General features: G+C 39.3%; 2 protein-coding genes and 3 pseudogenes across 2 annotated transcripts; 2 read left to right on the forward strand and 3 right to left on the reverse strand.

Moving 5' to 3' along the window:
• Window positions 1-10,166: 10,166 nt before the first annotated feature.
• LOC124225098 (olfactory receptor 7E24-like) lies at window positions 10,167-11,154 on the forward strand (annotated as a pseudogene).
• Window positions 11,155-21,559: 10,405 nt separating this feature from the next.
• LOC124225657 (putative gustatory receptor clone PTE01) lies at window positions 21,560-22,600 on the forward strand (annotated as a pseudogene).
• Window positions 22,601-28,298: 5,698 nt separating this feature from the next.
• On the reverse strand, window positions 28,299-29,231 carry LOC124252474 (olfactory receptor 7A5-like). The gene has a single exon (XM_046686022.1). It carries the CDS (start codon window positions 29,229-29,231, stop codon window positions 28,299-28,301), a length of 933 nt encoding a protein of 310 aa, XP_046541978.1.
• Window positions 29,232-42,175: 12,944 nt separating this feature from the next.
• Window positions 42,176-47,418, reverse strand: LOC124225658 (olfactory receptor 7D4-like; annotated as a pseudogene).
• An 11,760-nt stretch (window positions 47,419-59,178) lies between these two features.
• Window positions 59,179-60,138, reverse strand: LOC124252486 (olfactory receptor 7D4-like). Its single transcript, XM_046686052.1, has one exon. The coding sequence runs from the start codon at window positions 60,115-60,117 to the stop codon at window positions 59,179-59,181; it is 939 nt and encodes a 312-aa protein (XP_046542008.1). The 5' UTR covers window positions 60,118-60,138.
• Window positions 60,139-72,089: the final 11,951 nt, after the last annotated feature.

A 72,089-nucleotide genomic window follows, 5' to 3' on the forward strand; every position in this document is an offset into this window, starting at 1 on the left:
GTTGGAGAAGATGTTGGAAAACTAGAAGAACAGCTCCATTGTCTTATTTTTCGTACAGCCAACAGTCCTGTTAGAGGGTCAGGATTGTTTGATGGGTGGCTTCAAAGATGCTCACAATTCCCCCTGCCACTTGTGTCCATGCCCTTGTATATCCACATCTCCTTGATTGCTGGATGGATGTAGTGACTTGCTTCCAATGAACAGAATTTGGAAATATATGGGTTTTCCCTCCCAATATTAATCTGTAGAAAGACTCAGCTTTGATCTTGCCTGCTCTCTCACCAGATGGCTCTGATGGAAGCCAGCTGCCATATTGACAACTGCCAGATAGAGAGGCCCATCTGGCAAGAAACTAAGGCAATCCTCTGACCCTAAAGGAGTTGAATTCTATCAACAGCCATGTAAGTGAGCTTGGAATTAGATACTCTCCAGTAAAGCCTTGAGATGACTGTAGCCCTGGCCTACATTTTAAATATAGACATCTCTGAGACCACTTGAAGTATCTAGGCAAACTATCAAGCTATCAGAAAATGCGTCAAAATAAACAGTTGTTTAATGTAACAGCATACATCTACTGGACAGAGAAACTAGAACCTGGACTGTCATTCAAAAGAGCATAAAACATAAATCTCCAACGCGTGAAACCTCTAGACCAGAAGCTGGCAAACTACAGTTCACAAGCCTGTTTTTATAAAAAACATTTTATTGGAACAAAGCCATACTCATTTGTTCACTAAGGTTTGTGACTGTTTGTGCACTATTAAGGCAGAGCTGATTAATTACAGGCCATATGGTCCACCGAGCATAAAGGACTCTACCTGGGATTTTTCAGAGGAAAAGTTTGCTCATCTCTGTACTGGACCCAATTACCGGTTTACAAGAATTAAAAGAAATGTAAGAAACACTTAAACACACCATGAAAATAAAATTAGAAACATCAAAAAATGTGAGTTTCTAAAAGAATACATGACTCTTCAAAGTCAATATTTCAAGAAACAATAGCTCTGTTCTATGTTAAAAGAGACTAAAGAACATAAGCAACGTCACATGTAAATCTTGATAGAGTCCTAGATCCAAAACATATTTTGGAACAACGTAAATAATTTTTGTTTTTACAGAGTAGATGTTAGATGACATTATTTTTAATTTCCTTGGGTGAAATAATAGTACGATTTAGTCCTTATCTTAAGGAGATGTATTATTGAGTATTTAAATGTCCAGTATCATGTCTGCAGCATATTTTCTAACTACTCTCAAAGAGTTCACTAGAAAATGTATTTCTTTATCTAGAGACAGAGCAAGCATGCAAAATGCTAAAATGGATGAATCTACGTCAGTGGACACTCCTTGTACTAGTTGCTTACATTTTCTTTAGCTTTAAGATTTTTCAAAAGAAAAATGTCAGAAAAATACCCTCACTCCAAACACCCAGTTAAGGAGTAATGCAATTACTCAGGAGGTAGTGCTATAAAGCCTCCATTCTTTTCTCCTGGAGGCCTCTGGTTTGAAGCTCTGTGGGCACGTACAGGCCTAGGAAGTTCAGATGAAGAGACAGGTAACAGCCTTGTTTCTCTTTAGCAGAAACACTTGTGTTCTATATATGTTTCTAATTAGATAGGGAAATACCCACACCATAGACATCTAAGAAAGTATATTATCTTTCTACTTGAATGTAGTGTTTCAAACACAAGTAAGAAACACATAAAGACAAAGCCAAATTCTCACTTGAAACATTCTTTTGTATACAAAAGGAAACAGGCCATTTGGAACCAAGTTTCCCCCAGTGCTCACCAGAATATGCCAGAATTGCCAGGCCCCTGAAGAAGCAAGGACGGGGGGCCGAGTCAAGGTCACTTCAACAGGAAAAATTCTTTTCCTTTTGGAGAAAAATCACAAAGCTTGTTTTGGAGGCTTCTGAAGAGGGGAGCAGTGTGGATGAAAAGACCCTATGAAAGCGCCTTTCCCACATTTTCCAACCCTGGGTATCTGGGGATCTATAGCACCAGCGGGCTATCCAGCAGTCTAGGCGAATGTGAACCGTGCAGGCCTGGCATCTCTAAACAGGCCTCTCAGCCTCCTTGACCGAAAGCGTACTTTGATTCCTGTCCTTAATTCCTACCCTTCTCCTGAGCCTCACTAGAGCCCACAGAGACTGGACCAGACCCTCTTGATAAGATTTAGGCTGTGCCTAGGCCGCAACGGAAAAGAATGCAAGAAATTTGTGATTTCACTTCTGCTTCTTGCCTTGACCCGGAAGGGACGAGGATTCGGCGTTCCAGCCGTGACGTAAGTTCCACCGCTTTAGAGCATAAATTGTAGATTCCTCCCGCGTGGATGCGGTTGATCCCCGGGTCGGCTCATGTTAGAGGCCGAGGACAGGAAGAAGCCCAGAGGCCAAGGCTGGAGCTAGAACCAGGTATTTAAGCGGGTCTACTGGTGGAGGGCGGGGCCCATACATGGGTCGGGGTTGGAGGCGGGACGAGGCCCAGCTGCTGTTCCGAAGATGGAAAGTCAAGGCTGGGGTGGAGGCTCACCTCACAGCCTGCGCAGCAAAAGGTTTTCTACCTTCCTTTCCCCACATTCCTAGAGTCTTTACAGTGAGTTTCCCATGTTGGTAAACCTGCAAAGCCGTGAAATAGTCTTGTCCTCCATTCAATCAATCCCGTATGTAGGGCTTTATTTGGACACCAAGCCAAAGTGTCCTCATTGATATTTTGCGTTTTCAGTGGAACATTTTCTGTAAATTTTTTATTTTTTTCTGTTTGAAATATGTATTTCTGATTTTATTTTTGTGAAATAACACTGATGCCAGGCATTCTTCACTTATTTAGGAATGGTTCTAAAGTTTCTCTGGTAATCATGTTCGCTGTGGTTTTCACTGGATGGCCTTTGTAGAGTTAATAAAGATCTTTTAAAACACAGATTTAGTAACACAGTTAATCAAGAGTTCATGTGCATCGTCAAATGTGTTCTATGCATGTATTGAATTGAAATATATTTAGCTCTAATATTTCATCTTTTACTGTATAAATCATTTAATTTTTCTGTAGCCAAAGAAGTCTGTTTTTTAAAATAATAACCGGATTTCCTGCTTTGCCTTAAGTCTCTGCCATCTCTAGGTTATATACAGACCATATAATTTTCTTCTTAAATGTATTGTATTTAAAGACACTTTAATCTTTAATCATTGTGATTTGCTAAATTGAAAAGAAGCTGAATTTTATGCTAAGATCCTCTAACTTGGAAGTGAGAAGCAAGGAGTACAGTTGAAATTCCTCCTGAGGAGAGGAAAGACCTCGACCCTTTCAAGGACATTCACTTGTATGTTTTTCCTCTTCCATTAATATTATCAAATCCTCAGAGATTCAGATGGCATAGACCAATTGGCTACTTATGAGTTTTGAGCGTTGAGCCCCCAAGGTCATACAACTCTAAATAATTGGCTGGTGACTCCAGCTTTTTACTTTGTCAGTTCTACTATTGTACCTCTGAGCCTGTCTCCTCCCTGATGGGCATTTGCCTCAGACGGTCTCAGCGTGAATCTGTCTTCCTCCCAGCACTGAGGAGGAACCCTGAGCCTTCGTCACACATCAGGCAGGAGAGGGGCAGTGAATCCATCCTCGTTGGTCATGCTCCAACAGAGATGCAGCCCATCCCAGTAAGTGCTGTGGAAGATGGTGATTGGGGCAGGGACTGTTGGGGGAATTATTTCCTCTTCAAGAAGACAAATATGACAGCTGTACTAGACAGATGGGCGGGCATCAATATATAAAATTTCAGATCAGACACCTATGAAGTTTATGTTCTTGGTTCTGGTGGAGGTATGAGAATTCTAATTCAGAGTTCTGCCCCTACTGTCACTGGTTCTGGCTCTGATTGGCATCTCCCCTACCATAGAAGCAAATGGGTCTCTTTAAACTTTCCCCTAGGCACTTCAAAATGGTCATGAAGGCAATAGTGAAGATGAAGAGGAGGATGACATTAATCATAAGATCATATTTATTGACGGTTTCCTAAGTGAAGGATACTAATGTGTGTGTTTTATATATCTTTTTGGATTTCTTTTGCATAATGTCTCCCAAATTATAAGTGTACACATTATTATTGTTTTATGTAAGAGGAAAGAGTGGCAGCATTTTATGTTAATTTTACCAGGTTGTGAGTTAGAAAGAGTTGCTGCCATGTTTGAGTCTGGGCAGTCTGATGCCAGACTCAGGGTATTTGTCCAGTCTTCTCACCTGCACACCCAAATAGACATTTCAATTCCCTGTCAGTCCTGGCAGAGACCCCTTCTCACTGTGCTCTTTCTTTTAGGGGTTTCTGGTAAAACATAGTGGAGAGCAGGAGGTAGCACTTGCTGCATCAACTATAGGAAAGGTGGCTGAGATCACACGCAATGATGACAGTGAGTTGGCACACAATAATTTAGGGTAGATCTCTCTCTCTTGCCCCTTCTTCTGGATTTCACTTCACCTGTCCACTTACTCCTACATTCTTATTATTAGCCTACTCAATCACAGAAGGAAACATAAAGTCAGAGTCTTGGGGTCCATTCCTACTCAGGAAATGGAAACAGTTTAAAAATGTATCTCAGATGTACCTGTGGTTATGACATCTGTTCCTTTGCTTAAAAGTTTCAGAAAGTCTGGAAACGATGAAGTTGAGTGCATGGGACTCAGAGACTGACAATTTATTTTGAATCTTGCCTTCTCTCTTATTATGAGTGTTATGAGGCAAGTTCTTAGCATCTCTGGGACTTAAGCTTGTCCACTGAGTTGGTTCCTAGTTAATACAGCACCACTGAATAAGGATTAAACCAATAATAGATGTCCTATCTGCAAGAAATATGAGACGAATGTACAAAGTAAGGCCAAAATAAATTTTAGATATTTTATTAGTAGTAATGATAAAGCTAATTCTCATGTCATTTGGCTTAAATATCTGGTGACCTGAAGTTATGGTTTTCCTACATTCCTGACAGGACACTTTATTATTGTTTATACATCATTAGTATTTGGAGAGAAATGACTGAGTCACATATATTTATGAGCCTCTATCTTTTTGGCACAGAGGAGGAATTGAAAGCAAAAAAGCTCTCAGTTAAATATTGAATAGACCCTTCCATTCATTGAATGACCTTCTATTCATAGAAATAATGAGTGGGCAATGTGGCTTCCACACATTTGACCATTCATGCCTTTTCAGGAATGTCCCATAGGACTGGAGACAAGATAAGATAGTGTTTGTTTGTGTCTATGTCATAGACTTTCTGAGGGACCTATTTTTTTTCCCATTTGATGGTATCTACAGCATTCAGTCATCTAAAACCATTGCAGAGGTTTTCACAAATCTGAAAAAAAGAGGCAGAAATGAAGTAGAAAGTAAATCAGGTGTAGGGCTGAGACACACTTTAGGGTTTCAGGTCATTTTATGCTCCAGTGTGCAGAGACAGGATAGGCTCTGAACTCTGTGCCATATAATCCATAAAATGTCATTAAATTTTTGGATTGTATTTCGTTAATAAACACGCTATTCCAATATGATTGAAATTTTTGTTAAAAAATTAATCAAATATTTATTCAGTTCCAGACTTCCCTTAGGAGTCACACATGTTCCAGAGATGGGTGTTAGAGTCTCCATTTCTAAGAAGGAGTAGAAACACAGAGAGGTTGAGAGATTTACACACACTTCACACGTGGGCGGTGAAAGATTTGATACCGACCTTGATATCAGTTTCCCCACATTAAACCCAGCATATATGGGGTTAAAACCAAAACACTCATTCCCTGCTTACTTTCTGGCTTCCTGGCTCCAGAATCCACTATCCTCCATGGAGACAGACACCGTCAAGGACAAGCACCTGGACTATCTCCTCCCGCAAAGAGATATGGGCTGGTGGGAAAGCTGCTGACCAGCAAGGTCATGAGCTCCCTCCTCTCTGCAAGTAGTCTCAAGGTCAAAGACAGGCTGGTGGGAAAGCTCCGACCAGCAAAGCCATATGCTCCCCCTCCCCTACCTAAAACCCCAAATAAAAGCCCTTCCTTTTAGCTTTTCGGGGAGTTTGGGATTTCAGCGTTAGCTGCCCTCTCTCCTTGCTCAGTGCTGTGCAAAAATGAAATTCCTACTTTCTTCCACCACACCCGGTGTCAGAGATTGGCTTGCTGCACAATGGGTGAGCGAACTCACTTCAGGTTTGGTAACAGATTCATGACTCAAACATTGATCTCCTTATCCCTGCACCCCTTCTCTATCACCTCCACTGTAACTAAGGCATAGTTCTTTTCAAACCTACTTTGGTCCCACGGGAGCAAATGGAGATAGAGAAAGTGATTCATCCTCTTTCGGTTCAGTGAGTCCATCTGTGAAATACGGTAATGAACTACTGCTTTATAGAGGCAATAATGCATTAATGTGGTGGATTATAGGGTTTTCTATGAATAATCATGCACTTTACAATCAGTTTTGAAATCTAATGTACAAAATATTTTCTGTACAAGATGAATATTTAACGTGGATCTATCGTGGAATCATTATCACAAGTCAGACTTCAAGGATATTTTCAAATGTATACCTTAACAACTAAAGGATGCAGTTGATAGAAAGTGGTTTTAGTAATGGGACAAAAAATATAGGCAATTATTTATTATTAAAATTGAACATGCACCTATTATTTACAAATTTTCACTTGTGTGATATAGAGAGGTACAAGATTTTTCATAGAATTGCTCTAAGAAGAAAGTGATATAAATAATAATATGATATAAATATATAGAATTTAAAATAAATATTTATTTAATATATCAATATAGTATATTAAATTGTAAATATTACATTATAAATATATATTAAATTTTTAAAATTTATATTAAAGTATGTAAGTATAAACTTATAAATTGAATAAAATGATGTCTTCCCTCACGTAATGTGTGCATCAGTAAAACGTTTGAAGTAGTTGTATGTACTTCACAAAGAGACTTACACACCATGTTGTCATAAACAAGTACATTTCGGCAGCAACATGTGTAGTCCACTGTTTGGGTAACCTTTTAAGAAAACTGATTATGGATACATAAATCAATATTGACATTAAGGAAACATTGACAAGATAATTACCCATCAAATTCATGACACTGGTTGCCTTTGGAGGACAGGTTTGCAGAGGAACATGATTGAGCCAAGATACCAAGAAACGTCAAATATTATCAGTCACGTTTCAAATCTCTATAAAATATGAGACCTGAAGCAAGTATTATTAAATGTTTATATCTTAATATTTGTGGTAGGTACTGATGATAGCAATGATAGGTAATATTAATGGAGCATTTCTAAATGTTGAGCAATATTCTAACGCAGTGTTCTTCAGCCCAAGCTGCACATTAAGATGACCAAGAACCTCACATGTAGAGAATTTGAGTTAATTGGTTCTAGGCTAAGGCCAGTGTATCTGTATATTTTAAAATAACCACAAGTAAGCATATCAATCAACTGGAATTGAGAACCACTGCTCTAAGCAATTTAAATGATTTCTTCCTTACAATATTCCCATATGGTAGGTTCAACTATTATCCCAATTTTACAGATGAGGAAACTATCTAGGAACATTTATATATATATTTTTTTTATTTTTCATTTGTTCTCAATTAAATCGTTGTGTGATCTGCCAAAATAATAAACCTGAATTACTTTCAGCTAGCTGAATTTATAGAATTGCAATCCCTGTATCACGAAAAATTAACATCAAAATCTACTAACTTGACCTAAGAAAGCTGGGCCTTAAACCTGACCATGGGACTTCCCCTAGTGCTAAACTCCTCAACTGTAAAAAAGAGGGCTTATGATCAGAAAGACAAGACCAACAAGTATTTGAAAAGGTACTCAACTTCACTAACAATCAGGGAAATGAGAATCAAAATCACAATGTCATATTGCCTCACACTTGTTAAATGGCTATGATCAAAAAACAAAAGACAATAAATGTTGGTGATTTTGTGGAGAGAAGGGAATCCTGGCACACTGCTGGTCAGAGTGAATACTGGTATAGCTATAATGGAAAACAATATGGAGGTTCCTCAAAAAGTTAAAAACTACTGCTAATTAAAATGGAATTATCATATGATCCAGCAATCCAACCTCTGGGAATATGTCCAAAGGAAATGAAATTAGTCTCTAGAAGAGATATCTGCACACCTGTGTTCATTGCAGTATTATTCACATTAGCACAGATATGCAAGATATCTTTGCAAAGATAGTAAAGTGTGTCTGTTCTAAGATAAATTGATAAAGAAAATGTGATACAGACACAAACACATATGCACTGGAATATTATTCAGCATAAAAAAAGAAATCCTACCATTCATGACAACATGGATGGACCTGAAGGAAATTATGCTTATGAAAATACTTCAGAGATAGCACGACAAATTCTGTATGATCTCACTTATATGTGGAATCTAAGAAAATTAAAGTCATCCAACCAGGGATTAAAACTGTGCCTGTCAGGGCCCGAGGGGTGGGAGAAATTGGGAGATGTTGGTCAATGGGTACAAACTTCCAGTTAGAAGATGAATAAGTTCTGGAGATCTAATGCACAGCATGGTGACTATAGTTAATTATACTGTATCTAATAGTTGAAATCCACTAAGAGAGTAGATCTCAAGTATTCTCACCACACATCAAGAAAAAGGCAAGTATGTGAGGTGATGGATGTGTTAATTAATTTGGTTGTGGTAATCATTTAATATCTATATTAAATCATCACATTGTACACCTTAAAAAAACCTGCATGTTGTATAACCTAAATGTATACAATTTTTGTCAATCATACCTCCATTAAGCTGGAAAAAAAAAGGAAAAAAAAACAATGAAGCAGTATTATCAGGCCACTACAGAATGGAGTCCAAAAAAAACAGAGTGGTTTCACACACCAAACCTTTTACTGAGATTGTATGGAGCTGACACAAATAAATCTGTATAAAATTTTTTTAAAAATTTGGTTTCTTAAATTTCATTATTGTTTAATCATTGACAGATGCTCTGTACACTACCACCATCTTCATAGTCATAAATGCTTATGATTATGTGCACTTAGATAAACTATATTTACAAATATTTGAAGTACATCAAAGCCAAAGATAGGAATTATATAAGAAATGACTTTCAAAAGCCAGTGTCATATTTAAGTAATCACTTATTTCCATGAAGGAGGGGAGACAGAAAACTAAGAATGATAAAACTCATGAAAATAACTATCATATAAAAGTGTTTTCTCTTTAAAAACATTCAACTTTAATTTAGAATCCAGATTATGCGGTCTGGCCTTTCATAGAGTGTTTTTATAAATATTCGAAACGAAGAATATCTAGCATTGTATTTGAATAAAATAAGGTATATTTAACTACTTCTTAATTTCTTTAAATTCAAATGATTTTTTTTTCTCAAAAGGGGAAGGGTATTTCTTATTCTATATTTTTCTCAAAGAAGTAGGCTGTATTTTACTGTTGTGAACTTAAAAAAGCAAATTCAACTGTTATTTTACCCTCAAAATGAGTTTATTCAAGAATAGCCAAAAATAGTGCAACCCAGGATGTACATGATATGGTGAACCATGGGCAAATCTGGGGAAAGAAAAGTGTGAGCTGCATTTATAGAGTCAAAGGGGGAGTAGGGAGGGGCAGATGTAAATGAGAGCCTATTAGGGGAAAATAACAATCTAGCATGACAACAGCTCCTCACTGGCTGAGCTGTGACATTTCTCCTTGGTTGGTTTGTTGCCAGGTGGGGAGAGAAATCTTTAGTAGTAAAGCAATTTCTCTTCCTGTGCAAGATGCAAGCTTAACTCTCTTCCTGTTTGATTTAATTGCCCATGTGTGTAGGGCATGAGAGCTCCCCTTATAGGCCTTCCTACTTCAATTTACGTTCATTTTTAATTTCCACCCTGTGATCATGAGTTTATTATCTCTAATGTTCTTGCTCCTCTAGTTCTCTTCAGTTGAGTTTCTCTAAAGTAAGTGCGTATAGAAAGAGATGAATAACTCAGAAATCAATGAAGAAACCGTTCTAAAAAAATTGAATTTGAGGCAGTAAGGAATATCGCTTCAAGTACTGGGATGTTTGACCTTACAAGTGAATTGCTTGAATCCAAAATAGGGACACAGTGCTGGGTGTCCATTTACTGTTTTCTTTTTTCCATCACTCTTTTCTTTTTCAAAAGGTGTCCAAGCTACATAGAACCACAGAATCTAACAAGTGTTTCAGAATTCTTCCTCATGGGCCTCTCAGATGATCCAGAACTGCAGCCTTTGCTCTTTGGGATGTTCCTGTCCATATACCTGGTCACCATCTTGGGGAACCTGCTCATCATTCTGACCATCAGCTCTGACTCCCACCTCCACACCCCCATGTACCTCTTCCTCTCCAATCTGTCTTTGGTTGACATTGGTTTCATCTCCACTACTGTCCCAAAGATGATTGTGAACATCCAAACTCACAGCAGAGTCATCTCCTACGTGGGCTGCCTGACACAGATGTCCTTTTTTTATCCTTTTTGGATGTATGGATGGTATACTTCTGACTGCAATGGCCTATGACCGGTTTGTGGCCATCTGTCACCCTCTGCACTACTCAGTCATTATGAACCCACGTCTCTGTGGCTTCTTAGTTTTGGCATCTTTTTTAATTAGCCTTTTGGACTCCCAGATGCACAATTTGATTGTATTACTACTTACCTGCTTCGAGAATGTGGAAATTTCTAATTTCTTCTGTGACCCTTCTCAACTCTTCAACCTTGCCTCTTCTGACACCTTCACCAATAACATAGTCATGTCTTTTGTTGGTGCCATTTTTGGTTTTCTCCCTTTCTCAGGGATCCTTTTCTCTTACTATAAAATTATTTCCTCTATTCTGGGAGTTCCATCAATAGCTGGGAAATATAAAGCTTTCTCCACCTGTGGCTCTCACCTTTCAGTTGTTTGCTTATTTTATGGAACAGGCCTTGGGGTTTACTTTGGATCTTCATTGTCACCTTCTCCCTGGAAGGATGTGGTGACCTCAATCATGTATACCATAATCACTCCCATGCTGAATCCCTTCATTTACAGCCTGAGGAACAGGGACATCAAGAGTACCCTGTGGAGACTCTACAGCAGACTAATCTAATCTCAGTATGTATGCAGTCCTTTCTGGAGTGTGGGTTGGAAAAATCCGCAAAACCAAACATGTAGACCAGCCAATACTTGTTCCTTGGTCATATTATTTTTTTCAGTATCATGGTTTTCATTCCTCTCCATGTTTCATATATGAATGTTACTTCCTTTGATTTGCCCTTCATTGGACTAGGGGACTGTTCTGTGATCCTTTGTACATAATGAATGCATGAGATATTTTCCTCAGTGACCCTGGTATCAGATGAAATGCACATGTCTCTTGTCGCATACTTAAATTTTACATCCTTTTCCATGTTTCCTGTGCATTTTTCCATACAAATTTTGAATCCGTGAAATCTGTTTATTCAGGAGATGTCTGGGGATGCAATTCATTGGTCCTCAAACATGGATTTTATAGGAATCCCCTGGGGAGTTTTATAAATATTGATGACTGGGTCTCATCACCAGAAATTCTGATTTAATTGGTCTAGTATGCATCTAGGTATGAAGATTTTTAAAAGCATCCAAGATGGTTCAGTTGTGAGTTCCTAAAGTGGTGAAGCTCAAAGGGGCAAGTTATAAGAGAGCTTATTCTAACTCCAGTAATCTGATTTTCATCAAATACACTATACTTCCACACTGTAAGATTTCACTTGTGCTCATTATTAAGGTATTATTTCTCTATTTCAAACTCACCCTTCTATATTATCTTATGGTGCTAAGGTAGGTGTCTTAAAATCACTGCTCTATTTTCCATCTGGCTTTCCTGTTACATACGTTTAATAATGGCCTGTTAATTTCAACACACTATAAAGTTAATTACACGTCTAATACCCATAAGCCCTTGGTATTTATTGGCTTCCATCTGGCACCACATTGTTCTCTTTTTGCCTTTGTCCTGCAGTATCTATTTAACCAACTTCCTATACTCAATTAAATTCATTGAAATAATTAGCTTGGTTTTATTTTTCATGACTGACTCATGAATGATAAATCATAGTATGGGGTAAAAGGTATATTATGAATTGCATGCAATTAGAACATTGAAAATGTGCTCATAATATAAAAGTGGTTTAAAATATATATCTTTGTTAAGAGTGTACAACTGAGGTTGAAGTACTAGTATGACATTGCTAGTTGATGTGTGGCTCTATTGGTATCTGAAGATTATTAAACCACAAATTTCATCATAAATGAATTGAACTTTATCTTCTTTTACTTTACTCCATGCAGCAAAGGTCCATATTGTCAGCAAACATGAACTCTTTCCTTTCTCTAGTAGCAGCCTGGTTAGGGTTTCACCTTGTTACCATACTTCCCTCACTTCTTTCATGATAATTCAGTCTTTGGGGTCCATTTGTGTTCTTCAAAATGAGTAACCCTCTTTCCTTAGAGATGTCACCCATAGTTTTTGGGTAGTAATCTTGGTCCTCTGAAAACCTGTCCAAGAACTAGTTGAATTTACTCTGCCTTTTACCTCTAAGGTAAATCACCTACCAACTACATTGATAAGCAACTTTGATGTTGGAGAAAGGAATGAACTTGATAGATGATTAAGCCATAGTAGTGTGTGGGAAGATATCACCCAATACAATTACTACATTTCTATATTTGCGTATCCACTTCTGCAAGCCTATATGATAATCAAAGGACCTTGAAAAGTGGGAACTTATCTTGCCTTTTGATGTCAAATTGTAGACTTCCCTTAGTGTAGCACGTTGTGTTTTCTCTAGATTTAGATCTATAAGAGTGTTAATGGTCTGATAACACTAAACATGGTGTGACAATACTTAAATAGAATATGAAACACAGATAATAGAAAGAATGTGAGATACGAAGTCACTCCACTACCCAGATACTGGCTCAAAAATTTGAAACCTTTGGCAACTCAGTGTTCCTTTCTGAGCCTCAAAATCCTCAGCAGGAAATTAAAGTGCAATAGTGTTTATCTTTCAAAGTTGTGCAACAATTATATACAATTGTGTCATGGAGCAGTCAAACAGTAGTTTCCCATCAAACAGCAAATCCTATTATAACATTAAAGAAGTTAATTTAAATAAGCATTCCAGTAATTCATAAGTAACCTGATGTTACAAACTGTGTGACTTTGAGTATGATACATAACATTTCTGTTCAAATGCCTTATCTGTAGAGTCATGAAAACAAGAGCAGTTAACTGAGCTTGGTTAAGAAGATGCAATCAAATGGACTGAATAGAACACTATTTAGTATATAGTAGTGGGTCAATAAGGGCAAACTGTCCTAATCAATAATTAACAGGCCAGTGGACAGTTTAAGCATATGGGCTTTGTAGGCTGAAATTAGATTTACAACATCAGCTCCTCTAATTTATTAGCTGAGTACTTTGGAATATATTTTTTTAACTCTCATGGCCTCTAATGCTTCATTTTTAATGCTATTTAGCTGAGAGTACTCTAGGATTAAACAGATAATAAACACATGGTAAGAACTAAATAAATATGATTATTGTTTTCATCATCATCTACCCTAAGGTTGATGTGTTACTTTTTTCAATTTTACTGAGATATGATTGACATATAACATTGTGTAATTTTAAGACATGCAATGTATTGATCTGATGCACTTAAACATTGAGAACTGATTACCAACATAGAGTTAGCTAACTTGTCCATCATGTCACATAACAACCATTTCTTTTTCATGGTGACAACATTTAAGATCTACTCTCTTAGCAACTTTCAAGTATATAATACAGTGTTGTTAACTACAATCACCATGCTGTACAATAGATCCCAAGAACTGATTCATCTTATAACTGGAAGATTGTACCCTTGACTAACATCTCCCCATTTCCCCACCACAATTGTCTAGTAGCCGTCATTCTACTCTCTGTTTCTGTGAGTCTGTTTTTTTTAGATTACACATATAAGAGATATGCAGTATTTACCTTTCCCTGTCTGACTTATTTCACTTAGCTTAATGCCCTCAAATTCCACTGATGTAATCACAAATGGCAGGATTTGCTTCTTTCTCGTGGCTGAGTAATATTCCATTGTATATATACACAGCACATCTTCTTTATCCATTTATATGTTTACAGGCACTTGCGTTGTTTCATATCTTGGTATTGTGAATAAAGCTGCAATGAACATGGGAATGCAGATATCTCTTCAGAGTCCTCATTTCATCTCCTTTGGATATATGCACAGTAGTAGGGTTGCTGGATCATGTGGTAGTTCTATTTTTAATTTTTCAGGCACCCACATACTTTTTTCCATAGTGGCTGCACCAATTTACATTCCCACCAACAGTGCACAAGTGTTCCCTTTTCTCCACATTCTCACCAACATTAATCATGTCATTTTTTGAAGATAGCCATCCTAACAGGTGTGAATTGATATCTCATTGTGGATATGATTTGCATTTCCTTGATCATGAATGATGTTGAGAATCTTCCATGTACCTGTTGCCCATGTGTTAGATTTTGGAAAACTTTCTATTCAGTTCCTCTGCCCATTTTTTAATGGGCTGTTTATTTTTTTGCTACTGAGTTGTGTGAAACCTTTATATATTTTGAATATTAACCCCTTATCGGATACATGATTTTGAATATGTTCTCCCATTCTGTAGGTTGCTTTTTCATTTTGTTGACTGTTTCTTTGGCTATGCAGAGGATTTTTAGTTTGGTATAGCTTCACTTCATTATTTTTGCTTTTGTTGCTTGTGCTTTTGGTGTTGTATCCAGGAAATCACTTGCAGACCGATGTCAAGGAATTTTTCCCAATGTTTTCTTCTGGGAGTTTTATGGTTTCCTGTCTTGTGTTTAAGTCTTTAAATCATTTTCAGTTCATTTTTGTGAGCAGTGTGAGATAAGGGACCAATTTTATTCTTCGGCATGTGGTTATCCAGTTTTCCCAGCACCATTTATTGAAGAGAATATCCTTTCCCCATTGAGTGTTATTGGTTCCCTTGTCAAATATTAGTTGAGTGTATATACAGAGGTTTATTTCTGAGCTCTCAATTCTGTACCATTGAACTCTCTGTCTATTTTTATGCAAGTGCCATACCCACTCATGCTAATATTTGTGGTCCTGCTCTTCTTCCCTGTTTCTATCTGTGTCTATATGTCTAAGCCTTGCCATTCTCTGGGTGGGGTGAAACTAAGGCAGGTCCTTTGTGCAGGGCACTGAAAGGGTGGGGAAGCTGCTTATCCACCCCACAATCTCTTTCGCAGTGAGAGGATCTCTTGCCAGCTGGGGAGTTTCCTTTTGGTGCTGACCAGTGCTGGGCTGGGGGATGGGATGATGAGGGTAAGTTGAAGCTGTTCTTCCTTCCCTTTTGTGTGTTTATTCTTGGGTGTTTTGTTGCACTATGTGGCTGAAAATTCTTAAGTAGACTCCTGAGCTATCCCAGAACTGTGTTTGTTCATGGATAGCTGTCTAATTGTTGATCTTTTTCAGGGGGACAGACGCTGGGTACTCCTACTTCACTATCTTGGTTTTGTCAAGTTTTCTTAATATCAGTTAATGACAAACCAATATCTGAATTCCTTATCCAGAGACCACTGTGCCAGGAGGACCAAATGGTAGGATGTAGAAGGTTGTAAAGGACCATCATTTCCATATAACTCACTTTATAAACTAGAACAAAACAGACAGGCCAAATGCACTTTTATTTAAACTTTAAGATCTGTGAACACAAAGTAATCTAATCAAAATGCATTCTGGAGCAAATGAGCTATTCTCGATGAGTAGAATTCAGAAGCCACAGGACATTTGCTGAACTGGGGCACAGAATGGCTGCAGCTTGGTGTCATATCAATGGAAGGACCCTGGTAATCTAAAAGAAACCATGTTGGCTTCTTCTGACTGCATATCCTGAAGAAAGATTGTGGATCCTACAGAAATACCAAATCAAAGGCAATTTCTACCCATGTACCAGTTCTTCTGCAAGGAAACTTTGCTGAGAGCATTGTGGTATTATGGATGTGGACTATCTCGGGAAGCAGAGAGTCATCCCCAGAGTCTTGTGGTTGTTATAGAGCAGCATCCTGATAGAGGGTGAAGCCTGCATGGTGGGCAGATACTAACATGCTCCCAACAACTTCCACTTTCATTGTTCATGCCATTGTGGAGAACAATTTCCTTGAATGTGTCTTGGGCCTAATGACTTGCTTCCAACCAACACAACATGGCAAAACTGATGAGATATCACTTCTGACATTAGGGTACAAAAAACTCTGGCTTTCATCTCCCTGGCCCTCGTTTCTCTGTCATATGTCTGTTTGTTCTAATGGAAGCCACCTTCCATGTGTGAACTTCCCCAGTAAGAAGCCCGTGTAATGGAGAACTGAGGAAGACCTCTTGCAAACAGTCCACAAGGAACTGCATCCTTCCAAAACCTATGAGAAGGAGCTTCAAAACAGTTTTTTTTCCCAGGTGAATCTTGAGGGCACTGCAGTCCTAGCTGACACATTGATTACAGTCTTGTTATATATACTGATTTATTTAAGACAAGTAGAAAGCTATAAATAAATGCATAGAAGTCAATAGTTTTCTAGTATATGAACATATATCAGTGAAGGAGAAAAATTAGAACTTATACTGTTGGGGCTGGCCCCATGGCTGAGTGGTTAAGTTCACATGCTCTGCTTTGGTAGCCCAGGGTTCTGCTGGTTCAGATCCTGGGCATGGACCAAGCACTGCTCATCAAGCCATGCTGAGGCAGCATCCCTCATCATGCAACCAGAAGGACCTGCAACTAGAATATACAACTATGTACTGGGAGGCTTTGGGGAGAAGAAGAAGGGAAAAAAATTGGCAACAGATGTTAGCTCAGGTGCCAATCTTTAAAAAAAGAAAAAAAGAAAGAACTTAGGCTGTCATTTAAATAAGCAAAAAAACCCTAAGAAAGGGAATATTTCTCTTAGAGACAGAAATCTTAACTGAGAAAATGGAAATAGTTTCAAATTCTTATTATAGAAGAATAAATTCTCCATAATTTAATGATTAACACAATGAATTTGAAGTTGTCAAAGTCAAAAAGTCGTAAATTAAATTGAAAAAAAGAGTCTGCTCTTTATGTTAATATTTTTGAAATTGGAATTCAGAAATGAAGTGTACAAATGAGCTTTCTTTTGAGAAGAAGAAGGGCCCAGACTCTTCTAAATATATTCAGGTTTCTCCTTTTCTTTTTCTGCTAATATTAGGAAGTCCTCAGAGTTTAGTATAACATGGACTGATTTCACTAATTACGATCTCTGTGCACTGAGCTCTCAAGGCCATATATGAGTGAATAATTAGCCAGTGCCTCCAGCCTTCCAATGTGCTTATCCCAGTTATCTTCATACTTGAATCTCCTCCACCCAGAGTCATCATCTCCATCAGGGGGTCCATGCCTGAGCCTGTCTTCCTGCCAGTCCTAGGGACAGAGCCTCAGTCCTCATCATTCACCAGGCAGGAGAAGGAAGTGGATCCAAACTCCTAGCTTATGACTCAGCAGAGATACAGCATGGACCAGTGAGTACCCAGGGAGATTGTGGACGGGGGAGGGACTATGGAGGATCTTGTTTCCTCATTATCAAGACACACAAAACAATTGAGATAGCCAGATGAGAGGATATCAATATGCAATGTTTCAGCTCAGAGGCCAATGAAATTTATGGGTTTTTTTCTGTTGGGGATTTCAAAACTCTCATTTAGAATTCTGCTCTCCTCCACCACCATTTCTAGGTTCCATAGGCATCGCCCACACCAGAACATGAATTGGACTTCTCAAAAACATATCCTACATTCTCCAAAATGATCATGATCATGGTGGCGATGAGGAGAAAAGCCATAAGGTCATGAAATTTTATTGAGTGTTTCCTGTGACAGGCTTTGAGCAATGTGCTATGTAGATTTTAAATTTTCATCTGTATTATCACCTCCCAAGCTACTGGTGCACCCATTATCATTATTTTACAGTTGAGGAAAGGAGTTCAGAATTTTTACTTAATTTGTACCAGGTCCTGGGTAAAAAGGGGTGAACTCAGGTTTGGATCTGAGCAGCAAGACTCTATTCACAGGGAACAGGACAATGTCTTTCCATACGATTTAGTTTCATGTGGCTATTGACCCCTTGAAATGTGACTAGACCAAACTGAGACGTTCTGTCAGTATATTTCACTTTGAAGATTTAGAAAAAAAATAAAGTAAAATATCTCAATTTTGTATATTGGTGAAATTATAATATATTGGTGAATTATAATAGAAGGTTAAGCAAAATGTTAAAATAAAATAAGAAAACAACCAATCTGCTCAAACTTTCCTTTTTCTTTCCAGGTCACTCCAGTCAGAATTATCAATGAGTCTCATTCATTTCTGATTCCCCAGCACCTACACTTTGGTTTTCATAGCATAGGCAACCAAAACAAAAGATATATGTATAAAAAGTTCTCTGTTAATTATTGATTACCCTTTGTTAATTCACAGGAACACAGCATAGTCAATATGGCTTCCACACACTGAGGGCTTTCCTACCTGGGCTTTCATCCCTTCCAGGGATGGTCTGTATGACTAAAGCAATGAATGAGATTCGTCATTTCCTTCCAAGTGCTCTTTCCAGAGTGGCAAATTAATCAAACCTGAAAAGGAGGTCACGGAAACCTCCAATTTATAGCCAAGTCAAACAAAAGTTGTGGGTAACCTGGGAACATACTACTTATGATTAGCATCTGAAACGGAGTGAGAGCAGTCTTATGGGTTTTGAAACTCCAGGCAGATAGTGCTAGAATTGAATTAAATTGTACGACACTCAGCTGGTGTCCTGGAGAATTGCTTGGTGTTGGGAAAACCCCCCACATTTGGTCAACAGAAATGAAGTATTCTGTGTAAAAATAAAGGAGACACAAGAGGAGGTGAAAAACTGGGTAGGTTTTTCCTAGAGTGCCAAAGACTTAATTTCGGTTTAGTCACAATGCCCATGTCCACTATAGGATTTTTGAGGGCAATAGGTGCTATAGCAACAGGGAATTCAGGCAAGACAATGGTTCCAATGGTGAAGGTGAGGCATAGTGTTCATCCTCTTGTTTTGTGTTCAAGAACCTCCCTAAGGTTACAGAGGATACCTTGTTTAAATTTAGTTGGATCCCCAGCTATTACTGTAATTTGAGACCCAGTATTGATTGAGGACATGAAAGTTTGCCGATCAGAGCATTTAAGCAGTTATTAAAGTTAATTCAGAACCTATGTTGAAGAGATGCAAAAACTAATTGGTGCCCTTTCACTTTTTGTTCTATAAATTCCTTTAGTAAATTGTGGGCTTCCAACTGAATCAAATTGTATATCTCTGTTTCAGTTTTTTGTTTCCTTCCTTATATCCAGGTTTCTTTCTTTCTCTTCTTTTTCTCTTTTTATCGATTTACTTTTATCACTGGATATACTTCAAGAGAGGTCCTCTCCATGCTGCTCATATTTAGAAATTTATTTTTTCCAGAGAGCTTCAAATCAATATCTTCATAATTAGGGACCTCCTCCACGATAATGGTTGTTTTATAGAGTTGATGTACCCTGTGCTTAAATCAGGTTGGAATTAATCCTTTCACTGTGCTACAGTGGTGCCATGGGTGTTTCTCCCTATAACTATGAGGATCTGGATCTTTGTTGGGACAAAGGCATGGAGCAACAGCAGCAGCAGAATATTTAAAGGTTCTGGTCTGTTTTGGGGAGTGCAGATCTCAGCATGACGCAAAATGGCTCCTTTTCTTCTTCTTTCTCTTCTTCTTCCTTTTCCACCACCTCCTCCTCCTCTTCTTATTTTTTCTCCTCCTTCTCCTTCTCCTCTCTCCCTTTTTCTCTCTCGTTCTTTCCCTCTCTCCCCTAATGACCACTCTTTTGTGAGCAACCACCAAATTCACCTATTTCTAGCCATATTGACTATGCTGTGTTCCGTAGGATATAAAGAGTAGAGTATACTCTTTCCCCTGAGTTCCCACAAGGGCCAATGCCTGGCTGAAACACACCACCAATCAGGGTAAGAGTCTTTCCCCTGACCATAGCATCAGTTACAGCTTTATTCTAAGACATACAAATAGGTCAGGGCTGAGACACAAGACCCAGGGCCACATTAAGGAAGGATCCAATCCCACACTCTTGCTTTTAATCGCCATGTAATTATTGAAATATCTAAATTAGCTAAGTTAGATCTATAAGAGAGGATTTGAGGGACTCAACAAAGGCTGCACAATGCAGCGCAGTCCAAAGTGCAAGCTTCTAGCAGGTGGTAGCTCAAAGTGCATACTTATCAGTCCATAGAGCCAGGGAGCAAGCCAGAGCAAGGGAATAAAGAACTCTGAGGGCAGTGGCCATTGTCTCAATGCCCCATTCACTGCATTAAGTGTGGTGGACCCTCTTCAGAAATAACACGGACTCGCACTCAGAATTTGGCTTGGATGTCTAGGCTGATAATGCAACAAAGACAAGCTATAAAAAGTGTTATTTCTCATATAAATATCTCCCTGACTGAGGAGAGCAAAGCATGCCTTCTAAGCTGGTGTTAAATGACTCAAGAGTTCCAGAAACGTGGCTAACTTGGGTTTTTTATTGTGGCCATGGTGTGGGTTCACAGTGAGAGTTCCTGCATATATGTATGGGCCTGCAAGGTTTGAATATCTCGCTGTGGCCAATGGAGGGAAGACACAGGCTTTCTTTTTTTATTGCGATATAATTGACATATAATATTATGTTAGTTTCAGGTGTACAACATAATGATTCAGTACTTAAATATGCTATGAAATGATTACCACAATAACTCTGGTCAACGTGTCACCATAAATAGTTCCAAACATTTTTTCCTTGTGATGAGAACTTTTAAGATCTACTCTCTTAGCAACTTTCAAATATGCAATACAGTATTATTAACTATAGTCAATACACTGTAGATTATATTCCCATTACTTTTATTTTATAACTGGAGGACAAGGTTTTTTATCAGCTTGCCCAGATGTTGGGTGGAATTGGAAGAGAAAGAGGTTCAGTTCAAAAACTGTTAGCAGCCAAACATCACACACAAAAAATAGAGTCAGACACTTTACAGCATAGTTCTTATAGATTGTTCATAAACAGTCTCAGTCAAGGAAATTAATTGTCCTGCATCTGGATAAAATAAATTACATTTGAGTGCTTACTTGTGTCCTTTAATTAAAACAGATTTTTTCTTTAAGGGAGAGGATATTTCTTATTTCTTTCATTTCCTTCAAAGAAGGGAACTAATATGTTAGTGTGATTATGGATTTTTAAAATTTCTAAATATATCTGCTAATTTCTTTAGCTCAGTCTTTCCACAGTGGACACACATAGAAATAGGTGAATGGAGCAAAAGCCAAAGAGAAAAGAGTTCTGAGAAGAATGTGTTTGCCACAACTGAGAAATATTGCTAAAGGGATATGATCTTCAAGCATGAATACTTCATTTATGAACTGCTTGAATCCAAAATACAGACAAAATGATGGGTACCTGTATACTTGTTTCCTTTACATCATCTCTCATTTCCTTTCCAAAATGTGTCTCTGCTATGTGGAACCACAGAATCTAACAGGTCTCTTGGATTTTCTGATTCTTGGGCTCTCAGATGATTCAGAACTGCATCCTCTAATCTTTGGCCTGTTCCTACCTGTGTACCTAGTCATCATGCTGGGGAATCTTTTGATCATACTGGTCTTCAGCTCTGACTCCCACCTCCTCACCCCCACATACTTCTTCCTCTCCATCCTATCCATGGCTGACATCAGTTTTACTTCTACTGCAGTCCCAAAGATGATTTTGGACATTCAAACACACAGCACAGTCATCTCCTATGTGGGATGCTTGATTCAGTTATCTTCTTTTTTGGATCTTTTTGGATGTTTGGACAGTGTACTTCTAACTCTGATGGCCTACAATTGGTTTTCAGCTATTTCTTATCCCCTGCACTACCTGGTTGTCACAAACCCCTGCCTCTGTAGCTTGCTGGTTCAGGTGTCTTTTTTGATCAGCTTTTTGGACTCCCAGCTGCACTGCTTAATGATATCATAACTTACCTTTTGCATAAGTGTGGAAATCCCTCATTTCTTCTGTGACTCTCCTGAACTCCTCAAGCTTGCCTGTGATGATACCTCCACCAATAAAATATTAATGCATTTTATTGATGCTATCTTTGGTGGCGTTCCAGTTTCATGGATCTCTTTACTTTATATATGAATTATTTCCTCAATTTTGAGAGTTCCATCAACAAATGGGAGGTAAAAAGCCTTCTCTACCTGTTGCTCAAACCTGTCAGTTGTTTACTTATTTTCTGGAGCAGGCCCTGGATAGTACCTCAGTTCAACTGTCTCACAATCTCCCAAGAAGGATGTGGTGGCCTCAGGGATGTACACTGTAGGCATCCCTATGCTCAACCTGTTCATCTACCACCTGAGGAACAGGGACATCAAGAATGCCTTGCAGAGGCTGGCCCGGTGACACAGCAGTTAAGTGTACGCATTCCACTTTCATGGCCTGGGGTTCGCCGGTTCGGATCCTGGGTGTGGACATGGCACGGCTTGGCATGCCATGCTGTGGTAGGCGTCCCACATATAAAGTAGAGGAAGATGGGCACAGATGTTAGCTCATGGCCAGTCTTTCTTAGCAAAAAGAGGAGGATTGGTAGCAGATGTAAGCTCAGGGCTAATCTTCCTAAAAAAAAATTCTTGCAGACGCTCCTCAACAGAACAGCCTAGTTTCCCTGCACAATTTAATATCATTTAATTTACATTTTCTTTCTTAAAGAGAGAAGGATATTTCTTGTTCCATATTTTTCTTTCAAAAGTTTGGGGCAGATATTTTACTGTGGTCATGGATTCATTATCTCAAAATGTCTTTGCTTATCTAATATTCTTTGGCCCAGTAGCTCTAAAGTGGATGTGTATAGAGAGGGTGTGGTATCACAGACATCAATAAGGAACGAAGTCTAAAGAGAGTTCACAACTGAGAAATATCTCTGAAGGTACTTTCGTGTAAGGTCCTCAAGTGTGAATACTTTAGTTGTGAAATTTCTTGAATCCAAAATATTAACATTTATCTGGGTGCCTGTATACTTGTTTTGTTTATTCAACACTCTGTTCTTTTTCAGAAGGTGTCCCATCTACATGGAACCACAGGTTTTAACAGGTGTTTCAAATTCTTCCTCCTGGGCCACTCAGATGATCCAAAACTGCAGCCCCTTCTCTTTGGGCTGTTTTTGACCATGTACCTGGTCACTGTGCTTGGGAACCTGGTCATCATCCTGACTGTCAGCTCTGCCTCTAACCTCCTCGTGCCTATGCACTTCCTCCTGTCCAGTCTGTCCTTGGCTGACATCAGTTTCAGCACCATTACCATCTCCAAGACACTGGTGAACCTCCAACACACAGCAAATCCATCACCTACACAGGCTGCCTAACTCCAATGTCTTTTTTTCTTTCTTTTTGGATGTTTGGACAATTTACTCCAGGCTGTGATAACCTGTGACTGGTTGGTGGCCATTTGTCACCCCTGCACTAGCCGGTCGTGAACCTCCACCTTTTTGGCTTGTTGGTCCTGGGGACTTTTGAATTCCCATATGTGTTACTTGATATTGTCACATCTTAGCTTCTACAGAAAGTCAGAAATTCTTCAGTTTTTTTCTGATGTTCCTCAGCTCCTCAAACTAACCTGTTCTGACACCTCCACCAATAACATTGATCTGTTTTCTTGTTGCCATCTTTGGTGGTGTTCCACTCACAGGGATCCTTTACTCTTATACTCAAATTATTTCCTCCGTTCTGAGAGTCTCATCATCAAGTGGGATGCACAAAGCCTTCTCCACCTGTGGCTCTCACTTGTCCGCTGTTTGCTTATTTTATGGAATAGACTTTAGGGTGCACCCCAGTTCCAGTGTCTCATCTTCCCCAAGGAAGGATGCAGTGGCCTCAGTGATATACACTGTGGTCACCCCCATGCTGAACCCCTTCAGCTACAGCCTGAGAAACAGGCACATCAGGAATGCCTTGTGGAGGATTGTCATTGGTATAGCCTAATGTCTATACCTGTGCCCTATTTTTGATTCACAGGACTGGAAAAAGCAGCAAAATCAAACATGAGCAAAAAGAAATTCTGAATTAGCAGTCACATAAAATGTATGTATCCATATGGCTCCCCTGCTTTCTTTTTACAAAATTTTTTCTCTTAGTGTAGCTCTAATGGAGTTGTAAGATTGTTTTGGACTCCCCAGTTAAGTCATAGCCCCTCCAGGTGTATTCATTGTACATCTGTATACCCTTCTCACTTTCCTTAAGCATTATCCAGGACTCTTGGTGATGAACAGTCTTGTTCTGTCATTGCAAAATAATCATACCTCTCTCTTTCTTATTATTTATTATTTCTATACTTGTCCCCTGACTTATTTTCTATGTGTTAGGAGGATCTAAAGCCTACCTTAAGTACCAAGACATCTGTAGTATTTTTCTCCTTAATGATGTCCATCAGATTCTTGAGCAAGTAGGGCAACTATTTAATTTCCTGCTCCAAACAGGGTAGTATTTTTAATTGAAATGGGATACTATTAATATTGAGTGTAAATAAACACTTATCAACTAGAGCTTTTGTAGGAAAACTGGGATGTATGATTTCCAAGAAGAAAGTGGGAGAGGACAACCAGAGCAATGGCAATTCTAAGTTTTTCTGATAATTCTCCTTCCCATTTCATCTAACATAACCCTGGTCATGTTACATAGCCAGACAAAAGGAAAAATACCGTATGATCCCACGGATATGAGATTCCTAGAGGAGTCACATTCATAGAGACAGAGAGTAGAATGGCGGGTGCCAGGGGCTGGGGGAGGAAGTGGGAAGTTAGTGTTTAATGGGGACAGAGATTTAGTTTTGCAAGATGAAAAGAGTTCTGAAGATGAAGGTGGTGATGTTTACACAACAATGTTAATGTACTTAATGCCACAGAACCATGCACTTAGAAATGGTTAAGATGGTAAATTTTATGTTATTTTAACACAATAAAAATTATCTGTCAGGAATTAGAGACATGTTGCTCAAAATGTTAGGTGTGTTACTCAGCTCTCAGCAATCAACCCATATAGAGATCTGCCTCAGCTGCAGAGAGACACATTAACCAAGGTCATGACTTCTTCTTGGAGCAGACCACATCCAATGACTGTTTGATGTGGAGGTGTGAACATTTGGCCCCTTTGCCCTAATTCCAGCCACGGACTTAACCACTCAGCCACGGGGCTGGCCCCATAAGTGGCTTTTTCAATATTCGGTTTCTCCCCATTTATGTGGCAGCCAAATTGACATTTTAGGTGCAAACAAAGCATGATTTCTCCGCTTAAAACATGCCAGTCATCTTCTGTTACTCCTAGAATAAAATTTGAACTCCTTGCCAGGGTCAATAAGTTATTTAGTCTCTCCTATCCCTTTCTAGCTCCATCGCTGGTCCTTGAACCAGCACCATCAGCATCACCTGGGATCTTATAAATGCAAATTTTCAAGCCCCATCCCAGATTTCCTGAATCAGAACATCTGTGGCTGGAACCCAGCTATCTGTAGTTTAGCAAGCCCCCAGGTGATTCCATTTCATGGTAATTTTGAGAACCGTTTGTCTAGACATAGTGCTTTTCTCGTAGTTCTTCAAGCAGACCTTGTTCTTTTCAGCCTGTAGACCACTACACTTATTTCTCTCTCTGCCTAGAATTTTCTTCCCCTTTCCTTCTCAAATTTTCTCCTAAATATTAGCATTTGATAATGCCTTCCCTGACCCTCCATCTAAATTCTCCTAATGTGCTCTCCATCAAGTTAGTCTCTGGTCCTCTTTCACTATCATTAACTTTTGAGTGAACTCACACATTTTGAGTACTGTGAAGGGCAGTCTTTCTATCAGGCTGCCTCAGCTATTCTGTTCCAAATTAAACTGATGCATCAAGAAAATGAGTTTTGCTGCTCTTCCAGTCTGAAGCTTTTTGTGAGATGTGATATTACCAGCTTAAACAGGCAAGACATTGGGCCACTTCAATGCCGAAACAATACTTTGGTAGAAATTTGTTATGAAGTCTAGAAAGTCACTGATTGTACCAAAGGAAAATTGAATCATACTCAAACAGGTAAGAAGACTTTATTCAAGACTATTGCAGTAGGAGTCAAGGCTATTGAAATAAGGGAGAGAGAGATTGAAGTTATCTCCGCTGAAACAAAAGATGGGAGGAGTTTCAAAGTTGGGGTGAGCTGATGGAAAAGTACTGGAAGATGTTAGAGAGAGGTTGGTTGATATGACTAGACCATCTGTGTTTGATAATCCCTGCTTATTGATATGAGGCTCCTACCCTCTCATAGAAGCTGAGAGATACGGACACTACCTTTCTTGATTACATTTCAAAGGGACGGCCCCTCAGGTCTTTAAGAAAGACATTCCTGGGTAGTAAAATTGACAAGATGCTGAGAGAAGATTTATCTACATTTCAAAGGGATGGAGAAAGAATTTGTAATGACAGGTTTTCTAAAATAAATGCTCTAAGAAAAGAGAGGTCATTGGTCTATGGTCAGGAAGAAACCTATTTAAACGTTAGTCAAACTGTGGGGAATGTTAAGGTAGTCTTAGTCAATGGATATCCAACATTTCCACCATTCTTCCAATTTTGAAATGCTTGAGTTTTTGAATATGACACTATACTAAAGCAGAAGTTTTATGTTTTACAAGTATCTTGAGTTTTTAACTCAAATGGTAGCATTAACTGTGAGAGGCAAGGTAGGTGATTGAGCAACAAATCCTGGATGGCAACCATGGTCCATGACCTACAGGGCTCTGTAGTGGTGGTGACAGATCATGGATGAGCAGACATCAACACTAATGTTTGACTTAGGTGGCCAAAAATATCAAAAGCAAGTCAGCAAAAGTCAGATGCCAGCTTCCACAATGGAAAATCATGATCTTCTCCCAGTTTCCAAAGCCAAGCCTGTTTTTAGACTCAAAGCCTAGAAATTAAAGGGCAGATAGGTGCCCCTCTTAGAAGTCCATTATAAGCTTCTTCAAAATGGTAATCTCCCGCAAGGACTCAACTTGGTGGCAAGATTCATCAGACTCCTTCCACCCTACAGTGGACAGTGATTCATCTTTACCAACATGAATAATTATACATTTATGTTTGCCTTTCCTGCCTGCAGTGACTTGTCAAATACCATCTTCCAAAGACTTAACACATTACTCAGTTTCTTTATGGTGAAGAGTATATGAAAATAAACACTTATCAAGAGATCCACTGGTCATCGCATGTTCTGCATCATATGAAGCTGCTCAGCCTCAGATATCCAGAGTGCAGCAAATCTGTGATTCAATTCTTGCTCTCTTGAACTGTAACCCAGTGCTCTCTCCTGACACCATACTTGAAGATATGGCCCTTTTCAGGCAGACTTTGTTATTGTCTGGACTTCTGCATTTGGGCCTTGGTGAATTCACTTGCAAAATGAAGCAACTAGACCGAACAGCCTCTTAGAGCCAGATCAGTTCCAACACTCTGGACCCTGTGGTTTTTCTGTCTCTCATGATAAATTTTCATATGTTATTTTGGAAATGCACTAAACAAACATATGGAGAAAAGTTTAGCTTCACTAATCACCAAATAAATAATTTATCCATCAGTGCATTTTCTGTTTGGACATATAATGTGATCTGATGAACTCTGAGCTCCAGGATTTAAGCTCTGTGAGGGCAACAATTTTTGTCTGTTGTTTTTTTCCTTCCTTCACTGCTGTATTGCATAACAACTACAACATCCTGGCACATTAAAAGTTCTCAGTAAATATTGTCAAATGAATTTGATAAGAACTAGCTATGCTTATTGATAGAATGCAATATTTCATAATTCTTATTCAACTATTCTGAGTCAGTACTTGATGTGGCTAGAATCAACCTGCAGTGCTGGAAATCGAAGCTGAGGTGTAGTAATGGATAAGTAAAAGGACAGAGGAGGGCAGAACTGAGAATAACAGAGAAGTCACATTAAGAGGTTTATAAAGAGTACTCACAGGGCAATTCTGACCAAAATCACATATGGAGGTGGGTGAGGAGCAAAATCCTGTGTGATTAAGAGGCAGAATTTCTTTAGCTAACTGCTGCAGCCACTGTCAGTTCAAAATCCGAGGATGGGTGTTCTCATCACTGAACATAGAGTGTTCTCCTGAGAACTTTTTGTAGAGCCCTCTTGATGTCTCTGTTCCGCAGGCTGTAGATGAAGGGGTTCAGCATTGGAGTGACCACGGTGTACATCACTGAGGCAATCATGCCCCTCCAGGAAGATGAGTCAGAACTGAGATACACACCAAGGCCTGTCCCATAGAATAAAGAAACCGTGGACAGGTGAGATGCACAGGTAGAAAATGCTTTATATTTCCCATTGGCTGATGGGATTCTCAGGATTGAGGAGACAATTTGAGTATAGGAGAAAAGAATGCCTGAGAAGGGAGCAATGCCAAGAAAGCCAGCTACCATATATAAAATGATGTGATTGACAAGTGTGTCTGAGCAGGCAAGCATGAGAGCCTGAGCAAGTTCACAGTAAAAGTGTGGAATTACGTGATTGGCACAGAAGGACAGTTGCAACATCAACAGACTCTGGATCAGGGAGTATGACAAGCTGACAAACCAGGACACAAGAACCAGCAGGCCACATAGGTGGGAGTTCATGATAACTGGGTAGTGCAATGGGTGACAGATGGCCACAAACCTGTCATAGGCCATCACAGTGAGGAGAAAAGTGTCCATACCTCCAAAAACCATAAAAAAATACATCTGGGTGATGCAACCTACATAGGTGATGGATTTGCTCCGTGTCTGAATGTTCACTAGCATCTTTGGGACAGTGGTGGAAGTAAAACAGATATCAGCCGAGGACAAGTTAGAGAGGAAGAAGTACATAGGAGTGTGGAGGTGGGAATCAGAGGTGATGGCCAGGATGATGAGCAGGTTCCCGAGCACAGTGACCACAAACATAGACAGAAATAGCCCAAATAGGATGAGTTGATACTCTGAGTCTTCTGAAAATCCCAGGAGTAAAAATTCTGAAATACTTGTCTGATTTCCTGGTTCCATGTTGCTGACACAATCAGCTAGATGATTGATAAAGGGAAAGAACATGAAATAGACACTGGACGGACTCTAGAGTCTCTCTACTTTTTTAATTTCTTTTTTTCTTAAAGATTGGCACCTGGGCTAACAACTGTTGCCAATCTTTTTTTTTTCTGCTTTATCTCCCCAACCCCCCACCCCCACCCCACCCCGGTACACAGTTGTATATCTTAGTTGCAGGTCCTTCTAGTTGTGGGATGTGGGACGCTGCCTCAACGTGGCCTGACAGGCAGTGCCATCTCCGTGCCCAGGATCCGAACCCTGGGCCGACGTAGCAGAGCCCGCGAACTTAACCACTCGGCCACGGAGCTGGCCCCTACTTTTTTAATTTCTTAAGTGAAGGATTGAGCATAAACACTTTAACATGACAAAATTTAGGAATCTTGCATTCTATTATTTGTTATATGCAACATCCATAATGTTGCTCCACCTCCAGGACATTCATCAATCCTCTTTATCTCTGGCTTAGAATCATCAAATCTTAAAAGTTAAGAGCAACTTTGAACCATTCTCATGCTAACACAAATGTGGAACATGAGCTCCAGTCAAGCTCAGTAACTTGATCTTTGTTGTCTGCCTTTTCTGGGACTCAGGGAAGGGTCAGACATTCATGTCTCAAAGGTGATAAAATTTGAGGGAATATTTCAAATATCTGGATGGAGTATTGGAGGATGAGTAGAATGGAGGTTTACTTCTCAAGGAGAAAAAAAAAAGAAAGAGAGAAAGAAAAAGAAGATGTTTTCACCAAATAATAAACCACGTTCATAAATGCTTAATGTTTCCTGCAACACGTATCATCAACATCCTGCAGGAGCAGGTCCAGATGTTTCCTGGACATTTTCCACTTAACGAAATTGCCTTCATCTGTGAAGTTAACGATTGGTTAAACTGTCCAAGGAAAGCATGGATAGCAAGACCTAAACGACTTCAGTACTATAAGCTGAGATACTACATAAGTCACAGATAGAATTTCGAGTAAAATCCTCTATGGTGCTCATTAAATACTAGAGGGAGAGAGAAAGTGCACCAGGGTGTTTGCATATGAACCTCAAAAGGTGAGGATCAGATGTGGCCCTCACATTAACGTGACATTTAGAATTTGGCTGTGACGATGAGGGCACCTATGTAGAACCCATATGCTGTCTGACTCTCTCCACTCTAAGTCCTGGGGGTCCTGTCCCTAGACAGAAAGGAATGGGTCACGTAGCACAAGGAAGAATAAGAGATTATAAAATGATATTCATTCTTCTGCTTTGCCTTGTTAGAAGTATTTTTGCATACTTACAATTCTGTAATGCCCCTAACTAGAAAGGAAAAATGCCACCACTGGCTGTCATCACTGTCAGTCTTCTTAGGTATAAAAAATGAAAGCAGATAATGTCCCTGGAGTGATAAAAAAAGGCCATATTTTATGCAAATTCTTTAACTATGGATGTTCATCTTTGTTCTGACCTTTGGAGGATGAGCAGTTTACAATCAGCTCTGGTGGTTTCTGACTCATTGGGAGGTATTCTAAACAAATTATCATAATGCATCTCTAAACTATGACAGTTTCTAAAAGATTCTCTTGACTTTTAATAATTGTGGCTTGCTCTCTTCATTCCAATTTGTTTTATTGTGCAGAATAGAAGAGAGTGCATGGGAAATACCCAAGATTCTGGGTCTTCCCTGGAGTGTGCTGTGCATGTTAGTAGCATCAACTGCATTGGACAAGAGGAAACAATGTTATTTCCTACTAGATCTATTGCAGGGCTTCCTTCATGGTTTCCAGCTTCACCTTCAACTCCCCCACACAGCCACTTGATATTTCCAAAATAAAAATCTGATCATATCACTTGCCTACTTAAAATCCTTAGAGCACCTTCCTGCCACTTTCTGAAAACATCCAAAGTATCCTAGCTCCACTTTGACCCTCCTGCCTTATTTCTTCACACTTCTCAAGTCTTACCCTAAATTCTGATCCTTCTGAAAATCTTCCCTCTGCCAATATGTATCATAATCTCTTATGTCCTGGAAATTTTTCAAGACCTTCTCCCTCTGCCTAAACCTGTCTCTAGTATCTTGTCTTAATTCATACTTGATGTTCTGTACTTGGCACAGCTGTCACCTGCTTAGGTGATTCCCAACCTCCCCTGGTTTCAATACCATCTGAGTTCTTAGCACACAGGAGACTCTCCATATTGGGCTGGAGGCTGAATTAATAAATGGAGGAGCATAGAAACCAACACTTTTCCATTGTTGCAGCTCATAGTGCCTGATTCCTGGGTGTCTATGGCCCAAGAATTTTCAGCAACCCTTGCCCTTCAAGAGTTTACTACATGGAGAGGATAAAAGAAGGAAGATGCTGGTGCAAGAAAGGTAGAAAGGGAGGCAGAAAAAGAATATAAATTTCTTCTCATTAAATAGCCAGGACCTCCTGTCAACCATCATTTCCAATGTTGACCCCTCACCAGTCCCAACATTATAGCTTATTCTCTCTTGCTCTTACATCTACCTACTCTCTCACCTGGAATCTTTACCCACAGAGGCATCAGCAACAGCTTTTCCATAGCATTTCTCTGAAATACCTATGTGCATGTCTCGTACTTTCTGTTCTAATTATCTAGAGGCACAAACAGGAAGTAAGTGAGAGACTCAATAGGAAAATTACACATTTCCAAGAAATTTCACAAAGGATTAATTATCTCAAAGTTATTTTCCTGAGATTATAAATGAGGACACTCATCATCTTCCAAATTCCCTTGCTGGAGGTACCTCAACATTCATATTCTCACTTGACCCCTGAATGATGAGAACTTGCCTCCTTTGTACTCTATCCTCAAACACTTGAAGATCCAGTTTCCAGGAGAAAGCAATAGCAGGAAAGTGGATAAAGATTCTTATTCCTTTACCTCTGGTTACAGGACCCTCAAGGCCTGGAAATGAGAGAACCAGAGGATGGGCAGACACTGGAGAGATGCCCCCTGTCTCTTTCCCCCTGGTGATATTCTAAGCATTGCCTTATGTCTGCCCTTCATCCTTTCAGGCTCATATGTAAACCTCCTGGTGCAGTGTCTTTCTTCTTATGAGTATTTAATGAGCATCGTAGAGGATACAACTCAAAATTATTTTCATGACCTTTTCTGACTCGAGGAGTGGTTAAACAAAGAGTCAGCCCCTGAATCTGGAATGTGTTCTCAGGTGCATATTGCTTCCCCTGAGAAAGAGATGTACAGTCCATGCAAACTTTTAAGATTTAGAAAGTAATTATGTTTGGTGAAAGTAAGTTGGTAATTATTTGGCCAGAGAGATGGTTTTATTCCTAGGATAGTCAAATGTTGCCTCCTCATGTTCTAGGATAGTCAAATATTGCCTCCTCATGACAAATAAAAAGATTGAGACAACAAAAAAATATTCCATGAGAAAAATAAAGGACACAAAGGAGAGAAACTGGTGAGAATCAATATTGCTCTGATGGACAAAGCAGGTATGGCTGCTTCAGGGTTTGTGCTTAGGTTCTCAGAATTCAAATCCACTGCAATGATTACTTCTTTTGTAAAGTCCCACCTGGGATTGTAATAGTGGCTGAATTGTGATTCAAATGGTTCATGCAATTATGAATAATAACATTCATCATAGGAAAAAGTTTCCCAACATTAGAAACCTTTTAGGATCATAGGTTAGAAATTATAAGTAGAGAATACAGTCATTTGTCACTTACACTTCCCCATTAATCCATGCACCAAATAAATATGTCCTATTCTGTTTCCAGCGTCTAGTCTTAGTGGGAAATTTCATTGAGGCATTAGGAGGTAGAGAAGAATTGAAATATACTGTTTTCCAGTCACAGAAAAAGTTCTGGAAGACATTCTGCAAGAAGGGCTTCTTTCAGACAGGCCAAGTGTAAACTGTTGGGGATATGAGGATTAATGGTGTGTTTTTTGTCCTCAGGGAGCCCACCTTCCAGAGGTAGAGATGGATGCGGAAACTGGTCATTGTAATACAGTGGACTAAATGCTAAGATAAAGGCAGTCTGCAGAGTAGTGTACAGAGAGGAGTCCAAAATACAACCTGGAGTGATGGAGTCAGGGATAGATTCCTGGAGCTGAGTGAGAAGTTATTTAGGGGAATGATTGAGTGAGTAGGGGCTTTTCTGGCAGAGAAGAGAGCAATGGAAAAGACCCATGAGGAAGAAGTAGCATGGGACAGAATGTTCTTAACAATTTGCTGAAGGATAAAGTGGGAGATGGGAATGATGAAAAATGAGGTTGGAGAGGCAAGCAGGGACCACATCTCCAGGAACCTTGAAAAGGATATTGGATAAAGGATGGGTGCTGTCAGGGACTGCAAGCAAAGGAGCAGCACGATGCATATTACAATTTTCCCTGGTGCATGGAGTGAAATGTGGATTTAAGGCAGGCAAAACTAAGGGCAAAGGGAACTTTTTTGGAATCCTCATGTCCTTAGAGTTGCAGGGACCAAGCCACTTGTTTTATGGAGGAGGAACAAAGGCCAGAGGAGGTGAGGATATAATTCCAATATCTTTATAATGATTCCATGTCGCTACTTAAGGATATGACCTGAAACCAAAGTGAAATTAAGAGGAACTATGGGGAAGGGACATGTGAGTTTCAATGTTTCCCAGAATGTTCCCAGATAAAAAGGGTGGGATGTCAAGAGGGGACTGGATGTTGGACTTTCTTCTGTGCACTTTCCCTCTCTCACCCATCCCACCCCAGTCATTACACACTGCAGTCTTAGATACATGGGAACACAGACCCTCCTCTGTTGAAGGTCTCTAATCAGAACTTTGAATAAGGGTACAGAAGGAGCAAGAAGAGCAGAACCTTTTGGATAAGCAGGAAATGTTCCCAAGCAAATTAGGATAACAGAATTCAGAAAGCTCTGTCTAGGCTGAATGAAGATAGAGGCTCTGGAGTTCTTGGGCCAGGTAATAGGATAAAAGAGCAAGAACAAATACAGACTCCACTGTGAAGGACACAAAGCTCTACCAGTATCTGGTGGCATCCATTTCTATACTCACACTGGTAACTGTGCCACTACATAGTGTGGTCCTGGGAAGTGCTATAGTGTCAAAGAGTGGACCAGTGTTTAGCCTCTTCCTTCCCCTTCCTACATTCTCCATCAGCCATCCACTCACATAATATACAATTGAAGTAAAAACTCACTATGCAATGGCAGCTTCAAACAAGGAGTTCAGCCATTCACTCTCCCAAGAAATTAGCCCCTAGAGCTCCTTCTCCATAGACATCATTGGGTTTCCACTGCCCTGTTCTTAACAACAGTAAATATTCTTTCTATTTGGCCACCTCTTTTCCCTATTTCCCACAACACTTACTGGACCATGCAGGCTTGGCAATGTCGGCCCACCACAGGGACCAGCTCCTCTGAATCTTTCTGTCTTACAGAGGATGAGTGATGAAGGCAGAAGGTCTGTCCCCAAAAGAGCAGAGATACAGAGCCAAGCATGTTGTACAGGGCCTGGCTGATTTCTCCTGGAGAAGGCATGAGTGTCTTGAGCCTGGCACATGGGAACCTTGGTGACTATAAGTTGATGTGTTACAGGTTTTGTGGCCCTGGGGGTTGAATCCCCTGTGAAGCTTGTTAGATAAATTGATCAGCGGATCTTCCGCTCCTGATAGTTTGACTCCTCAAGGGCAGGGACCACACAGGAAGGGGTGTCTGACCTGCCAATTCCTTATCCCTGGGAGACTAGCAGTGGGACCAGTTGTGATTCCTGTCTTCTGGGTCTTTATCCTCTGGTAAGAATCACTCTAGTGTTCCTTGGATCTCCACTTGGGGACAAATGTCAGCATTTTCTGACTTATAGTTTCCTCATCAGGAAGATGGTTGAGTAAGGAATGGTCACAGGATTCACTAGGGTAACGTTTCCAAATGTTAACCTTGACCAGAATGACCTTGAGGATTTGTTAAAACACAAGGTTCTGAGTCCTACCCTCAAGTTTCTACTACCTATTTCAGTAGGTCTGGGTTTGGATGTGATCAGTTTGATTTTTCACAAATTCCAAATTTTGCTGGTCCCCATGATGATCCTTTGAGAATCATTGCCTTAGGGCAATGTTCCATCATTTTAGCTTTATCAAAACTATCAGTTGAGGTTTTTGTTATTATATAGCTTACCATTTTATCCCAGACTTACCTGGTCAGCATCTCCAGGGAAAAATCTGAGAATATACTTTTAAAAGAAAACTACAACAGCTTTATCTTGTTTATATTTTGTTTATATTTTTGTTTTGGATATACACACACACATATATATAAAACAAAATTTGCCGTTTTGATGATTTTTAATGATACAGTTCTGTGGCTTTAAGCACATTCACAATGTTGTGTAACCATCACCACCATCCATTTCCAGAAATTCTTCATCATTCCACAAAGAAAGTCTGCACAGATTAAAAAAAGAACCCTCAATTTGTCTCTCTCCCAAGCCCCTGGGAGGCTTTGTGTCTCTATGAATTTGCCTATGGTAGGTACATCATTTAAGTGGAATCATATAATGCTTATCCTTTTGTGTCTGGCTTATCCCACTTAACATAATGCTTTCAACCATGATGCAACATGTATTAAAATTTCAGTCCTTTTGAATGCTGAGTAATATTCCATTGAATAGATAGGCCACATTTTGTTCATCCTTTCATCCGTTGATGGACACTTGGGTTGTTCCATATTTTGGCTACTGTAATTAATGCTGCTATGGACATTAGTGTACAAGAATCTATTTGAATTCCTTCTTTCAATGCTCTTGAATATATACCTAGACATGAAGTTGATGGATCCTGAGAATCTGCTCTTAAAAGCATACCAAATGATCAGACATTCTAGGAAACACTGTCCTAGGGCATTGAACAATAAATCTTGGAAAGTCCCAATGACCCCTATTCTGTACTTTGGTAGTTCTTAAGAGAAAACAAAAGAGGTGGAACGTCAGGATGTCAGATTAGTGGATCTGATGGTCTTGACAAGGGCTTTGTACCTAGGGGTAACTTATTACTTAGCCAAATCTTTACTGAAAGATTTAGGCCAAGTACTGTGTAAGATCCCAGTGTTAAATGGTAAACAAGACACCAGATGGAATTCCATCATAAAATGAAGAAAGATCATTAGTTAATGCCTTGAGAGAGGGGCATATGTGTTTTCTGAAGAACAATTTGGGTTGAAATGGCAACTTCCATAGTATATATCAGAATTTTGGCTTTATTAAATCACATTAAAATTCTAAAAGTGAGCAAAAAATGTACTTATGATAGGCATTAAAATGAGAGAGGTACAGTACAGTGGGAGAAATCAAGTATAGGAAAACATCACAGGGGTCCAAGACATCCAAGTATCCCCAGGTACTTCTCTCAGAAGCCCAGGATGTGTCTTATCTTCAAATTGCAAACCACCAAGATAAGTGCAGATATCTCTTTGTCAGGAAAGCAAAGGCATGAGTTTACTGAAATGACAGTTATACCCCATTGGTCACAGAGCCAAAACTTGGTTACATAATCCAGTTGCAGACCATGGATCTATTAATTTTCAATAGAAGATGGATCAAGCTGATACAGAAACTTCTGGGCGAGCTATATTTCACTTCTGTCTTGGAGAAGAGTTAATATCCTGATTCCAAGTGACCCTGGAAATAATCCTCCAGTTACTAAAGACCAGTTGCAAGATAATCCTATCCTCATACACCCATCGATAAGGGAAATAACTGAATAAACCGGGAAATCATACTTTGAAATCCTATGCAGCATTTTGATTAAAAAACAGTAAAGCAATATAATCAATAAAATACCATCTGGTTAAAAACACAATACATGATTACACATTTTCTGTGGTTATTTATATATATATATGTGAAAGAATAGAAAATGTGTCAAGCTAGATGAGGGATGGCCACCCTAAACACCCCTTTCTCCCGCATGCAGAAGCTCTGGAAAGTATAATTGGTGCCAAGAGGAGGCTAGGTTGAACAGTATATGAGACAGATGGACCATCTGTTTCCTGTCTCTCCGCAAGGATTTTCTCTCTTAGTATTGGTCAGAGAAAAGAAGAAATTGAATATATTGAGTTGTGGAGATTGTATCTTGCTTGATGTGATGCCTTAGAAACGAGACCTTCAACTGGGGTAATTGTTGTCTATTGGTGTCAGAATGAATTCAAGCCCTGTAGCCTTGGGGACAATTGCATGGACACTGTCAGGAAAGGAACGCAGATTCAGGTGAGCCACAGGCAGGGCCATAATGTTCAGAAACATGGGATGCTATCTGCTTCATGGATAGAAGATAAGGACAGTGGAATCTAGTGGCTGCCTTATAGAACAACCAAAAGGTTTATCATCCTCTCCCTTTCTCTGTCTCTTTCTATGTCCTATCAATTTAAGACCTATTCAGTCATACAGTGATTCTCCATGCAGCTCCCTTGGTAAAGCCATATAGACTCAAATTGTGGCAGGTTTAAAACATGGTTCCCAAATTCTTTGATATTCACCTCAAATGTCAGGTCCCCCATCTTCAATCTTAACCTGTGATGCTAAGTTTGGATCACAGTTGAAACTACTTTACTACCTCTGTGAACTTTGGGTAAGTTATCCAGCTTCTCAAAATGTCAATTTCTTAGTTGTAAATGAGACCAATAATAACTATAATTTTGCTGATTTTTTAAAAAATTGAGAATCAACTAAGGCAATATCCCAGCTATTTATCCCCACGTGACAAACCAAGCCAAAATTTAATGGCTTAATGGGAACCATTTTACTGTGATCTCCTGATTTTGTGGGTCAAGAGTTCAGGGAGGACTCAGCAATTCTTCTGCTCTACATTATATGGTGCTGTTCAGCTAGCAGTTTGGCTGCTTAAGAAGCCTAAAATGATGACAGTCATATCTCTGATGCCATAGCAGAGAGAACTGGAAAGTTGGCCTCCGCTGAGACTAGGGCCAGAGCACCTAAATATGGCCTCTCCAACATGCCAGTCTCAGAGTAGTCAGAATTCCTATATGGTGGCTTAGTGCTGCCAGAGTAATTATTCAGAGTCCAAGGATTTCATAACTTAGTCTTGTAGGTGAGGCAGCATCACTTTTGCTGAACCCTCTTGGTCCATTCCAGATTAAAGGAGAGAACAGACATCATCTGTCTATGGGAGAGAATTTGTAGCCATCTTTAATTTGCTACAGGAAATGAAGGTAAGCTTAGTATTGAGTCTAGCACATGGCAAATAATTAATAAATGTTGGCTCCATTAGTATTGTGATGGTGTTAATCACCATGTGTGCAGAAATACAAATGTGTGAGCAGAAGCAATGCACATAAAGACACACTCAATCATAGAACTAAATTAAAATTTAAAAAGCAATACTTTTAGATCATTGTTATTATCATCATCATTAGGATCATTAGCATTATTTAAGACTACTTTTATTTCATGGTATGCCTAGAGGTGCTTCAAATATAAGCTTCCTGCTTGTTGGTGTAGATGCAAACAAGTTGATCAAAGACATAAATTTACAGACAGCAGAGAGAAAAGAAATTCTTAAAGAAACTACATAAGGAAAACTTGATTTTCCTACTGTATAAAAGTAAAGTTGTAGATACCAAAGGTATAGTGGGCAGGAAGCAAATGTATTAAAATATGAGCCAGGGGCCAGCCCGGTGGTGCAGCGGTTTAGTGCGCACGTTCTGCTTTGGTAGCCTGGGGTCCGCCAGTTCAGATTCAGGGTGCGGACATGGCACCGCTCATCAAGCCATGCTGTGGTACGCATCCCACATATAAAGTGGAGGAAGATGGGCACAGATGTTAGCTCAGGGCCAGTCTTCCTCAGCAAAAAGAGGAGGATTGGCAGCAGATGTTAGCTCAAGACTGATCTTCCTCAAAAAAAAAAAAAAATGAGCCAAGTTTTACCATTGCTACTTACTGAAAGGATCCATTTAAATCCCAGATTCATCATGGACAAGAAGATGTTCTGCTCAGGAATGTTCCCAGCACTCCCATGCAGAATTATAATATTGTTCTCCAAGATTTCAGCCCCTAACATGCAGTTTCTTCCGGTTATTCAATCAAACCATATTCTGGGTGCTTCTGTGAAGAGATTTTGTGGATGAAATTAAGGTCCTGACTCAATGGATCTTAAAATAGGAAATTATCTGGATAATCTTAATCTAATCATATAAACTCTAAAAATAACCAAACAGAGTTTTCTCTAGCTGGTCAAAGAAGAGGAGGCTGGAAATTTGAAGCCTGAGAAAGATTTGGCATACCATTGCTTGCTTGAAGAAGGAAGTGGTAATGTGTTAAGGAATGCAGGGAGCCTCAAGGAGTTGAGAGTGTCCCTTGATTGATATGTACTAAGCAACAGAGACTGTGGCAGACAGATCAGTAGAGCCCAAAGATGCTCATTCCAGAATTCCTGGACCCTTGGAATACATGCCCTGCATGGCAAAAGGAACTTTGCTGATTTGACTCAATGAAGGATCTTGAAATAAGGAGAAGATTTTGGATTATCCAAGTGGGCCCAATCCCAACGTAATCACAAGGATCTTCGTAAAAGAAAATCAGGAGGATCAGAGTGAGAAAAGAAGATGTAAAAATGGGAGCATGTTACAGAGAGAGGGAGAGGGAAGGAGACAGGGAGAGACTGACTACACTACTAGCTTTGAAGATGAAAAAAGTGGATGAGGGACAAAGGAATACCAGTGACCTCTAGAAACTGGGAAAGACAAGGAAATGTGTTTCCTTCTAGAACCTCCAGAAGGAATGCAGCACTGCTGACCTTCTTATACTTCTGACCTCTAGAACTGTAAAATGATAAATATGTGTTGTTTTAAGCTACTTACTTTGTGGTAATTCGTATGGCAGTCATAAGAAACTAATACAGGGGCCTTATTCCTCTAACCACAAAGGACTGAATTCTGCCAGCAACCTAAATGAATTTAGAAGCAATTTTTTCCTATAGCCTCCAGATGAGAATTCAGTCTGACTGGCGCCTTGATTTTGGCATTGTGAGTCCCTGACCAGAGAACTCTCAGACTTCTGACCTACAAAACTGTGAAATTTTCAAAAGTGCATTGTTTTAAGCTACTAAACTGTGGTAGTTTGTTAAATGGCAATAGAAAACTAAGCCTGGTACATCAAGCTGTAGATGAAGGGGTTCAGCATGGACATGACCATGGTCCACTTCACTGAAGCTATTGAGCTACTCTGGGGAGAATCACACAAGAACTGAGGTAGATCCCCAGGACTCTCCCATAGAACAAGGAGCCCAATAGACTTGGCTTTCAGAAGCCCATTGTCACAAAAATGAAATGCATAAGAAAGACCCCTATTTCAAGAAAGAGAAGGCAGACATAGTGACATTGCTACTGAAAATTTAAGCATTTTGAAGAGTGGAAAAATCCCTAAGAAATTATTAGGGACATAAGGTCATGGCAGATCTAAGGGAGAGCAATTTATGATTGAGGTACAAAGACTCCAGATGAGTTGGTTTAAGAAAGAGTGAGCAGGGTGGAAATGGAAGTAATAATTGTAGAATGAATTCTCCAAAAGTTTGGAGCAATATCCAAAGGGGAGTGTGGATCTAAGAATGAGTTTCATTTTAATTGAAAGAAATGGTACTGTGGAACATCCCCATGACATTGGAAATTATAACATTGTACGTAGGCATTTGAATATACAGGATAAAGAAAGCATAAGAGATAGTATAAGTTCGCTGAAAAGTTAGGAAGGAATGGGATTCAAAGTTCAGGTAGAGGTTTTTAAGAGACAGTCATTAAGAAAATAATTATAGAAATAATTATTTAACTACCATGGTGGCAAATGTTGTGATGGATGGTAAGTGTTCAATGAGAGCACATATCCGGTGGGGCCCTATAACTGAGAACTGAAGGATCATGGGTAGGATTCAGCCAAACATCAGCTTGTCTCTCTAACTCCCAGCTCTCTCAACAGGAACTTCTCCATTTTTTCTGTACAATTACTTGATTTATGCTGCCACACATGAAGACTGATGATTGCCAGTCCAATACATTTAACCTCTGAGTTAATAGCACCAATGGGGTGTTCTGTTTGCCCCTAGCCTCAAGCTTTCCAAGATTCAACTGATATTTTACCATCCCTAAAATGTTCTTCCTGTTATTTCCATCTCTTTGAAAGCTAACACCACCAAGTTTGGCATTCATGAATCGTTTACTCATGTTCTCAATCGGGCTGATTTTGCTTCCACTGGAACAATTAGAAATATCTTGAGACATTTCTGGATGTCAGTTATAAGTGCTGGCATCTAGTGTGTAGGGCCAGGGATACTGTTCAGTATCATACGGTACATAGTACAGCTCTCTATGAGAAATAATAAAGACCCAAAATGTCAGTATCGTTAAAGTTGATAAATCCTAAAATACACTGTTGAGGAGTAATATTAAAATTGCTATCTAAAGGATCCAAACCATTCTTTAGTACTTTACAATGATAATTGAAAATATCTCCAAGAAATATTTCAAGATGAAATAAATTCATACATGTGAAGAAATAAACACAGTCCTGATGTGGTAAGCACTTGTTGTGACTACTGTATAATTTTCATTCCATTTCTTCTAGAGAAAACAAGCACACCACCAAATGAAGATGAAAACCATCAACATTTGACAGATGATTTTTTGGGGAGACCACATCAGGACTTAAAATGATAAGTACTTTATATCTAGAGTTAGAAATCTTAAGAATAGCTGCAAAAAGCTGATCAAACAAGGAAATTTAATGGACAATGTATAACCAAGAAAAGTCAAAAATGAATTACTGAGGAGATTATTGACCAGAAACTGACACAAAAACAAACAAAAGAAAAGTCAGAAGGTGCTTTGGGAATAGAAAAAAATCAAGCATATTTTTTAGGGGATAAAAATAAAAAGGAGATTTAAAATTGCAATATTTGCTTTTGGGGCCCAAAATGTCCACTATGTTTTGATGCTAGTGGCCCATCATGGAAAAGATGTTGCCTAGATGAAGACTTTTCATACAGCCCCTTCACGTCCTTGTTCCTTAGGCTGTAGGTGAAGGAGTTCAGAACAAGGGTGACCACGGTGTACATCACTGAAGCGATTGAGCTTCCTTTGGAAGAGTGGGTCACAGCAGAACTGAGTTAGACCCCCGGCTTCTCCTATAGTACAAGTATTTCACACAGAGTTGAGATCCACATGTGGAAAATGCTTTATATTTTCCTCCTGTAGAGGACATCCACATTAAGGAGGAAACAATCTGAGAGTAAGAAGAAAGGATCCCAGTGAGAAGAAACAAACTGAGCAGGACAGGGGCCACATACAATGAAATGTTATTGATGAGGGTGCCAGAGCAGGATAATTGCAGAATGTGAGCCAGTTATCAAAAGAAATATGAGATTTCAGTGCAGACACAGAGAGTCAGCCACATCATCAGTAGAATATGCGACAGGGAGAGAGATAGATGGATCAACCAAGATACCAGGACCAGAAGGCTACAGAAGCATGGGTTCATGATGATCATGTAATGCAGGGGGTGCCGGATGGCCACAAACAAGTCATAAGTCATCATGGTCAGAATAAAACCATCTATTCCAGCAAAAACCATAAAAAATACACCTGAGTGAGGCATCCTACGTAGGAGATGTCTTTACTGTGTGTTTGGATGTTCACTAGCATCTTCAGGATGGTGGTGGAAATGAAACAGATATCTACAACGGACAGTTTTGAGAAGAAGAAATATGTAGGGGTGGGAGGTGGGAGTTAGAGCTGATGGTCAGGATGATGAGAAGGTTCCCAAGCATGTTAACTAGGTACATGGACAGGAACACTCCAAAGAGCAGGGGCTGCAGTTCAGGATCCTCTGAGAGACTCAGTAGGAGGAATTCTGATACTTCTGTGTGGTTTCCTGCTTCCACGTAGTTGATATGTCTGCCAGGGAAGGAGGCAAATGGAATGTTCAACAAACATCCACCTGCCGCCTCAGCTAGTCAGCACCTCTTGATTCCCCCTTTAGGTGGACAAACTTTGCCCTCTGTTGACTCTTTCCAATGACAGTGATTCACTCAGTAAAGTGGTAGCCTACTTCCATTTTAAATGTGTGTAATCCTTCAGACTTTCTTTAATTTAGCAGAAATCTTTTTCTCTCTCTTTATCTCCTACTCACTGGTTTTAATTGTATTTGGATCTATGAACATAAACCACTTTCTTCCTTGATATGATTCTTCCAAAGTTGAAGACATTGAAGATATTCTCTTTGATAATCTCCATACTTCCTTTATTCTAATAACTCCGTAATACTGATGTAAATGTGTGTTACTGCAAAGAATCAATACTGTGACAATTATTTTTTTTATCTAGAACTCTCCCAATGTGCAGTATAGAGCTGTGATTTAGAAAATGGGATCCTGAGCAAGACTTCCTACAATAGAATTTTGCTCCACCAACTTACTATCTGTGTGACTTTGAGAAAATTATTTGATCTCTCCTCACTGCAGATATCTCACCTCTACAATGGGAGTAGTAATTATTCCCTACACAGTAAGACTGGTGAGTGAATTAAATGAGACAATGCATCTAATTTCTCTTGTGATTCCTGTGACATACAATGGACACTTAATAAATGTGAGCTTCTGTTCTTAACATCAAAATAAATCTGACTTGTAAGGCCATCATTTCTCAATATTCCCTTAAAATAGAGCAGTCATCAAGGATGGATTCTGATCATTGTATATGCAACAGGTCTGTTACCTCTTTTGACTGCCATGCAGCACTAATTAATCAAGATCCCTATTACTCCCTCTGTCAGAGCCTGCCTACTAGGTGGATTCTTCTAAGAAGAGGGAAAAACATGTGGACTACACAGATGAGAGGAGGGAACAAAATCACAAAAACATTAAAATAAAATACAAAGAGTGTGTGCTCAGTGTACATGCTCAGAAGTGGGGATGTGTTGTATTGAAAATCAGTGGAATCAATTGCAAAAAATGATTGATAGATTTTATAAAAATATTAAATCATCTACAAATCAAATCACCCCCAAAATTGAAAGTCATATTTAAGATTTAAAAATAAATGTTTATATTCTCCATGAGAGAAAAAGCTTCAATGTTACTAACATCAAGAGAATGCTGACTAGTTGAAGAAAGGAAAATCTTTGAGAGCCAATATAGTCTGCAGATGTGGGTGGAACAGTCTTCCCTGAAATATGAATTTTGGAACTTTGAGAGGAAGAATCGGTAATTCTTAATTAAGACAAGTAAAGAAACAGCAAGCATTTTGGTCTGAGAGAACAGAATTCATGATTGCACTGTGGGTAGATGAGTTGGGAATAGAAGGGACTTGAGATATTAGTGAAATGGAGGACAGATTGTTATAGTCAGGAGGACAGAGGGGATGGGGCCCACAAGTCCAGCATGCAGTACTATTCCTTGATGACTCTGTCGTGTTGGTAATTTTGCTTATTTGTGGGTCAGAGGACATAAGTACTTTGCTCACTATTGTCTTTCCAGTGACTTACATGGTGCCTGGCACATAGTAGGTGTTCAATACAGACAAATGTTAGATGTGTAATAAAGACTGAGATACGACACATCAACTATGACAAAAAGATAGAAATCTTCAAGATCACATATGTCTGAATGTACACACATAATTGAATAATAAAGTTAAATCAAATGTACTCATATCTATTTAAATAGCATAACACACTATGAATAAGTAATTCCTGTTCTAGGAATGGGAAGTTGGTTTAATACTGTGATGTTTGTTAACAATTTATCACAAGAATAAGTCAATGAAGAGAAATTATAACCATAAACACAATACAAAATGCATTTGAGAAAATGTAACAGCCATTGCTCTGATCAGTGGCCTGGACAGACGCTCCTGTTAAAGGAGGAAATTAAGGACAATGTCTTAACTCAATGAAGAATGGTTGCTTATAACTTCAGCCAAGAGGATATTCTACATTAAAACACAAAAATATTTGTGTTAAATTCATGAATAGACCAAGGCAGTCTACTCCAACTTCAATCACTTGAAATTCTTCTGAATATTTAAAGACACTGGTAAGAGGAGAAAAAGAAATTGGGCTAAATATTGAACATCAGAAATAATTATAATATTTTTAGATGATATTGTGAACGCTAAGATGAAACAACAATAATCCATATAGAACTCTCAAGTGCTATCAGTGAGTCAAATCTGCTGCAAAATAGGGAATGCAATAGAAAAATCCCATCATATGAGGAATAAAATGGACATGAGGAATGATAGATCTCCAGTGAGTATTTAGTGAATAAATGATTGGACAGTAGAAATCCAAAAGGAGGCTGCAATTCTGGGAAAGAGTGGAGAAGAGGTGGAAACTCCCTGGAAATTAACTCTTATGGGAGAGAGGCTCTAGATTCCAAAAAGAGAGAGAAGGAAACAGAACAAGCACTGGAAAAGACTGGGTTCAGTGGAAACTAAAGTGCCTTCAAACTAGAAACTTCACCTTTGCAGACTAAATAAATATGGAACTGCCCCAGTCTCATTATTCTAGAGGTAAAGCCCAGTACCCACTTTCTCTCCTCTTTTCCTTCCAACTCTACCAGCTCTCACTGGAATATACCGACCCTCTGTGATGGCTATCACTGAAGCTTTCTGTTCTCTGATGTTTGTCCCTGTGAAGCCCAATGGGGTTGCATTTGACTAGGATCAGAGAATTATAGATAACAGATAAGAGAAACATGTTTAAAGTTTTTAGCATTTCACGGGTTGAATTTTTCAATGTCTCATTAAATACTTTTTTCTATTGACTTTTCTCTCTGCAAACAATTCAGCTTTCTTGGGATACAAAGGCAAGTGAATGGAAAATTTTCAGTCAATGTTGTGTCTGTGCAAGCAGCAAAGAGGGAAATGAATTTATTTCCTTTAAGGAGAAACTCTTCTTTCTTTGATTTTATTTAAAAATTGCAAAGGGTCCCCTAAGAAAAGTTTACTTTCTATAGGAACCAAATCCAGGAACCAACTTTCTGTGATGTTCTTCCCTTGAAGAATCTTGGGACATTTTTATGGATCACTTTGTGTCCATAATGTCATGAAGGCAAATAGATCCTTTTGAATAAAAGTGGGGTGACTAATAGTTTTGGTTTGTTGAAAGGACTAATAAAATGAGGACTGAAAAATATCCCTTGACATTTGCTGGTGACATGGAGTCATTTGTTGATATAAGGAGGACTCCATTTATTACCACTAAATAGAGGGGCAGGGGCAGAAATAATCCAGGTTGAGGGGGATGAATAGTGAGTATTGAGGAAATACAGATGGCAAGTAAAAATCATATATAAAGTTTGACAGGGAAGAGGAGGACAGTGATAAATCATAGCCTAAAGAGAGTATCGAGCATGGGAGAATAAAAAAAAAAATCAATGAAAGACATAGGAAGAAATTTCATTTCAAAGAGAATGATCATATTTCATGCAGACATTTGAATACACAGGAAGTGTTGATACATAAGCCACAGGATGCAGTAAACACTAGACATCAATGACAGCCATAATGTGCTCTATCTCCAATTTAGAGAATACAGGGGTCCAGAAATCAAGTGTTTGAAGCAGAAGCAACACTGTCTAACATCACTCACTGTGAGCCACGTCAGGTTTGTGCTTCGAGTTTCCACATCTCTGGCCTCTGCAGGTTTAGAGGTCTTGACTCTAAATGAATAAGCCTTCCAAAGACATGGCAAAATCTCATTGAACTTCTACTGCCTGGCACTTCAGGTCTCTCATGTGACGAAGAGGTGTCACCAGCCTGGCAGGTGTAATTGACCCAGGTCATCAATGTCATTGTGTGACCATAGCAATGGGCATGAACTTGCACTCTGCTGTGCTCATTTCTCAGACAGTGGCTGGGAGTAGTCCAGGAGCAAGCTCTGTGCAAACACATTGGTGGATGCAGATTTATCTTGGTAAGTCATGCACCCCCAACAAGAAATCTGAGTGGTGTGACCTTGAGTGAGGCAGGTTCCTTTAGCTACGAGCAATCCTGATGTGAGCTGAGGGCTGAGGGCTGAGGGCTGAGGGCTGTCAGAAGACTGCACCACCTGCATCTGGAAGAATAAGCCCTTAATCCTGAAGGAGGATCTGGGCAACGTAGCACCGCATTCACTAGAGTCCATCCCTTTGGAAATTTCCATCAACTTTTAAAAAAATTTTGAGATAGAATTATTTAACATTACATTAATTTCAGGTGGACAAGATGATGATTTGATATTTGCATATATTGGGAAATGATAACACCAATAAATTTAGTTAACTTGCATCACCCCATGTAGTTACAAATTATGTTTCTTGTGACAAGAACTTTTAATCTACTATCTTAGTAACTTTCAAATATACATTATATTATTAACTATAGTTACCTGCTGTACATTACATCCCTAGGAATTACGTATTTTATAACCAGAAGTTTTTACCTTATTATCACTTTCATTCATTTCTTGCTCCCTCTGGAAACCAACAAGCGGCTCTTTGAATCTGTGAGTTTGTTTTTTTGTTTGCTTGTTCTTAAGGCTGACTTGATCAGCCTTAAATGTATGTTAAGTAACAATACACCATGGGTTAATAATGCTTATCCCAGGAATTTAAGTATGCTTCAACCTTAGGCAATCTATTCACATTCATTTATTGCATAAATACATCAAAACAAAAGCTAAGTTCAATAGGAAGCAAAATGTGTTTGATAATTTTTAACAGCCATTCCTGCAAATTGTGGTGTGTACATATACGCAGGAGGGATGCAGGCTCTTAAAGGAGGAAAAATTAGGATATATCTTTCAAGTGAAAAATAATATGGATTTTTCAATGAGAGAGAGCTTTTGACTGAACATGAAAGCATTAGGAAAAGATGATTAATGAACATGCAAGAATTGCTGTTATGAACTATAAGTATTTAATATTATTTTGATAATTCAAACAAATGCATAAGATGAGAAGAGAAAGGGACATAAGCAGTGTAAAGTCAAAGACAAACGTATCATTATATGTACATAATATTTTGAAGGTGGAGAACCCTCAGATTGCTGAAGATGGAGCCCCAGGTGGATTCTTCATCATCTATTTCAACAAGGCTACTGGGGCATTTTTCAAGTTTTAGCTGTGAATAAGATCCACCTGGGTGGCTTATTAAACACAAATGCCTGAGCCTGGCCCTGGAGTTTCTGATTTAGTAGATCTGGGATGAAGGAAAAGAATTTCCATGTCTAACAAGCTCCCAAGGGATGCTGATGCTGCTGGTCTAGAGACACTCTGAGAGACACATTTGTTTCCCTAGTACTCTGGTCTAATAGAAGTTTTCCCTCTGCCATTTATATCTTCCATCACCCACCCCACCCCTATGCTTTGCTAGGATATACTGGCTCTTTCAGATGTTCAGATGGCATCATGGAAACCCCTGGTGGTCATGGCTCTTTATCCTATACTGACTTGTCCTGAGAAAGTACAAGGAGATGTTTCAGGCAGGAATTCATAACCTACATCTCTGGGAGTCCCAAAATAATTTTCCTTGTGGAAACTGTAATGTTATTTAAAGTCTCCAGGCTCTTGGGGGCTGAATTCCAAGCATCTCATTAAGTAGATTGTTCTATTCTCATTCTACTCTTTAGAGAATCAAGCTCCCTTGGGGTGGAAGGAGAATAATAGAAACAAAACTTTCTGCTACTTCTGTTTCCCTGAAGATAGCTGTGGAGAGAGATGAATTTCTTTATTCTAATTATTGCTTTTTATCTGGTACGTTAAAACATTTGCAGTCAATAAGATCATTCTCCAGGAGATTAAAAAAATTCTTTATCTTCCTTCAAAGAAGTCTCCCAGGGTTCCTTAAGATACTGCCCTAATTCTTGCCTCCCCTTTGCAGGATCTAATTGAAGTTAGGAATTTCTTCCTGAGGGATGTGTTAATCTTATAAGGAGCTCAATAGACTTGTTGCTCAGAATCCCCTTCTCATAAGAATGAAATGCATGACAAAATCCCTATTTTCAAAAGGAAAATGCAGCCACTAGTGACATTGCTACTGAAAAATCAAAAATTTTGAAGAATGGAAATACCCCTTAGAATTTATTGTGGACATAAGGTTAGTGCAAGCCCCAGGGAAAGCAAATGTGATGGAGGTAGAAAGACTCCAGATAAGTTGGTTGAGGAGAGAGTGAGCAGAGTGGAAATGAAAGTTGCAAGTATAGACCAAATTCTCCAAAAGTTTGGCGCAATACCCAAAGGGGAGTATGAATCTATGAGTGAGTTTCATTTTCAATGAAAAAATGAGACTGTGGAATTACCATGTCATGGGAAAGTATAATATTGGATGAAGACATTAGAATATTCAGGATGAAGAAAGAACAAGGAATAGCATAGTTTCCCCCAAAGTTGGGAAGGAATGGGATTCAAATTTCATGTGGAGGTTGTTAACAGTCACTAATAAAATAATTACTTAGTTACCACAGTGGCTAATGTTGTGATGGATGGTATAGTATTCAATGAGAGCATAATCCAGTGGGGCCTATACTGAGAACCGAAGGATCATGGGTAGGATTCAAGCCACAGTCAGCTTGTTTTCTAACTCCTGACTCTCTAAGCAGAACCTTCTCCCTTTCTCTGTACAATTACTTGATTTATGCCACCTATGCAGACTGATGATCACCAAACCAATACATTTGACCTCTGACAATAGCACCAATGGAGTGTTCTGTTTGCACCTCACCTCAAGCTTTCCAAGATGGAATTGATGTTTTATCACCTCTAAAATGTTTCTCTTCCAGTTATTGCCATCTCTTTGAAAGCTAACACCATCAACTCTGGCACCCATGGTATTGTTCTAGTCCAGTGGTTCTCAATCAGGTAGAATTTCCCCCCTACAGGACAACCTGTAATATCTGGAGACATTTCTGGCTATCATAACTCAGTATTGGCATCTAGTGGGTAGATGACAGGAATCTGTTAAAAATCTTACCATACACATGATAGGCCCTCATTAAAAATAACTATATAGACCAAAATGTTAATATTGTGGTAGGTTAAGCACCCTGGTAAAGATTGTTGAGGACTAATGTTAAAACTCTTATCCAAAAAAAATCACAGCCATTGTCTATTATTTTATAACTATATTGAAAAAATTATCTGAAAAATCTTGTTACTGCACAAAGATCTCCTACCTGAGGTGCATAAAAAAGCCAATTATGGCATCAGCTTTGGGGAAAAGAAACCAGCTTTAATATGAGATCAATCTGCAAGGAAACAGGAGGCATACACTCTCAGATCTATCTCCCTGATTCAGGATCTGAGGCAAAATTTAAGAGGTTAGGAAAAGCTGGACTGGCATATGGAAATGCTGGTGAGGGAGGTTTTGATTGAAGGACTTTAAGCATTTATGGTAAGGTTTTAAACATTTATGGTAAGGTGGAGAAGGGGTTTTAATACGGAATCTTCCTAGACGATGGACCATTTGCTTCTGATGAGAGTTCAACTTTCGAGTTCTGGCCATGTCCCGGACCTTTGGTTTCTTTGGGAGGAGAATCTTTGGTTCAGGTGTTATTTTAGGTCAAGATTTCCTCTTATGCACATAGTTTGGTCACGTGACTACAAATTTTCTGAAAAGTAACTCTAAATCACTGTGTTGATAAGAGGTGGGGTTAGTCCAAACTGGCCCTAGTGTGCCTGTGGTTACAATCTTACAAATGTTCTCTGTTGTTTCATGCTGCTTCATCTTTTTTTTAATAGTGGTTACATTTATATAACACACAATGTACTGTTGTAACCATTTTTAAGTGTAGAATTCTGTACACTTTGATTAAGTATATTCACATTGTTTGGCAACATTCATCACCATCTGTCTGCAGAATTTTTTCATTTTCCTAAAGTGAAACTCTGTCCCCATTAAACACTAACTCCCTATTTCCTCCTTTCTCAATTTCCTTGCAACCAACATTGCACTTTTTGTATCTATGAAGTTGACTACTCTTGTTACCTCATATAAGTGGAAGCATATTATATTTGTCAATTTGGATGATTTCATTTTTGACATTTCAAAATATGAACTTCTGTCGTCCCCTTTCCTTCCCAAATTTGTTCCCCCCATAGCCCTCCTTGTCTCAATAGATCCGATTCCATTCTTTCAGTTGTTCAGGCTCCAAACCCTGGAATCATGCTTATTTCCTCTCTTTTTCTCACACCCATATCCTGCTTTTCAACACATCCTCTTGGCTCTACTTTAAAAATATAGCTCAACTGACCACTTCACAATCCTTCTACTCCTATCTCCCCAGGTCCCAGCTACCTATATCTCACTTGGCTTGCTGCACTCAGCGCCAGGCAGGCTTCCTCAAATCCTACAATGCATTCCCAAGCCAGGAGCCTGACTGATCTTTTAAAATCCTCTTCATGTCATGTGTCTGCTCAAAACTCTGCAATGACTCCCCAGATGACTCAAAGTAAATAAAAGCAAAAGACCTTCAATGGCAGAGAAAGACGCACATGATCAGCCCCTAATACCTGTCTTCCTCTTCTACTGTGTTCCTTGCCCTCTCTGTTCCAGCCACATTACCCCCAGGCCACCTCCCACCTGGGGCACTTTTTCCCCATACATGCACTCACCTAACTCATTTGATGTCTCCACAAATGTAATTTTCTTAATTAGGTTTATTAAATCATCCTTTATAACATGACAAGCTGCCCTCCATACACTCATGATCCTATTTATCCTGTGGAGTTGAGCCTAAAATAATGACTGACACACAGTAAATACTCAGTAAAAAGTTTTGATAAATTGAACAAACAAATGTGGTCTTGAAGGGGCTGCTGGTAACACTGTCTCCTGACCATAGTTGATTGGTCCAAAGTGGAAAGAGCACATGAGTGTGTCAATTAGAAACTTTTCTGAAATTTGTTTTAAAACACGAATAGCTAAAATTAATCTAGTTCCTCTTTAGTAGTGAAGCTACCAGGGGTTAATTTTGAGATCTGCTGGTTTTAGCAACTCTTTCCAAGTCAGATAGCCAGTGTGCAAAAATAAAAATGATAATCTGAAAGGAAATCCTCATAGTGTTGAGTCCCTGTGTACAGTGTCCAGTTGAACCCCTGCTCAGGTATTATCAGATCAATCACAAAATTCTCTTCTATCACTTACCAGTAAAGCAGACTTGTATAATGCAGCCTTATCTTTACATGAGCCAGGACCCTGAGATGATCATGCCAATTAGAATCATCAAGGAGTGTCATGACAGACCCTCCGCCTTCTCAGCTCAAGACTTTATCAGGTAATTGTTGGCAAATTCTAACTCACACACATCTATGGTAAGCTGAATAATAGCTCCCAAAAGATGTACATGTACTTATCTCTGGAATCTGCAAATGCATTATCTTAGATGATGAAAGGAACTTTGCTGGTGTAATTAAGTTAAAGATCTTGAGAAGGGAAATTTATCCCGAATTATCTGGGTGGGCTCAATGTCATCACTTGGGTTCTTATAAGAGGAAACTAGGACTAGAGAGATATTTGAAGGTGCTATAGTGTTGACTTTGAAGATGGAGGTAGAGGAAACAAGCCAATGGGTGTATGGGGCCTCTCGAATTTGGAAAAAGCAAGGCAGTAGGTTCTCCTCTAGAGCTGTCAGAAGGTAGGCAGTCCTGCTTACACATTTTAGACTTCTGCCCTCCAAAATGGGAAGATCACAAATTTGTGTCTTTTTAAGCCACCAGAATTTGAGCTATTTGTTAACAGCAGCGATCCTAACTAATACATCTTTCTTCCAAAATCTACCCATGTCATTGCTACTGGCATAGGTCAGGTCCCCATCATCTCTCCCCTGGACTGCTCCTACACCCTCCTAACTGTGCCCTCTGCCTCCAGTTTCTCTCAGTCAGGGCAATCCTAAAATCCTCATCTTGCACATATAATTACAGCACGAGTCTGGTGCCCAACTGCTTATAAAATTCTCTATATGTCAAATTAGACTCTCAGTGGTCTGTGTTCCATCTACATATCCAAAGCTATTTCTAATATCTCAGCCATAAGTTCCATATATCTTCCTGATATGCCTCACTCTTGAAAGTCTCTTGAATGTCACCCAAACCTACTCTCCAGTTAAATTTCTACTCATTACTGGTCTTCAACATTCAAGCGTATTTTACTGTTTGAAGTTTTTCTTGAATGGTAAGTGTTGGTGAAAATGTCCAAAAGCTGGCATATTCATGCTTTCCTGGTGGGAATGTAAAATGGTGCAGACACTTGGGAAAATAGGTTGGCAGATACTTAAAAAGTTAAGCATAAATTTACCATATAGCCCAGTAATTGCACTCCAAGATATCGCTCCAAGAGAAATGAAAATGCATGTAACACAGAGACACGTGCACGAATGTTCATAGCAGCATTATTCATAATAGCCCCAAATTGGAAATATCCAGATGTCCATCAGCTGGTAACCGGATAAGCACTATGTGGGATAAACATACAATAGAATACTATTCTGCAATTAAAAGGAACAATGTATTCATACATGCATCTGCATGGATGAGCTTCAAAAACGTTGGTAAGTAGAAGAAGCTAGATACAAGAGACCACATTCTGTATGATTCTATTTACATAAAATATCTAGAAAAAGCAAACTTACAGAGGCAGATAGTGATAGGTGGTTTCCTAGGGCTCAGGTAGGTGTGGGAATTAACTATAATTGAGCACAACTGTACTTTTTGAGATGATAGACATATTCTAAAAACTGGATTGTGGTAATGCACACATAACTCTATAAATTTACTAAAATCATTTAACCTACATTATCATGGGTGAATTTCATGTATGTAATTTACTTCTTAATAAAAATGTTAAAAATGAAGACTTCTTTCTATTTGTGAAGCAGTGTCTTCGGTGGCGGCAGCGCCTCCGACTGTTCCAGTTTCCTTCCCTCCTCAGCTCCACTAGGAGGGCGTGCAGTCTAGGAGTCGTGGCCTTTGGGCCGGCGTGTGGTGGGTCTGCCTCGCTTGTGCAGCGCTCGCCCGCCAGCCGCGGAGAGCCGGAGCCGCCAGGGAAGCGGCGCGGGCCGGGCACCTCGCGGAGCCCAGAGTGCAGATGGAGACAAAGCGGGGTCACCCCCTCTCCTCGCGCCAAGATGTGGATCCAGGTTCGCTCTATCGATGGCTCCCAGACAAGCACCATTGAGGACGTGTCTCTCAGAGCCTCAACTGAGGAGCTGCGTGAGCGGGTGTGGGCACTCCTCGACCTGCGGCCCAAGTGCCAGCTCCTCTTCCACCGGGGGCAAGCAGGTGAGGAGCGCCCAGCGAGCCCCTCGGGAATCCGGGGCGAAGACAGCCGGGAGCCTCAAGGATGCGTTAGCTGGGCAGGCCAGAGGGCTTGGTGCTCTTCGCGCGTGCAGAACGCACCTGGCTTCCCCTCGGGTGGGCAACCAGCGATGCTCAGAGTGCCGGCCCTGGGCACGCCGAGGGGGCACAGCGGGGTACCCGCCAGCCCTCAGTGCAGGTGCACCCTGAGTGCTGAGACCTCACTGCTCTTTCGTAATAGGGCCGCAGCCGCAGACACAGCCCATCAGAGCGCCTGAGTTCCGTTGCTTCCAGCGCTTGGCGAGGTCCCAGGCACCTGGAGGGCGGGGGAGGGCAGCGGGCTCTGGCGGCCATGCCATAGTGCGGGTGGGGAGGGCCAGAGGTTCTGGTTCCCTGTGCGCTAGGCCGGCTGACTGCTCGCATAGCTTCCGTGCCTCTTCTGCTCTCTGGGTTTCCAAATAGGAGGAGGAAATTTACATATTTCTCTCAGGCACAAGAACCTTAGCCTTGCCTGTTCATCTGAAAGGGATTTGTACACCCTGAAGATTCGAAGGGTTTCTGCCCCGCCTACCTCACCTCCTCTCCTAGAATTAAAATCTGTCTTGGGAGAGATTAGATAGCTCCGGGGCTGAAGGAGCTATTGATGTAATCCGGGACCGGGTTTAAACTGCCCAGTATAGGCCAGGGGGGTTATTCCCAGGGTAGAAAGGAGTATAAAAGACTGCTCTTCTTACGTCTTACCTTATAAGAGTTCCCTCACCCAAGTTTTTAACACAGCAACTGGAGCATAGCCAGCGGTACATACTTGAAGGCTGAAACTATTTTTTTTTTTTGCAGTGAGGGTGTCTTCTGTGTGTCTTCAGTCGTTGTATGGTATGACCATCGTCTGGCCCACTGAAGATTTTTTCCTATCTCACAAGTCTCTCATGGTCTATACCTAGAGACCCAGACCCCTCCTATTTTTCTTGTGTCTTTGTTTTTTTCAAAAAATATCCACTAAAAAAGTTGGCATCCTCCGGTTGACAGGCAACAGTTTGGTTCCAATCTTGTGGTTTGAAATAAATGTAGCACTCTTTGATTTGGTAGACATAGCCATTTTCCAACAGCCACAAAGCGTTTGAAGGAATATTTTTCTCCCCTTCATAGGCTTACTTTTCAATAACTGCCCAGAAATTTCAGAGTAAGAAGAATACACTCTGAGAAAGAATGAGCCAGAGATTAATTTGTTTTTAACCAAGTGATAGCATCTTTGATATGTGTTTGCAGCCAGTTTTATATTGGTCCTTTAGTGTTTGACTTGTAAAAAACAGGTGTTCTATCTAGTTGTAAACTTTACTTTTGAAATAATTGTGTGTGTATCAAACGCGATGTAGCTTTATATTGCTAGGGATAGCAGTTCATGAATTCCTGGGATACTTTGGTGACTTCAGCACTAGAGATAGAAATGAAGCATGAAGAATATATTCCTGAGCAATATCCCTAAAGTCTAATTATCAAACAGCTAAAAGAAAATATGCACCTGGCTGTCTTGGGGAAAAGGTAGAGATTGGGTTAAATTTAGGACAACTTTCTATCCCACAAGTGGACTTCCAGTAAACTAGGAAATTGGTTCCAGGTTCAGGGAAAACTGTTGAGGACAACAACCTTTTGTACTTCTTACCTCAGGACAGTTGATAACTCACTACTTTGATTTCTTCAGCTCAGTGATAAACTAACAGGGATGAGGAATGGACATTTAGTGTCCCAATGAGTTGGAGACAGAGAAGGAAGACACAGCCCCAGCTGTGTTTACTTCCTTATGAGCTAACAAGCAGCCATGGCAGTGATTATTATCTTCATTCTCCTTTCCTCTTTGAAGTCCAGAGTGCATGGACAGGGTAGTGTGTCTGTAGCAAGAAACTACTGGATTGCCATCACCAGGCTGCCCCTGTCTTATGAAATACCTTCATGCTTGTTAGAAAAAGGAACCCCTTCCTCAAGATGCTTTACTGCCACATGGTGAAAAATGTCGTAAATAAAAACAAATTTACTTGTCTGTAATGTAAATGGCGCCCTTTACTCCTTCTCCCCGCTATTGTATGTTAGGGCTGCTGGTTTTTAATCATTGGTGTATATCAGAATTGCTTGTGGATATTTGTTATAGATGCTCAGCTCACCCAAGAATTGCAAGTAGTTGAATTTAATAAGACCCACAGGAGATTTTTTTCAACACCAGAGTTTGAAAATGAACATTGAAGGATACTCAGTCTCCTGCTAGTTTCTTGCTATTTGAAGTATGGTCCCTGGATCAGCAGGACCAGCAGTATTAGCTTCACCTGGGAACCTCACACCAGACCTATTGAAGTAGAATCTGCACTTTAACAAGATCCACAGGTGATCTGTACGCAAATTAAATTTCAGAAGCAGTGTAATTGTGTAATTGACTCCACTTTTGAGGGTCACAATAGAAAGCAGCAATTCAGGGCTGTAAGTTCTGGTGGGAATAGGGTACTCTCATTTGGATATCCTTCCCAGTGAAATTGAGTTTGATGCACCCTGGGAATTGGTTTTTTTAAAGGAAGAGTTATATTGGTGAATCTCTAAATCTTTTAAGAATCTATAGCGTTTCCTACTTTGGAAGGATTCTCTCCCCTCCTCTCATCCTTTCCCTTGTACCACTAGAAGGATAGCCTTAGAATAGGTTGTAGATGTGAAGCTTGAACCAGAGCTGAAGAAAACATGAGTACTTGCGTTTTGCTCCCAGACTCTTGTTTTTCATGCAGAATGCAAAATAAAAGTTTGCCTATTAAAAAATGTTAAAAATAAATGTCTAAAGAATTTTTCCTTAAATTACTCAAGGAGAGGTTAAATATTTTACCTTTGTTTTCCACAGTTCCTACTACACAGCAATATTATTATGCTCACCTCTCTGTATTGCAATCATTTGTACCTTTCTGGTCCCCTCCTCAATTTGGACACAGTAGACAATAAATGTACATTGGATTAAACTTGTTGGAATCAAAGTGAATTGAAGCCACATCAAATAAGAAAATAATATCTTTTTTCTCTAAGATATTAGGACTTTTGAGTAATTTTTCAGTCCTTACTATATCTCCAATAATTAGTTCTTTTTTTCTCCAAAAGTCGCTAAATCCTTTCATGATGTTGTCTTGAGACATCACAGTCTTTGTCATTCATGTTAGTTTAAGTTCCCACAGAAGCAGACACTGATGCAAGGATTCATGTGCAATCACTTTATTGGAAGGAGCAAAGAACATGGATGGGAGAGAAGAGAAGTGGACACAGGCTGTAAAATACATCAAATTAAGCTTGCATTAAGTCAGCTATGACTGTGATTGAGCAGAATTTTCATTCATTGGGGAAATTCTGGAAAATGGTACAAAATTCAAACCTCAGAATTACCCTAGTTAAAGGATAAAAAACAAGGCATACCCTAAAATGCTCCCTTAAGGGCTGCCTCTGATTGTGCATAATTCCCTGTCACTTCTCCCATGATGTATTGATTAACATAGGTTCCAGCTGGTCCTGGCCATTGGCAGTCATGGAATGGAGATGGTGAGATGATCCCAGGGAATGTGGGAGGAATGATGACAGCATCTACTACTCCATCCTTCGCTGCAGAATTAATTCTATAAACATTCTTCTCAAAAATTAAGCTAAGTTCTAAACACATTCTACACATGTGTAACTAACACTTCTGATGGCAGCTCCAGAAAGTACCCCCCAAATTAAAATTTCATGATGATGAAAATTTCATGATGATGAAAATTCATCATGATCTTAAAATTTCAATGATGGTAAGTAAAGGTAAAAAAAGAAGGAAAGGAACAAGGAGAAAAATGAAGGAAGGATGGATGAATGGAAAGAAGGAAGAAAGAAAGGAAAAAGAATGGAAAGAAAGATCACAAAGAATGATGCAACATCTCAGAGTAATTCTCGATGGTATAGTTCTATGAATCATTTGAACAATCCAGCTTTCAAATCTCCATTTCTGGTTTGAAGTTGAAAATCACAACACTGTTCTTATGAAAAGGAGGCTAGCAAAGTCAGTGTCAGTTAAGTAGATTATTGTCCAACTCAATCTCAGTTTCTTCTTTTGAAAAGTGGGGTGAATGAAAGAAAATATCTCAAAGAAATGTTTTCAAGATGAAATAAAGTCATACGTGTGAAGAAACAAGCACAATCCTAAGTGGTAAGCACTTTGTTGAGATGGCAGTATGATTATCATTCCATTTCTTATAGGGAAAACATGCACACTAACAAATGAAAGTGAAGAACATCAATGTTTGAGAGGATAATTTTGGAGAAACCACATCAGCACTTGATATGATAAGCACTTTAAATCTCAAGTAGGAAAACATAAGAATGACTAAATCAACCTGACCAAACATGAAACTTTATGGACAGCATATAGAGAAGAAAAGTCAAAAAGGAATTACTGAGGAGGTTGTTGAGGACAAATTAGTACAAAAATGAATGTGAAGTCCTGGGTTTTTTTTTGGGAATTGAAAAGTTTAAGAGTGTCTTTTAGGGAGCAAAAGAAAAAGGAGATTTAAATTTGCAACACTTACCATTGGAGCCCAAAATATCCACTAAGTTCTGAGGCCAGTGACCCATCATGGACTAGAGGCTACTGAGCCAAGGAGCCTTCCCAGGGCTCCCTTTACATCCTTGTTCCTCAAACTGTAGATGAAGGGGTTCAGCATGGGGGTGACCACGGTGTACATCACTGAGGCAATTGAGCTTCTCTGGGAAGAATGGGTCACAGCAGAACTTAAGTAGACCCCCAGGCCTGTCCCATAGAACAAGGTAACTGCAGAGAGGTGAGACCCACAGGTGGAAAATGCTTTATATTTTCCTCCTGCAGAGGACATTCTCATTAAAGAGAAGACAATCTGAGAGTAAGAAAAGATGATCCCAGTGAGAGGAAACACACCCAGCAGGGCAGTGGCCACATACAAGAAGATGTTATTGATGAGGGTGTCAGAACAGGCCACCCTGAGAACCTGAACCAGTTCACAGAAGAAATTTGGAATTTCAGTGCCTATGCAGAAGGTTAGCTGCATCATCAGTAGGATATCAATCAAGGAGACAGATAAAATGATGAACCAAGACATCAGGACCAGGAGGCCACAAAGGCGTGGGTTCATGATGACCATGTAATGCAGGGGATGGCAGATGGCCACAAACCGGTCATATGCCATCACACTCAGAAGGCAATTATCCATTCCAGCAAAAATTGTAGAAAAACACACCTGAGCGAGGCATCCTATGTAGGAAATGTCTGTGCTCTGTGCCTGAATGTTCACTAGCATCTTCGGGATGGTGGTAGAAATGAAGCAGATGTCTACAAAGGACAGGTTGGAGAGGAAGAAGTACATAGGGGTGTGGAGGCGGGAGTCAGAGCTGACGGCCAGGATGATGAGCAGGTTCCCAAGCACAGTGACCAAGTACATGGACAGGGACACTCCAAAGAGCAGGGACTGCAGTTCAGGATCCTCTGAGAGACCCAGGAGGAGGAATTCTGAGACTTCTGTGTGGTTTCCTGCTTCCATGTAGCTGGTATGCCTACCAAGGAAGGAGGAAAAAGCAGTGTTCCATGAACATTCAACTGATACCTCAGCAAATCTGCACCTCTTGATTCTACCTTTAGGTGGACAAACTTCACCTTTTGTTGAGTCTTTCCAAGGACAGTGATTCACTCATTCAAGTGATAGCCCATTTCCATCTCAAATATGTGTACCATTCAGACTTTCTTTAATTTTACAGAAATCTCTCTTCTTTGATCTCCTACTCATTGGTTCTAATTCTTCTATTTGAATCTTTGGACTTAAACCAATTTCTTCTTTGATATGACTCTTTCAAAATAATTAAAGACAGTTAAGATATTTTCTTTGATAATCCCCATACTTCTTCCATTCTAATAACCCTATGATAGTGATTAAGACATGGGTTTTCAGCCCAAACAACCTCAATTCTGTGACCTGATGCTTCCTATTATGTCACAGTTAACTCTCATGTGTCTTATATTTTTTTATTTCTAAAAATGTGGTTACTGCTATTATATTCTTTGTGAGGTTCAGAAATGCCTTTGATCACAGTAGAATCTCAATAAACTATAGCTATTATCATTATTAGTCTGTTCCTTTTATGACAACTATTTTTGATACATAACTCTCCAAAGGTACAGCATAGAGCTGTGAATTAGAAAATTGGATCTTAAGTCAGACTTCCTAGAATAGAATTTTGATCCATCAGCATACCATCTGTGTGAGCTTGAGAAAGTTATTTAGTCTGTCTTAACTGCAGATACCTCACCTCTACAATGGGAGTGGTAAATATTCCCTACAATGTAAGACTGATGAGTGAATTAAATGAGATGATGCATGTAATTTTTATAGTGCTATTCCTGTGACATATAGTGGACACTTGATTAATGTGAGCTTCTGTAGTTAAGGTCACAATAATTCAGTTTTCCATGGCTATCATTATTAATATTCCCCTTAAACTAAGGTAGCCATCAAAGATAGAATTATGTTCACTATAAACACAATGGGTCTGTTACCTCTTTTGACCGCCATGCAGCACTTCTAATTAATGAAGATCCCTTTGGCTCCCTCTTTCAGAGACTGCTTGCCAGGTGGATTCTTCTGAGAAGAGGGAAAAGCATGCGGACTACATAGGTAAGAGGAGGGAATAAAATCACAATACCGTTAGAATAAAATACACAGTATTTGTGCTCATGTGTACATGCTTGGAACTGGGAATATATAGTATTAACCAATGGAGTTCATTGCTAAAACTATGCCTGATATATCTGACAAAATATTCAAAGCTTCTGTAAATTAAATCATCTTAAAATTTAAAGGCAAATTTAAGATTTGATTATAATATTCTCCATACTAAAATAAAGATCCACGTTATTAATGCCTAGAGAATCCTACTTGAAGAGAGAAAAAATCACTGAGGACCAATTTATTCTGGGAGATCGGTGGAAAAACCTTCTCTAAAATATGGATATTTGAATTGTGTGAGGAAGGATGGTAATTGTAAATCAAGGGAAATAATAAAAGGGAAGCATTTTGGCTGAGAGAAGACAATTCATGGTCACCCTGAGTAGGTGAGCTGGGGAATGGAAGGGATTTGAGAGGCCAGTTCGGTGGTGAGCAGAGAGTGGGGGTCAGGAGGACAGAATGGGTGAGACTCCCAAGTCCAACATCCTGTACTATTCACTGATGTGCTTCTAACATTAGAAATCTTAGGTTTGTTTGTGGGTCAGAGGATGCAAGTGTGTTTGCTCACCACTCTCTTTCCAGGGATTACATGGTGCCTACCACATACTAGGTAGGTGCTCAATACATGCAAGTGTTAGGTGTATAATAAAGATTGAGACCCAGAGCATCAACTATAGCACAAAGTGAAATCTTCAAGCTCCCGTTTGCCTGCATATAGACACAAAATAGAGTAATGAAGTTAAATCAAATGGATTCATATCTATTTTAAGAGAATGATACATCATGAATAAGTAATACCTACCTAGGAATCAGAACCTGGTTTAATGCTAGGATGTTTGCTAATGTAATTCATCACAAAAATAGGTCAAAGAAGAGAAATCATAAGCATAATCACAATTAAAAATACTTTGAGAAAAGGTAACAGTCATTACTGTGGTTTGCAGCCCAGGCAGAGCCTCTCGCTAAATGAGGAAACCAAAGACAATTTCTAAACACAATAAACAGTTGTTGTTTTATAACTGCAGCCAACAGAATATTCTAAATTAAAAACACTAAAATATCTGTGTTAAATTCATGAACAGACCAAGTCATTCCAATCCAAGTTCAATCATTAGATATTCTCTTGAACATTTAAGGAGACTGGAAAGAGGAGAAAAGGAAACAGGTCTGAGTACCAAACATCAGAACTACATTACTTGTAGATGATGTTGTGAACACTAAAGTGAATCAACAATGATAGTAAATACAGAACGATTAAGTGCTCTCAGTAAGTCAAATCTGCTGTAAAAATAGCTAGGGAATATAATAGAAAAATCCAATCACATGAATAAAATAAACAATACCTCATGCATGATAGATCTCCAGTAAGTAGTTAGTGATTGGACACAGGAAATCAAACAGGAGCCTGCAATTCTGAGAAAGGGTAGAGAAGAGGTGGAGACTCTCCAGAAAATAACTCTCATCACAGACAGGCTCTAGTTTCCAAAAAGAGAGAGAGGAAAACGGAAAGAGAGCTGGAAAGGACTGGGGTCAGTAGGAACTAAAGCACCTTAAAAGTACAGAGACTTCACCATCGTAGACTAAATATATATGGGACTGTCCCAGTCTCATTACTCTCGTGGTGAAGCCCAGTTCCCAATTTCTCTCCTCTTTTCCTTCCAAATCCACCAGCCCTCACTGGAGACACTGACCCTCTCTGACGGTTATCACTGCAGCTTTCTGTTCTCTGACATCTATGCCTGGGAAGCCGAATGGGGTTGCAGTTGGCTAAGATCTGAGAATTATAGGTAAGGGGCAACAGAAATGTGTTTAATGTTTCCAGAGTCTCAAGAGTTGAATACTCAGAGCGTCCCATTAAATAAATTGTTCTATTGACTTTCTTCTCTCCAAACAATTCAGATCCCTTGGGGTACAAAGATAAAAGATGAAAACTTTTCGGGCAATGTAGTGTTTGTGCAAGCAGCAAATGTGGTGAATGGATTTATTTCCTTAAAGGAGAACCTTTTATTTCTTTGACTTGAGTTAAAACTTACAGGGTGTCTCCTAAAGAAAGTTTAATTTCTATAGGAATCTGTCCAATGCACCGCAACATTCACTAGAGTCTATCACTTGGGACATTTGAATCACTTTTTTTTGGGTGGGTGAAGAATATTGGCCCTAAGCTAACATCTATTGCTAATCTTCCTCTTTTTGCTTGAGGAAGACTGTCTCTGGGTTAACATCTGTTGGAATCTTCCTCTGTTTTGTATGTGGGATATCACCACAGCATGGCTTGATGAATGATGCTATGTTTGAACCCTGGATCTGAACCTGTGAACCCTGGGCAGCCAAAGTAGAGTGCGCTAACTTAACTACTGCGCCACCAGGCAGGCCCCCTGCATCATTTCCAGGAAGGTCCCCTGCATCATTTTTTTTAAAGTGAGATATAATCTATTTATAACACTAGAGTATAGTACAACGTGATTCTATATTTGTATATGTTTGGAAATGATCACCATAATCAGTCTAGTTAACATCATCACCACAAGTAGTTGGAATTTTTTTTCTTGTGATGAGAACTTTTTGTTTTTTGAGGAAGATTAGCCCTGAGCTAACATCTGCCGTCAATCTTCCTCTTTTTTTGCTGAGGAAGACTGGCCCTAAGCTAACATCCATGCCCATCTTCCTCTACTTTATATGTGGGATGCCTGCTACAGCACGGCTTGACAAGCGGTGCATAGGTCTGCACCCAGGATCCGAAGCATTGAACCCCAGCCTGCTAAAGCAGAAGGTGCAAACTTAACTGCTGTGCCACTGGGCTGGCCCTTGTAATGAGAACTTTTAAGATCTACTCACTTAACAACTTTCAAATATACATTACATTGTTATTAACTATAGTTACATGCTGTACATTATATCCTCAGGACTTATTTATTTTATGACTGGAAGTTTTTACCTTTTTTACCCATTCCTCACCCCCTCTGGCAACTACCAGTCTGTTCTCTGAATCCATGAGTCTGTTTTTTCATACTTTTGTTTTTAAGGCTGTCTTGATCAGTATGTTAAAGAACAATACAACATGGATCAATAATGCTCACCCCAGGAATCTAATTATGCTTCAACTTTAGGAAATCTATTTAGATTAATTTATTGCATAAATATATCAAAAGAAAACTGTCCAGTTCTATATGGGTCAAAATGTATTTGATAATTTTTAACAGCCATTGCTGCAACTGATGGGCTGAATGCATGTGTGTATGGGGGTTGGGAGGCTTGCAGGCTCTCAAAGTAGGAAAATAAGGATATGTCTTTCAAATTAAAAAAGTGTGTATTTTTCAATGAGAGATATTCTTTCAACATGGAAATGTTAACAAATGACAAAGAGCATGCAAGAATTGCTGCTAAGAACCTTAAGATTTAATATTATGTTATTTGGATAATTCAAACAAATACAGAGGATGAAAATAGAAAGTGGGCATGAGGTTTGTAAAGTCAAACATAAATGTACGATTATTAGTAGATAAAATTTTGGAGGTGAAAGGCCCTCATATCTGAAGATGCAGCCCCATGTGAGTCCTTCATCATCCATTTTAACAAGGCCACTAGGGTAGTTGCTTTAAAATTTTAACCATGGTAAGTTCTGGATGGTTTATTGAGCACAGATGTCTGGCCCTGACCCTGGAATTTCTGATTGAGTAGATCTAGGATGAAGGACAAGAAGTTGAGTGTTTAACAAGCTTCCAGGGTTCACTGATCTGTTGGTCTGGAGAAAATTTGAGAGACGCTTGTTTGTGTCCTTTGTACTCTGGTGTAATAAACGTTTCCTTCCACTTTTTACATTTTCCACCCACCCCCACCCCATACCCAGCTTTTACCAGGATACATTGGCTTTTTCAGATGGCATCATGGAAACACCTGATGACCCTAGCACTTTCTCCTACTACAACTTTTCCCAACGAAGCACAGAGAGCTGATACAGGCAGGAAATTCATCACCCATATCTCTGGGAAGACTACGATGGTCTGCCTTGGGGACACTGTAATCTTATTTAAAGTTTCCAGGACCCTGGGGGCTGAATTCTCAGAGCATCTCTGAGAATTAAAGAAATTGTTCAATTTTTTTTACTCTTTAAACAATCAAGCTCCCTTTGGGTAGAAAGAGAATAATAGAAAAAGAACTTTCTACCACTTCCATTTCCCTGAAGATAGTGATGGAGAGAGAGGAATTTTTTTACTTCCTATTATTCCTTCTTTATCTGGTACGTTCAAACATTTACAGTCAACAAGATCATTCTCCTAGAGATTAAAAAAGTTTTTTTTAAATAGATCTGACTCTCAGAATCCCATTGTCACAAAAATGAAATGCACCAGAAAGATCTTTATTTAAAGAAGAAGAATGCAGCAATTAGTGAGGTTGCTACAGAAAAATCAAGCATTTTGAGGAGTGGAAATATCCCTTAAGAACTTATTGGACACGTGAGGTTACTGCAGACCTCAATGAGAGCAATTTATGATGGAGGTAGGACGACACTGGATGAGTTGGTTGAAGAGAGAGTGAGCAGAGTGCAAATGGAAGTTGCAAATATAGACCAAATTCTCCAAAAGTTTGGAACAATATTCAAAGGGGAGTATGAGTCTATATGTGAGTTTCATTTTCACTGAAAGAAATGAGAATGTGAAGCATTCCCATGACATTGGAAATTATAGGATTGCATGCAGACATTAGAATACAAAGGATAAAGAAAGGATAAGGGATAGCATAAGTTCCCCCCAAAAGTTAGGAAGGGATGGGATTCAAAGTTCAGATGGAAGTTTTTAAGAGGTAGTTATTAATAAAATAATTATGCAAATAATTATTTATATGGTGGCTAATGTTGTGATGGATGGTATAGCGTCCAATAAGAGCATATATCCAGGGGCGTCCTATAAGAGAGAACTAAAGGACCGTGGGTAGGATCCAGCGTAGCATCAGCGTTTTTTCCTAAGTGTCAACTCTCAACAGGAACTTCTCTGTCTTTCTGTAAAATCACTTGATGTAGACTGCCACCTGTGCAGACTGATAATTGCTAGACCAATACATTTGATCTCTGATGTAATAGCATCAATAGGGAGTTCTGTTTGTCCCTCACCTCAGTGTTTCCAAGATTAAACTGATGTTTTATCCTCGCTAAAATGTTGCTTTCCCTGTTATTTCCATACTGTGAATGCTAACTCCATCAACTTTGGCACTCATGGAATTGTTCTACTCCAGTGGTTCTCAATCAGGCAGATTTTGCCCCCCTATAGGACAACTGGCAATGTCTGGAGACATTTTTGGTTATCACAACTCTGCTGGCATATAGTGGGTAGACCACAAGGTTCTGTTAAAAATCTGACTATATGCAGGACAGATCCTCACAACAAATAATTATATAGGCCAAAATGCCAATATTGTGCTGGGTTAGAAAACTCAGCAAAGACTGAGGACTAATGATAAAATTTTTATCTAAAAAAATCACATCAATTCTCTATTATTTATAATGATATTGAAAATATTTTCAGAAAGATCTCACAATCATTCTCCATTATTTTGTGCTACTTCATCTTTTTTTATTGTAGTTAAATTTATATAACATATGTAGAGGAGTAAGACAAATCCGCTACCCACTCTAGGTCCTTCTGGCTGGGCTACAGATTAAATTCACATGAGACAGAATAACAGGAGAAAATCAAACAAAGCTTTATGACATGCCTACATGGGAGAAACTCAGGAAAACTGACAACTCAACAAAATGACGGAGTTGCCAGCTTAAATACTACCTTCAGCTAAAGGCAAAGGAGGATGTTGGGGGTAATGGTTTGGCTACTTCAGATGGGAGGAAGACCATTTATGTGGACATCGAAAAGCATATGTTTGTTAAACAAGTTTGCTGGGCCTAAAAAGGGCTTGTTGATGCATTTCTATCACATTTATTTTATATTATACTACAGTTATTTTATGGTATTAGCTATTTCCTGGAATAGGCCTTCGGTGTTAAATTCTTTTAGGCAGTTTTGGGGAAAGGCAAATGTTCTTTCTGAGTCTTCTGAGCCTTTATTATCTTCAGCTTGAAATTATCTGCATACCAGAGTGATGCATCTTGGGATGGCTTGCTGTGAACCCCATCACATACAATGTGCCATTTTAACCATCTCAAGTGTGCAATTCCGTATACTTGGCATTAAGTGTATTCGCACTGTTGGGCAACCATCAGCACCATCCACCTCCATAACTTTTCCATCTTCCCACACTGAAACTCTGTCCACATGAAACACTAACTCACAATCCCCCTCTTCCAGCCCCTGGCACCCACCATTCTACTTTTTTCTGTCTAAGAATTTGTCTACTCTTGATACCCCATATAAGTATAATAATATTATATTTACCCATTTGGGATATGTCAATTTTGACTTCTCAAAACCTGAACTTCTGTTTTCCTCTTTCCTTCCTATGGAATTGAAAAAGATAATCTGTCATATTAAGGCGCTAAGATGGAGCTGGGTGGACATAAAGAGAAGAGGGACAAATTCTTCCTTCAGGATGAACTCTTGAACTCGTTAGTGGCCTGAAATGTATCTGAACATCTTCTCAGGGAAGGTAAAATGGTTGGGATAGTAACCTCATTCTTATTTTAATGGATTATGTCAACCTACTCTCGCCTCATGACTACTTTGTGCCTGTAATTTATTGGGAAACATTCTTTTCTCTTTTTTTCTTTGCCTTTGTTAGCTATTACTATAAAACCTTCCCTCTCTCTTCAATGGCCTGGAAACCATTGAAGTGCTATTTGAATCTGTGTTCCCGGGCTGTGGTCCTAACACACCCCAAATAAACTTCTTTTTGTTTAAAATCTATCAGAGTCTACCTCATAATTGGTCAACATCCCCAAATTTGCTCCACTCACAGCCCTACCTATTTCAATGGGTGCAATTTCATTCTTTCAGTTGTTCAGGCTCCAAACCTTGGAGTCATGCTTGTTTCCTCTCTCTCTCACACTGTATTTTTCCTGGCAACCAGTCCTCTGTGCTCTACCTTCAAAATGTAGCCAAACTGACCACTTCTCAACCCTTACTCTACACTTCCCACCAAGATCCTAGCTACCTATATCTCAGCTGGCTTGCTGCAGTCAGCTCCAAGCTGGCTTCCTCACACCCTACAATCCATTCCCTACTTAGCAGCCAGAATGACCTTTTAAAATTCTCATCATGTCATGTGTCTGCTCCAAACCCTACAAAGTCTTCCCACTTCACTCAGAGTAAATGAAATAGAAATCCTTCAATAGCAGGGAAAGCCTCACATTGCTAGCTCCTTATACATGTCCTTCTCTTCTATTGTGCTTACTCTCACTCTCTTTGCTCCAGCTACATTCCCCCCAGGCCACCTCTCACCTCAGGGTCTTTGTATTAACTTTACCATCTTCTTGGGGCACTCTTTCCCCAGATATGCACACACCTAAGTCATTTTCTGCCTTCACAAATGCAACATTCTCAATGAGTTTGCTTAGATTGTCCTTTATTACATGACAACCTGCCTTCCCCACACTCTTGATCCTCCTTATCCTGTAGGGTTGAGCCTAAAATAATAACTACTGCATAGTAAACACTCAGTAAAATTAGGTTTGATAAATTGAATAAACAAATGTGGTTCTGAAGGGGCTGACAGTGACAATGTCTTCTGACAACAGTTGATTGGCACAAGGTGGAAAGAGAACTTGATTTTGTCAATAAAAATACTTTGCTGAGATTTTTTTTTTATATGCTGAAACAAAACAAGTTCCTCTTTAGAAGTGAACCTACCAGGTGTGAGTTGTGAGATCTGCTGTCTTCTGTGTCTGTTTCCATATGGGACTAGCAAGTCTGAGAAAATAAGGCTGATATTATGATTTGACACCTTCATAGTTTTTAAGCCACCTGTTTCCAATGTCCAGCTGAGCCTCTGCTCAGCTATCATCAGATGCACCAGGAAATTCTCTTCTATCACTTGCCACCAAAGCAGACCTGTCTGCTACAGCCTTATCTTTACATGAGCCAGGACCATGTGATGACCATGCCCAGTGAAAGTCAATAAGGAATGCCATGACAGACTCTCAATCTCAGTTCAAGGCCTTACTGATCAATTGTTCTAAAATTCTAACTGACACACATTTCTTCTGGTAGGTTAAATAATAGCCTACCAAAGATGTACGTGTACTAATTTACAGAATCTGTGACTATGTTACTATGGATGGAAAAAGACACTTTGCAGATGTGATTAAGTTAAGGATCTTGAGATGGGAAATTTTCCATAATTATTTGGGTCATCTCAATGTAATCACAAATGTCCTTAGAAGAAGAAAGGAGGTCTAGAGAAAGAGGAAGATGCTATACTGTTGACTTTGAAGATGTGGGAAGGGGTCATGAGTCAATGAATGCAAGGAGCCTCTATAATTTGGAAAAGGTAAGGAAGCAAATAGTCTTATACAGGCTCCAGAAGGAAAGTAGCCCTTCTTAGACGTTTTAGACTTCTGACCTCCAGAATTGTAATATAATAAATTCATGTAATTTTTAGCCACTAGAGTTATGGCAATATTTTACAGTAGAAATTGGAAAGTAATACATCTTTCTTTCAAAATCTACCCATCTCATTGCCACTGGCTTAGGTCAGACCCCCATCATTTCTTCTCTGGACTATTTCCACAGCCTCCTAACTTTTCCCTCTGCCTCACATTTCTCCCACTCAGGGAAAACCTAAAAAGTCCTCATTTTATGAATATGATTCCAGCATAATTCTGGTTCTCAATTGTTTATAAAATTCTCCATATGTCAAACTAGACTCTCAATGGTCTGTCTTCCATCTACATACCCAAGCTTATTTCTAATATTCCATAAGTTCCATATATCTTCCTGTTATTCCTCACTCTTGAATGTCTTGCAAACCTACTCCCTAGTTAAATTTCTACTCACTTTTTGTTATTCAACACTCAAGCATATTGTCTTTTTAGATGTTTTTCCTGAATGAAAAGTGTTGGCAAAGATGTAGAAAAATTGGAAATGTGATGGATTACAGATGGGAGTGTAAAATGGTGCAGTCCCTTTGGCAAATAGTTTGGCAGTTTTCTTAAAAAGTTAAGCATAAATTAACATATAACAAAGTAATTGCATTCCAAGGTATCTACCCAAGAGAAATGAAAATTCATGTCAACACAGAGTGTTCCTGGCAGCATTATTCGAAATAAACTCAAACTGGAAATATCTGGATGGCCATAAACTGGTAATTGGGTTAGCAAAATATGGTATATACATACAATAGAGTACAATTCTGTAATTGAAAGGAAGAAAACATTGATACATATTTCCACATGGACGAGCCTCAAAAACATTGTTAAATAGAAGGAGATCAATACAAAAGTCCATACGTTGTTTGATTCTATTTATATAAAATATCTAGAAAGGGCAAATTTGTAGAGAGAGAAAGTGGTGAGTGGTTTCCTAGAGCTGAGGTGGGAGTGGGAATTCACTACAAATGAACACAAGGGTACTTTTTGAGGTGATAGTTATATTCTAAAACAATTGTGGTAACATTTATGTAATTCTATGTTTACTAAAATCATTGAATTTAAATTATCATGGGTGAATTTCATGTATGTAAATTACACCTCAATAAAAATATTAAAAAATAAATGTTTAAAGAGTTTTTCTTGGAATTACTCAAGGTAAGTTGAAAAGTTTTACCATTGCTTTCTCAGGACCTACCATGCACTAATATTATCATTCTAACCCTTCTGTATTGCAATCATTTGCAACTGTCCGGCCTCATCCTCAATTTGTACACAGTAGAAAATAAATGCACACTGGATTAAACTTAATGGAATCAAAGTGAATTGAAGCCACATCAAATACGTCTTTCACTTGTAACAAATTATGATTTTTGAGCAATTTTGCAGTCCTTACTCACTATGTCCCCAATAGTTAGTTCCATTTTTCTACCAAAGTCCTTTGTTCTTTGATGATATTGTCTTAAACGTCTCAGTCTTATCACCTGTGTTAGTTTTTTTTCCCACAGAAGCAGATGCTGAGCCAAGAATTCATGTACAAGCCCTTTATTGGAAAGAGAAAGGAACATGGATGGGAGAGAGGAGTATGTATACAGGGAAGAAAATACATCCAATAAAGCTTGTATTAAGTCAGTTATCACTGTGATTGAGCAGAGTTTTCATTCAATGAAGAAATTCTGGAAAATGGCACAAAATCCAAACCTCAGAATTATCCTAATTAAAGGATAAATGAGATGGTATACCTCACCCCTCTCGCTCAGGGATTTCTGTCATAGGGCGTAATTCCCTATCACTTCTGCCACCATGTATTGGGCAAAGTAGGCTCCAGCTAGTGCTGCTCATGCATTCATGCAATGGAGATGATGAGATGATCCCAGAGAATGTGGGAAGAACGCGGACATCATCACCTACTCCATCCTTCACTGTAGAGTCAATTCTATCAGCATTCTTCTAAAAAGGTGATCTAAGTTCTGAACATGTTCCACAAATGTTTAACTATGATTCCTGATGACACCTCCAGAGAGTCTTAGAAAAAAAAACGAAACCATGTAAAAACCCCCCAAAACCTATGATTCTATTGTATTCATTACCACATGTTTAGGATCTTAGAGGGTGTATCTCTAAATTGAAATTATGGGAAATAAAGGTCAAATAAAAAAAGGAATGGGAGGAAGAAAGAAATGAAGAAAAGAAGGAACGATGGAAGAAAGGAAGGATAACAAAGAATGAAACATCATCTCAGAGTTATTCTAGGTGATACATT

This window comes from Equus quagga, chromosome 14, assembly GCF_021613505.1.
Source record: "Equus quagga isolate Etosha38 chromosome 14, UCLA_HA_Equagga_1.0, whole genome shotgun sequence".
In the NCBI taxonomy this organism is placed as follows: Eukaryota; Metazoa; Chordata; class Mammalia; order Perissodactyla; family Equidae; genus Equus; species Equus quagga.

Coding starts and splice junctions, on each gene's coding strand:
- LOC124252486 (XM_046686052.1), bottom strand. CDS start 60,117: ATGGAAGCAGGAAACCACACAGAAGTCTCAGAATTCCTCCTCCTGGGT.
- LOC124252474 (XM_046686022.1), bottom strand. CDS start 29,231: ATGGAACCAGGAAATCAGACAAGTATTTCAGAATTTTTACTCCTGGGA.